At 42.1% G+C, this 72,089-nt stretch overlaps 1 long non-coding RNA gene and 1 pseudogene across 1 annotated transcript; both read left to right on the top strand.

The window, feature by feature from the left end:
* Positions 1 to 24,374: 24,374 nt before the first annotated feature.
* Positions 24,375 to 25,703, top strand: LOC103346351 (cyclin-dependent kinase 8 pseudogene; annotated as a pseudogene).
* Positions 25,704 to 34,393: 8,690 nt separating this feature from the next.
* Positions 34,394 to 57,448, top strand: LOC149127877 (uncharacterized). Its single transcript, XR_016230046.1, has 2 exons — positions 34,394 to 34,508; positions 56,962 to 57,448. It is a non-coding gene; the product is annotated as an uncharacterized LOC149127877 (long non-coding RNA).
* The last annotated feature ends 14,641 nt before the right edge of the window (positions 57,449 to 72,089 follow it).

Raw genomic sequence — 72,089 nt, 5'->3', positions numbered from 1 at the left:
AAGATGAAAAGACAGTTCAGTGGCTTTGTAATCTGGATGAAAAAAAGAGTTGCAGAACCATGCTCATGTAGGGTGTAATTCACAAGTTCAGAACTGTCAACGGTGGAAGAAATGGCAAGGAAGCTCAAGCGTGTGACTTTTTGAATAACTTTCTCATAAATTTACATGTAAAACTTAGATAATAGATCCTCCTGATTTTTTATTTCCTTTATCTACAGGGTTAGTGCTGCATTTTTTTTTTTTTGGATCAGTCAGTACATGTCAATACACACAAAATCTGTACTACATTTCATGGCTCCACATCAAGTTTCAATTACACAGGAGGAATAAGATCTCATATTGCACACTATGTGGCTATAGCTGATAGTAATAGCTTGCATATTTCAAAATGGCTGAGTGGATTTCTCAGTCTTCTCGGCACAGATTAATAAGTAGGCAAGGCAATACGCACTTAGCGTAATTTTCTCATTCACATTGTATGCATGTATAACAGACCAAATTGTACTCCACGAATATATGCAATGATTACTTTCAATTAAAAATCAGAGTTTTAAATAAAAAAAATTGATAGGTGGGAGAAAATACCTAGAGAGTCAAAATCTCAGAGTGGGACAGTCTCTTAGGAGACCGTTGGGCAAAGGCTATTTCTCATCCTCTTTGAGTGTCAGTTTACTCATCTGTAACATTTCAATGCCTCTGTGAAGTGACAGTGATTAAATGCTGATGCTCACTAGGGAATGGGATTCCTGAAATCTACAGTATGTGCGCTTACTTCATATATGAATTTTATTGTGTATAGTTAAAATACCAAGAGACAAATTGCGTTTTGACTACAAAATATCTGGAAAGCATACTTTTTCGAAGTATGATTTTGTGAAAGTATGGGATGTATTAGCATTGGAGACCCTGGAAGTCTTCTGGTTCAAACTTTGCATTTTCTAAGCAAATACACTAAAACCTATTTAACACGCAGTTAATTAGCAGCAGATCTGAGGTCAAGGAATTCTGACTTACAAACCAGAGCTGTTAAAGGTAGCTATTTTCGTAAACCACCTTTTAATACAGCTAAGGTTTGTTGAACTCTCTACCATTTAATCTATGTAGCGAAGATCTTTGTATTTTCAAATGCAAATATTTTTAGACCTGTTTCTTGACCTCTAGTGACTATAGATTTAAGACTATTGGATTTTGTTATGGTAAATATTCTCATTTTCTTTTTTTTTTTTTTCTTTTTTGACAGGCAGAGTGGATAGTGAGAGAGAGAGACAGAGAGAAAGGTCTTCCTTTGCCATTGGTTCACCCTCCAATGGCCGCTGTGGTCGGCGCACTGCGCTGGTCTGAAGCCAGGAGCCTGGTGCTTATCCTGGTCTCCCATGGGGTGCAGGGCCCAAGCACTTGGGCCATCCTCCACTGCACTCCCTGGCCACAGCAGAGAGCTGGCCTGGAAGAGGGGCAACCAGGACAGAATCCGGCACCCTGACCTGGACTAGAACCCGGTGTGCCGGTGCTGCAGGCAGAGGATTAGCCTGTGGAGCCGCAGCGCCGGCCAATATTCTCATTTTCTGTCACATGCTCTGGAGATATGACCCTACGTGCACCCCGTTTGGTTGGGCAGGGCTGCAGCCACAGGATATGAGAAAAGGTGTGAGAGCTCAGGACAGAAGCTGGAAAAGGAAAGTCTGCCCTCTGTCCATTTTCCCTTTGGCTGGAGAAGAGACGATGAGTGTTTCATTTATGTATGCCACGTACAGACACATATCATGGGGCTCTAAAAAAAACTTTAGGGTTAAGAACAATTCACATTGTTTTTAAGCCAAGGTGAGAGAAGGAGTTATAAATTGCGAACTGAAGTATTTGGCACTTAAATAAGTGGTGAGATACTGCAATATATTTAGTTCATCAGATACCAATATAGTTTCTATAGTGCCTGCATATTTATTTAAATAACATATCTGTGTCTGAGACCAATAACTGTTCAGTTTAATCCATTCAGTGAAAGGTACAAATGAGACAGTGTAGTTACCATGATAACTCCCAGAAACCCTCCCTCCCCAGTGATTTGAATTTATTTTATTATGATACTTATCATCCAGAGGACAATGGTCTATTTTAGTACAAAACATTTTTGGATGGTGATCAAAATTCTGGGGTAAATGTTAGTTAACTTTAATTCTTTATGGTTTGTGAATAGGCGACATGTTTAAGAGGTAGGGGTGTGTATTTGAACCAGTGGACATTTAAAATTTTTTCATGCAGTATTAGTATAATAGATTTAACGTAGTTCATAGATACAATTCTAATAATATGATGATACTTCTCCTCCTGTGAACTTTTTCTGTGTTTTTTTTTTTTTTTTTTTTTTTTTTTTTTTTTTTTTTTTTTTTTTTTTTTTTTTGCCTGGAAGAGGGGCAACCAGGACAGAATCCGGCGTCCCGACTGGGACTAGAACCTGGTGTGCCGGCGCCGCAGGTGGAGGATTAGCCTAGTGAGCCGCGGCGCCGGCCCTCCTGTGAACTTTTGCAAGCATAGTAAGTACTGAGGACCAGAGTACTGTAACCCAGCACTTTAGGTGCAGCAATGCAAGGATGAGGCAGCATGCCACAATCATTTGTTCCTGAAATATTCGTAATCTTTATACATCTACTTAACTAAAATAAGTTGCAAGGCTACCATATGCTAAACCTTTTGTATGTATTGCATTTAGTGAGAGGGATATTTGCCAATGTATTTTCATACAGAAAGGGAAAGGAAAAACAGAGAAGAGAAAAAAAACATAAATACATTATTCAGTTACTCAATTATTAGAAAATATGAAACAATGCAGGCTGCAAATTGGCTTTTGTCTGTCATGTTTAAAGATAGAAAAGAAAATTGGATTAAATCCTGAAAGAACTTACTCTTAGTGTTCATTTTCTATACATTTATTTTGCTCCTGATTATTATCTGATATAAGGTTAATTAAGCTTCTCTTCAAATGAGTATGTAGGCTACACATGAAAAAAGGCTCACCAACAGAATTTATCAATCCACAAAATATTTGTCAAAAGCATTAGAAACTCCATTTCTGGAGTCTTTTAAGGAGAAGAATGGACAGGATGATGGTGCATTATTGTAAATAACCTGGGCTGAAATTCTATTCAGCTCTTTGTTCTGTAAAGAGCCTGGTCCATTTTGAGAACTTAATAAATATTGAATTATAAGTAACAGTCTTACATCGCCTCTGGGGACAGACTCTTGATCCTAATAAGGCTTTCCATCTCTAATTTTCTTGATTTGCTGCTGTGTAGGTAATAATCATGAATTCAACAAGACCTATAAATGCAAAGTATTTTGTGGTCTCAATATGTCAAAGATAAGATTTCATTAAAAGTAGCATTATAATGAGGATGGTTGAGTACTTCTGAAATGTGTATCTAAGGATGATATGTGGAATTCCACAGAGCTTAAGCGTCATGCGACATGCTAACCTGGGATAATTTTAAAGTGAAATTGATTGGGAAATAAGATGAAATAGAAACGAGAAGAAAGATCATTATCCTCAAAAAGGAAAGCTGGTTAAGGATTTATGGTAGAACAAGAGTAGAACGGACCAGAATCAGTGAATTAGGTAAAGGTGCAGTATACATCAAACTGGTCATTCTGGCACTACTACGTTTCTGGAACAATCCTGCTTTAGACAATGGAGGAAAGAGCACAGCGTGTATGGTGAGAGTTAAGGGTGTGTGTGTGTGTGGTGGGGGTGGTTTCAGAAAAACATTGAAGTAGAGGTGAGGTTAATGCATCTTTTGGATTAATGTGGTCACATTGCAAAGGGGAGAGGATCGTAAATTGCTTCAGGGGAATCAGAGGGCAATAGGGGGCCTGAGTAGACTCTCTGAATAATAGTTTCAGAGCATCTGCTGTGCAATATGGCTTGAACCTTTTGAAGCCCCATTGTATAACTCACTTGTCACTTGGTTTGAGGAAGAGATGACAGATCTGCCAGGAATGCTCAGAGAGACCTAATTTTTTTTAAGGAAATGGTTCAAGCCAGCTGTTCTTGTTGTATTGATATTTTAACAAATGCATTGATCTAAGCAATCTGAATTTGCCTGGGATTTTAATATTTCATATCTGATATGTTCAGGAAGAAATACTGCCCCAGCACCTGGGAAAGAGCTCTAGAGAACCAATGAACCTCGGCAGATCAGTGTACTTAGATAGGACAAAGTCGTTTTAAAGATTAGGGAACACCTGTTTCATTTCCTGTGATATGCTTCATTATCTTTCCTCCACGTTGCCCTTCACCGGGTGAAATGAATTCAGGAATTTGACCTTTTCAAACTGGGAGGGAGAAGATGACGGCTAAGTTACCACTTGTGAGAACATCTAGCGTTTAGAGAAGTAGAGCTGGTACCTCAGCTCCCATCTCTCAAATAAAAAGAACACAAAACTTGCCCCAAACCCTCCCAGACCCCAGTTCTCTCTCGCGCGTGCGCCTGCTCTCCCCCTCCCCTCTCCTCCTCCCTTCCCCTCCCCTCTCTTCCTCCCCTCCCCTCCTGTATCCTATCCTCTCCTCTCCTCTCCTCTCCTCTCCTCTCCTCCCCTCTCCTCCCCTCTCCTCCCCTCTCCTCATCTCCCTCTCTCTAGATCTCTCTTTCTTTCTTCCTCCTCTTCTTCCTCATCCTTCTCCTCCTCCTTCTCCTAATGCGTAGTTGAACGGGTTGCAGAGGACATGGCTGAATGCTGGGCGTGCAGCTGGAAGATCACATGGTCATTGACATGTCAGATAAGGGCGGCTAGACTAACACCCAGAGTGGGCAGAAGGAAAGCAGAAAGGTGCAATACATATTTAGGAGTCAGCCTGGTTCCTGTATTATATATGGGAGAGGAAGAAAGGGATAGGAAAGTACTTGAGGATTTGAGGGTCCAAGTCCTGACTTTGGGACTTGAGTGCTGATGCGGGTGCTGCCAGTGACTGTTATGTTAACGAAATCTGTAGGACTAGATATAAGGGGAAATGCTGAAGTAGGCTTGGGTCATTAACATAAGGAGGATTCTCCAGTCTACAGTGCAGGGTTTGAAGAATTATTGGAGTCACTGGCACTTATGTGCCTGAGATTGAAAGCATGGAGTGAGTGACTTTGCTAAAGGAGCCGCAGCATGAGAAGGCAAGAGATCCAGGTCTGATGTGGTGGGATGGGAAGAGAAAGGAGTGCTCAAGGAAGACGGATGGAAGGCAGGCGGACAAACAGAAGCATTTGAGCTCGAGAAACCTCATGGATCAGCCTAGCTTCAAAAGGAAAGAAGTGACCATCATTGTCCAGTACTATTGAGACGTCAAGTGAGAAAGACAGAGAAGTTCAGCTTATTCAGTCACAAGGAGAAGTTGGATGAGGAGTTTAGAAGTCAGATGAGACAAGTTGCATTATGAATGGACCGTGGAGGAGTGAAGGTAGTACTATAGTACTTTTGAGAAGTTGTGAAGGAAAAGACAAAACGCAGTTGCTAGTTTGCACAATTTTCTGGCTTAGAGGCACTTCCAAGTTCTGGCTCCTTTCATTCTTTCCCTGAACATCTTTTCCATTTTTGTGGGTATTTAAGTGACTGATTTTCAGAAACCACAAGTGCATTCCATCTAGAGAGAGGCTGGAGATTTCTAGGAAAGGCCCCCAAGGCACCATTTCAGATATATTCAAATGTCTTGTTGGCAATACAACTGTTTTTTTTTAATCTCATGACTAATTCTAACATATTAAAAATAGATTAACTCGGAGCTGCTCTGATTTAAACAGGTCAGAAGGACCTGGAGCCCCAAACTCATGTCCCCCACCCCTGATTTTTCTGAGTTAGCCCTTCACCAGAATTTCCAAAGAACCTTGTGTTTCCAGGAAACTCATGTTTACAATCAGTCCCTAATTCACAGCTGATTTGGACTGAGACACAAACTACTGAGCTCCCGATTCAGAGGTTTTCCCCACAGCGTTCTGCACAGTTACCGAGAAATGCCATTTGCTGTCAGTAGATATCCGGCGATTGAGCAAAATAACAGATTTTTAGGATAATAGAGATCCCAGTGAAGGTCAAATTCAGCCAAACATCATGTAAATGGCACCCTGGTCTCAAAAATACCATCTTGGCAAGTGTTTTGTTTTCATGCCGTATTTCCCTGCTCTGTTTGGTCCTGGCTGTTACTCTGTAGAACTTTAGGAGACCAGAGTGTGAAACAGAGAACGGGAGGAAGTGAGGGAGCTGCGTGGTTCTTTGTGGACTGCTGAGCACATCGCCTGTGTTTGTGAGGCTGTAGAAATATGTCAGGGCCGGCGCCGCAGCTCACTAGGCTAATCCTCCGCCTGCAGCGCCGGCACATGGGGTTTTAGCCCTGGTCGGGGCTCTGGATTCTTTCCCGGTTGCCCCTCTTCCAGGCCAGCTCTCTGCTGTGGTCCGGGAGTGCAGTGGAGGATGGCCCAAGTGCTTGGGCCCTGCACCCCATGGGAGACCAGGAGAAGCACCTGGCTCCTGCCTTCGGATCAGCGCGGCGCGCCGGTTTTGGTGCGCCGGCCGCAGCGCACCAGCCGCAGTGGCCATTGGAGGGTGAACCAACAGTAAAAGGAAGATCTTTCTCTCTCTCCCTCTCTCACTGTCCACTCTGCCTGTCGGAAAAAAAAAGAAAAAGAAAAAGAAAAAAAGAAACATGTCAGCAGAGAAGATCAGAACGGCATCTCTGTTTTGACAAAGCACGCACTATCTGGGATCTTCATACAAATGACACCAGCACAAAGAATGGGAAATAACATGTATTTGTGTAGCACAGAGTACGTGAAAGAGCTGCCCAAGGCGAAGGGGGCTGAGCAGTCAGTACTTCTTCCCATGGGTAATGCTGGCTGTCAGCAGAGAAAACCTGCAGGTGAGGAATACGGGTGTGAATTAACAAAGAGGGAAACAAACCACCTTGTACTGGAGCAATAGCTTATATGCTGCCCTTAAATTGCTTATACACTCCTGCAAGCATGGAGGAGCCCAGAAAAAAAAAAAAAGCAGGGGAAAATAAGTCATATTACCACTCAGGAAATTTTCAGTCTAGGTATTGCTATTTTCACTGTATAGATGGCAGAACTGAGGTCCAGAGAAATTGACCAATGTGTTCGAAGCCAAACAGTGGATAAGAGGAGAGGCTAGAATTTTTCCCGCAACATTTTCAAAATGTTCTTCTTATAATGTAAGTTTAGATATCAGCATTGTTCAAGAATGTGACTAAGCACTCACTGTGAGGAGAAAGGCAGCTACTTTTCTTTATACTTATCATTCGCAAGTCACGGAAAGAATACTGGCCATGGTTCTCTGGGATTTGCTTATTGAAACCTGCTTCAGTTTAGAGCTATAGCTCAATAGCTGGTGAGCTGAAAGAACAGGGTTTTGGCCACAAAGTAAAACCTGAGGTGCCAACAGGAATCCAATTGCAAGCTAAGAACTACTTTCTAATTTATGTATTTGAAAAGCAATGTGGCAGAAAGAGAGAGGGAGGGACAGAAGAGGTTTCTTCTATTTGTTGATTTCAATCTGCATATGGCTGCAGAAGACGGGTCTGGGCCAGGTTGAAGCCAGGAGGCAGAAATTTCATCTGTGTGTTCCATATGGTGACAGGGGTCCAAGCACTTGGGCATCATCCGCTGCCTCCCAGGTGCATTGGATGGAAGCTGGGTTTGAAACAGAGCAGAAAAGACTCCATAGGGCACTCTTATTTGAGATGCTGGTTAAGCAGTGGCCTAACCCACGGTACCATGAAGGCCCCCAACCTAAGAATTTCTGTCTTATGTCTATCTTTCCACCATTAGAGCTTTTAAAAAATTATTGACTATTTATAGTTTGCCTTTTTAAAAATCAAGAAAAAACTTGGTAAATTCAATTAATAAATCCCTTCTTTGGATATGAGTCACATACATTCTTTCACTGGGTGTTGTAGCAGGATTCTCCCAGACCAAGATCAAGTCCCCATTCATTGTAGTGACAATGGGATGGGGGTAGGAAGGTTGGAAGGGAGTTTCCCTTCCGCTAATTCTTAAGGAAGTAAAATTCAAATGTAGGCAGAACATTAAAACACCTGGTTCTTGGGGCTGGCACTGTGGTGTAGAAGGTTAAGCCACCATCTATATTGCTGGCATCCCATATGGGTGCCAGTTTGGGTCTCAGCTGCTCCACTTCTGATCCAGCTCCCTGCTAATGAGACTGAGAAAGTGGTGGAAGATGGCCCAAGTCCTTGGGCCCCAAAACTCGTGTGGGAGACCCAGAAGAAGCTCCTGGCTCCTGGCTTCCACCCGGCCCAGGCCTGACTGTTGTGGCCATTTAGGGAGTGAACCAGCAGATGGAAGACTCCTCTTTCTCTCTCTGCCTTTCAAATAAATAAATAAATTAAAAAAAAAAAAACAAAACTACCTAGTTCTGGTATCACAGCAAATTTGGAGCAGTCCCCCTACTATTTCACATATTTTATCTAAAAAGAGTTCTTATGGCTATTTCTTTGAAAGTACACCCTCTATAACTATCTTAACTAGATTTTATTATGCTGAACGTATTGGAAGTTGGCTTCATATGAACCAAAGGATGCCAAAGTTTCTATGTGCTATGTGAAATAATTGAACTATGTCTCTGCAGGGGCAGAGAGGACTAGAGCAGGTTTAAGGTGAAAAGTAATGAGTAGAGATATGTTTTCCTGTATCCTCACTCTGCCTGCACTGGAAGAATGGTTTAAGCAATCGGCGATTCAGCGGAAAGAAGCCTGTTCGGGATGTATTATTTGGTATAGTCCAGGAAGAGGAGAGATTGAGCTTGGTAGAGGTGTGGCAGAATGCATTGAGTTTTGGGAAGCAGAATTTACCTGATTTGGTGATGTATGGACACTAATATGGGGGTGGGGGGGCAGATGGAGAGGACAGAATGGGAGATGACACCCTGGGATCACTATCGCCACAGACGCCAGCATCAATGTAATGGTGGCACCCTGCTTCAATCACTCATTGCTTCAGGGAAATCACTAATCCTCAGTTATTTTCATTTTTAAATTGGGGGAAATAAAAGTTGTAACAACTTCCTATGTGTGCTATATGGTATAACACAAGAATTTAATTAACACATTTGCCATCTGGTGTTTCCACAGCTATGACAAAGTTAGTTTTTCCTCCACTCTTCCTTCTCTTCCTCCCTCCTCCTTCTTCCTCTTCCTCCTGTTCCCCCTCTTTTCTTCCTCCTCCTCCTCTTCCTTCTTCTTATTCATGTTCTTCTTCATATTCTCTTCCTCCTTCTTTTTATGGTCAATTACACCATCCTCATCATCATTATCATCACAATTATCACCATCATCACTATTTCTTTTTTTTTATTTTTATTTTTTTATTTTTGACAGGCAGAGTGGACAGTGAGAGAGAGAGAGACAGAGGGAAAGGTCTTCCTTTGCCGTTGGTTCACCCTCCAATGGCTGCCGCGGCTGGCGCGCTGCGGCCGGCGCACCGCGCTGATCCGATGGCAGGAGCCAGGAGCCAGGTGCTTTTCCTGGTCTCCCATGGGGTGCAGGGCCCAAGCACTTGGGCCATCCTCCACTGCACTCCCTGGCCACAGCAGAGAGCTGGCCTGGAAGAGGGGCAACCGGGACAGAATCCGGCGCCCCGACCGGGACTAGAACCCGGTGTGCCGGCACCGCTAGGCGGAGGATTAGCCTAGTGAGCCGTGGAGCCGGCCCATCATCACTATTTCTAAATCATCCTAGCTCTAGTGGTAAGATGGCAAAATTATTTTCTAAGCAAATAAACACTGTAGGAAGCACAGAAGAGTATCATCCCCTGACCTTTCTTGTATAATCTGACCATTTACCAAGTCAAGGCTGTACTGCAGCCATCGTCAAGTTTCATGCTTGTGTAGGTGAAAGTCAACACCATAGAATGAACTTACATCCTACACAGTTGTAGCTTTAATAGGTTCAGTTAAACAGTCTTGGCTTGGCAGAGGAAGATAGAAGACCAAGAGAACAAAAGAAGGCTGGGGGTGGGAGAGGAGAATTAAAACGTGGAGCTAGAATAATGTACCAACTAAACATTTGTGCCAAGGTTGGGGCAGGAAATGAGTGCTCAGGACACAGAGTGTCATTTGTAGTTTAGAGGCACACACTTAGACAACATATTCACAAGGACAAATCAACCTTTTTATTTTAAAGATTTATTTATCTATTTGAAAGGTAGAGTTACAGAGATGTAGAGGCAGAGAGAGAGAGAAAGAGAGAGAGAGAGAGAGAGAGAGGTCTTCCATTCACTGGTCCACTCCACAGATGGCCACAAGGGGCAGAGCTGCTCCGATCCAAAGCCAGGAGCCAGGAACTTCCTCTACATCTCCCACGCGGTTGCAAGGGCCCAAGCACTTGGGCCATCTTCTACTGCTTTCCCAGGTGCATTAGCAGAGAGCTGGGTCAGAAATGGAGCAGCCGGCTCAAACCAGTGCCCATATGAGATGCTGGCACTGCAGGTGGCGCCTTTACCCACTATGCCACAATGCCAGCCCCAAATCAACCTCTTTATCTTTCCAAATGAACGGAACTGTCACATCACCATACTGGTATTCTGAGCCTGAAAAATTGGTAGTTTCCACATGCCACTTTCCTAAGAGATTTTTGCAGGTAATTTTCCACACATGCTATTTTTGTCCTATAAGCCAACATTAGAAACCAGCTTCTACATAAATTATCATTCTACTCTGTATTGTTTTTGTTTTACCTTAGACATTTCTCTTACCCTGAGTGTTCTATTTAAAGATTCCACCTATATGATAATGCTTGAAGTACAGCCATCATGCTGATGACATTTTTGTTCCTTTCATTGTTTTATTATGTGAATGGTATCCGCAGAAACGTGACCAAGCAGGTTTTCATTCTGGAGTACAAAACTCCAAAGGTATTTCCTTTGCAGAGCAGATTGAGTTTGATGGAAATCTAGGGATGGGGAAGGTTGCACTCATGATACCAGCATCAGTTTTCGTCTCTGGTACCCTAGATGAGAGAGAAAATGATCAATCATAGATTGCAAATACAAATTATATTTCTTTTTACATTTATAGTCCAGATTAAAGAATTACTGGTGACAAGTATGTCTCAAATAGCTCTGTTACATGAATATTTCTCTTCTCCCAGTGATCTTCCTTAAGAACAAGTAGACCAGGATTCAAATTCTGGCCTTATGCATTCCTAGTTGTAGGATCTTAGATGGTTCAATAACTCAAAAAGCTAAATGATATAATATATGAAAGCACCATGTATGTTCAATACAATGCTTTCAACAAGTATTAGTTGCTGATGTGTGGTGCTCTTTGGTTTTATTTCTACTCTGAGCACAACGTGGAGACACTTCAGTGGAATGGTACAGTGGGGCATAGGCTGGAGCTATGCTGGAGCTATGCATGTCTGTACTTATTCTGTCCAATTTGCCTTAGAGAAATAAAAGCTACACTGAACGTACAAGTTTCCACAAGAAACTTAAAGTTGATCTGTTGTGTGCTTTCTACAGTCTTATGAGGAAGGAGAAAGTTTTCAATTATCATGTTAATCAAAGGTCTCATCTGCCTGAACAAGTCATTCCCACTGAAACACGTAGAGTGGGGTTGGAGCTGTCTGATGTGGTGATGGCCATTGATCAGATGCACCATACAAACAGCACATTCTCTTGTCATTCTTGCTTTCTAGCTGTGACCTACCTTAAAATGATTTTGATTGACATCAAGAGGAAGACAAACATGTGTATGGAAACAAGATGGCCACCTCTTTGCAAAGCCTCTTGAAAACCTTAAACTGTACTGCCAACCATTTTATCAAAAACAGAGTTAATTTTGTTTACTTTTTAAAAAAGAAAAATAAAAGCAAATGACTCAAAGACAACACACATGCCCTTTAGATTAAGAGCTATGTCAATTTCCTAAATAGTAAACAGCATTTATTCTTTGCCAGTCATTATTTCTTACCAAGTTTGCAGGGATTATATTAATTCTAACTCAAGTGATTGATTAAACTGACTCCCCGAATCCTTCCTTCTTCCCTTCAGTGTTGGTGGTAATTAATCATGGCTATTCTTGGCTTATAATAGCATAATAGCCTTAAAATTGTGCTTTAGTATATTATGTTGGTTTTCTTTTGCAAACTCAATCATGTCAGGGTGCAACAAAGAGGAGAATAGGCTCAGAAATGTGAATTAACTTTAATTCATCCCTTCCCTGCAGAGGGGGCTCCCAGAATTCTTCAGGAGCCTGCAGATGTCCTTGATGTGAACATACGCATGAGGACGCAGGTGCCTGCACTTGTCACCGCACTCTTAACAGGAGGACATTTGGGCCATGAGGAGTATGTTCTTGAACAATAGTGGGTCTACTGAAATAGGATTTAAGTAGGATTTCAGAGCTTCAAACCAAGGAGCAAGAACAATGGACAGGGAATAACAGTCTTAAATTCACTTTAATGATTTACGTTGAAAAGCATAAGCCCTCTTCCAACATAAAGTGTTAAGCTCCTGATTCAAGAGGGTAATTTTAGCACTTGCAACTTTCTGGAAATCCTTGTGATTATCTGGAGAAGGAAAAAAAGTTATTGTTGTAACACACACCCACACACATTAAATCAGTTGCCATTCCAGTATGTCATATCCTGAAGCTTGGAAGGTTGTGGTGACGAAAGGAGACTAATGACTTGTGGCAGATGCTGCTATACACAGGAGAGACCAAACATTCTTTCCTATTGTTTTCTCCTCTGCTTTAAATTGTTTTTTCAATTTATTTGGATGGTGGGGTTGGGGGAAGATAGAGACCTTCCATCCACTATTTCTTTCCCCAAATACCCATAACAGCCAGGGCTAAAGTAAGCCAAAGCCAGGAGTCTGGAACACAACTTCCCATGTCGCAGCAGTCACCCAACTACTTGAACCATCATCTGCTGTATGCCAGGGTGCAAGTTAGTGGGAGGCTGAGAAGGAAGGCAGAGCTGAGATGTTAATCCAGGCAATCAGATATGGGAAGCAGGTATCCCAAATAGCACCTTCACCACTGCATCAGAGCCTGCCCTCTCATCCACGAGAGATACAAGTACTGCAACAACGGAAATGCTGAAGCTATGCCAGTCTATTTTCTAGAAAATACACATACAGGGAGTAGGAGGGGATGCTGGTAGAGGGCTGTGTTTTGGGAATTATATTCTAAGAAGTAAACTGTAGACTAGCAAGGATTCAGAGAAACCATGGCGATGTCTGGGGATTGCTATGTGTGAGGGGACTTCAAAAAGATTCTAGGAAAAAATGAAATTAAAAGCCAAGTTTATTTTTGTTCAAGATTTTTGAAATCAGTGCATACTTTTTTCCTCAATACACATATATTTCATAAACTTTTTCAAGACCCCCTTGTATACATGGTTTTCAAATTTTTTGCACTAAAATAAACTCATCTTTTAATTCCATTTTCCACAAACTTTTGAAGTACTCCAGGATTTCATCCCTTCTGCAGGTCCCAAAAGAGGAGTGAAGACAGGAAAAGAAGGCTGACCTCAGTCCTGCGTAGCCTATGGAGAATTCCTAGAATTTCTTGCCTTCAGCAGAGTAAGCTTATACCTGGGTACCTTAATTAGTCATCCAGCTGCACATCCGAGGGTGTACTTGCCAGCCAGCTGCTTTTTAATAGGCCTACCTATATTTGCATGCTATGAAATTAATGGTATGCTTAAAATATAGTCTTTTGGTTATAATTTTTTAAAAATAAAACCAATTGACTGGTTGAAAGAAATTAACTTTTCCCCCATAGTGTTGTTAAGAGGCACAAAAGGTCTTTCTCTCCTTAGGTAAGCAGAGGCCTCATAACCAGGCAAATGGGCCAGGAAATCATATTAAAGTTTAAAAAATCAGCAATGACCATATAAACAAACTTCAATGAGATACAAGGCAAGCCTTCTCTGTCAAAGCTAAGGCATGTCTTCCCTTTCATCTCTTCCCATGGCTTGTGCACTGGGATGTCTTCCAGCCCAACGAAGTGAACACTGGATTTGCTGTCTAGTTGGCTACCTAATCTTGTTATTTTCTCCCTGGTTGAGAAGTTGATCACCAAAAAATGAACTTAACCTCTTCTCAGTAGTCAGATGAGTATGTGAATAGAATAGCATTGCAAAGTAGTTTTGAGTATTGAACATGATGATAAAATCAGTACACTGATCAGCATGTTCCAGAAAATCCTTGAAAACATTTATGATACAAACACCAACATTTTGGATAAGGCCACAGACTTCAGCTGCCACAAGACTGGCCCGCATTCAGTAAGCAACAGAAAGCTCTGTGCCCTAGGACAGCTTGGTAGCCAGGGCAAGGTGACTGAATTCAAGAAGCCCAGGTGTTGTGGGGGCCACAGCTTGCAGGAGGTGTTATGTTCCCCCATTTCTTGTATACTTTTTTGCAAGTGTCATGAATCCCTCATTGAGGGAGATTGGGCTCACTTCTCTTCCCTTCAGAAACTAAGGTAGGAACAACACACATGGTCTAGAGAACACTGGCAATGTGCTCACTAAAACTAAGGGTTGATTCTCTAACTGTCTGTGCTAGGGAACATGCTGAGCAGAATCTTCCTTGGCCCCATCTGACCATCTCCCTGGAGCATACCTCCATCTGCTACTAGGGCAAATTCAAATTACTGTGTTGGCAGGAGCCCGCACAATCTCTCTCTTACGTATTACTGTTGAAATTATCTGTCGACTCTGCACAAATGACATTGAATCGAGCCCTCTACCTGCTCTAACAGATGACCCCAAACCTCAGTGGCCCAGCAAAACAGAAGGTCATTTGTCACTGTTTCAAGTATGAATCAGGTGTTCCTAGTTGGTGAGAAATTCTCTTCTGAATAGTGGCTCAAGAACTCAGGCTGCTTCTAGGCTGAGTGAGAGGCTTCCTAAGTCAGCATCTTGTCTTTGATGGGCAACCATCACTTCTGCTCACTTCTCATTTGCTAGAACTTTGAGGCACAACCGCAGCTAACAGGGCATTCTGGGAAGTCTGATTGTGTGAGCATGGGAGAGGGGAACCAGTTTTAATGGCCATTCGCAAAGGCCTAGGACTAGACCCGTGGATAGTCATGGTATGGAGAGGGAGCTCTCCATGCTTTTGGTTGAGTACCCAGCTTACACTTGTGCATCCTGCTATGATGTTACTGTGTCCCTCAAAAGTTCACATGTTGGGAACATAACCCCCAGTTCATACGGCAATGGTATTTGGACTGGAGCCTTTGGGAAGTAATTAGGATTCGATGATGTCATGGAGGGATGGCATATGATGGCGTTAGTGGCTTATAAAGAAATGGAGGAATGACCTGAGCTAGCACACCATCTGTCTTGCTATTTGATGTCCTGTAATATGATGTAGCAAGAAGGCCCTCACCAGCTGCCAGCCCTGGACCTTGACACTCGATGCCTCAGTCTCCAGACTCCGAGTTAAATAAACCTTGGTTCTTGACATTCCCAGTCTGTAGCATTCAGTGATAGCAACAGAAAACACACACACACACACACACACACACACACACATACCACTTACCCCTGAAATGAAGCTTATGGAAGATATGTGGAGGCTGGGACATTCACAGCCATCCTGATGACTCTCTGGGGCATCCTACTGTGAAAATGATTCAGTCTGAGACACAGAAAAAATATGATGGCAACACCATCCTCAGTGAGGCAGAAAGTGCAGTCTGTTTGAAGGGCCTGCGGAAGTGATGGGGCTAGGAAAGGCTGAGAACGATGCTGTGCTATGAATGGAGTTACTCTTAGTAGTGATGCTCCCAGAACATATTGCATCTTTCAACAGGCACACTTACTAGTAAAGATTTTCACACACATAGGCAAGCTCATATTTTCTAGTCCCTCCGTACACTTTCCCAGCCTTATTTTATGCACTCAAATATTCAAGATTAAGATTCACCTTGGAGTATTTCATTTTCTTCCTCTATAAACATTTAGTCATGCTCTCTCATTTATGTTTTTTCATGGACTTTGGAATTTAGCACACACATGTATACTGGGGAAACTGATACCTTAAGGCATTGGATCTTCCCATTCAGAGGTATAGCAGGTCCCTCAGTTTATTTCGGCTTTCTTTTAGCCACGTGCAGTGCTGGCATCCATATGGGAGCCGATGTAAGTCCCGGGTGCTCTACTTCCAATCCAGCTCTCTGCTATGGCCTGGGAAAGCAGTAGAAGATGGCCCAAGTCCTTGGGCCCCTGTACCCGCATGGGAGACCTTAAAGAAGTTCTTGGCTCCTGGTTCCCGGCTTTGGATCAGCATAGCTCTGGCCATTGCAGCCAATTCAGGAGTGAACCAGTGGATGGAAGCTCTCGCGCGCGCTCTCTCTCTCTCTCTCTCTGCCTCTGCCTTTCCTTCTCTCTCTGTATAACTCTAACTTCCAGATAAATCTTTTTTAAAAAAGTCATGTAACTTTCTAAGTTTCTTCTTTGTAGTAGTTTGTAGTAAGATAATAATTGGTTATTATACTAATAATAATCAGTTGTCTTTACAAAAAAGCTTAGAGTATTAAATAATATAGGTGTAAAAATCTTATCATAGTACCTGCTATAGTAACAACTGTTCAATAAATGAGAGTACTTACTATAATTATTGATAGATTTATCACCATTTTTATTCATCTGTTCATTTATGTGAACATTATAATTACAAACATCTCACTGTATTTTTAATTGACTTTCAGAGGGGCATAAGTAAATATTTTTGTATATTTACCGGATTTATGATTTACTAGATTCTGATTATTTTAAACAGATTTTCAGTTGATTATCTTTGATTTTCTTGTAGGCATTAGGAAATATTATTACAATAAGGAAAGTTTTGGGTCTTGTTTCTAATATTTAATGTTCAATGTGGTCTTTATATTACCACATGAGCTAAAATCTCCACAACAAACATTGATAACAGGACAAAAATTGTGCCTCTATTGTTCCTCGGTCCTAAGTATGAGCAATTTTTTTTTTTTTTGCTAAAGTGTGCTACATGGTCCTGCTTTAACTATGTATTAATTGTATTAAAATATTCCTTCACTCCTACATCTTTTTATGTGTGTGGAATGATTTCTTATTTACAAATTTTTAAAATATATTGAAAGCATTGTTTTTCTCAAATATTTTTCAGACATCTATTGTATATACGTGTTTGATCTAGCTCTGTGTCAAATTAAATTAATATATTTTGAGCCATTTTCATATTAATGGAGTAAATCTTACTTGGTTGTAATCTATTCTGACAATAAACTTGTGGACTTGATTTCTTAATATTTATTAATTGGCTACAAGAGTAGGATTGGGTTATAATATTTTCTGATTCCAATATTTCTCTTGTTTTTGCATTGGGTTCCTGCTAAGTTCATTAAATGATTCTTCATTTGTCTATGTTCTGAAACAACTCCTAGAGAGATTATTTGCTTTAAAACATTGAAGTGACTCATAAAACTCTGAAATTGGGCCCTTTTCTGAAAGTAATTACTTGGAATCGTTTAAAATTTCTTGAGGGCCGGCACCGCGGCTCACTAGGCTAATCCTCCACCTTGCGGCGCCGGCACACCGGGTTCTAGTCCCGGTCGGGGCACCGGATTCTGTCCCGGTTGCCCCTCTTCCAGGCCAGCTCTCTGCTGTGGCCCAGGAGTGCAGTGGAGGATGGCCCAAGTCCTTGGGCCCTGCACCCACATGGGAGACCAGGAGGAGCACCTGGATCCTGGCTTTGGATCAGCGTGATGCGCCATCCGCAGCGCGCCAGCCGTGGTGGCCATTGGAGGGTGAACCAACGGCAAAGGAAGACCTTTCTCTCTGTCTCTCTCTCTCTCACTGTCCTCTCTGCCTGTCAAAAAAAATTAAAAAAAATTTCTTCAGGTTTATTGTTTTATTCATATTTATATCTTAAAAAGTTATTTATTTGAGAAGCATAAGAACACACAGAGAAAGAGAGAGGGAGGGAGAGACAGAGAGCGAGAAATGAGCTCCCCATGTACTATTTCAATGCTCAAATGCCTGCAATGGCAAGGGTGGGCCAAGTCCGAAGTGGAGAGCAAGGAATTCAATCCACGTCTTCCACATGTGGCAGGGACTCGATTATTTGATACATTCCTGTTGCCTGATAGGACCTGCATGAGCAGGAAGACGCACTCAGACGCCAGAGCTGGGAATCACTCCAGTGTGGGTACAGGTGTTCTTCAGTGGCACAACAACTAGGCTAAACAGCTACCACATCTAATTTGGTTGACATCTAGTCCACTTTTATGTTATATTTTCTTAGAAAAACATTTTCTTTTAAGACATAGGTTAGTACAGTGGATTTTTGGTTAGAAGTTTTTTTTTAAATTATGAATCCTAATTGTTCTATCTATAAAAACCAATTAATTGGATAGGGCAAATTCTAGAGTCCATTCTAACAGTGTATGACTTTCAAGCAATCAATTACTAATTTAAATGAAAAAAATTAAATTAAAAAACCTTTCTTGTAGTATATTTATTGTCTACTTTTCCATTGAATACCATCATCCAAGCTCTTGCTTTTGAGGTACTCAAAGCTTCTTTTCATTTTTCAATTCTTCAAATCCCAGATTCCTTTCCTCTGTGAAGTCTTCACTAGTGCTTCATTCTGTATCCCATGGTCTGTTTCATATGTTTACACATGGCCTATGTTATTCATATACAGTCATCTTTCTGTGTGTTTGTCCTCTCCACCTGGATCGGTGAAGTTGGTGTTGATGTTGATGTTGGTGTTATCATTGTTGTTGGTGTTGATGTTGATGTTGTTGTTTGTGGTGGTGGTGGTGGTGTTAGTATTGATGTTGTTGCTGTTGTTGTTTGTGGTGGTGGTGATGGTGTTGATATTGATGTTGGTGTTATCATTGTTGGTGGTGTCGGTGTTGGTGTTGATGTTGATGTGTTGCTATAGGTGGTGTTGGTGGTGATGGTGGTGTTGGTGTTGATGTTGATGTTGTTGATATTGATGTTGGTGTTGGTGTTGATGTTGATATTGGTGGTGGTGGTGGTGATGGTGGTGATGGTGTTATTTTTGGTAGTGGTGGTGGAGGAGGAGGAGGAGTCTGGAAGGTCAAGTTTAGATTTGGAAGTTATTGGGAAAATTTGGCTGAGTATAATATTCCCTTAAGACATCAGAATGAGGGCTGTGGCAGCTTGGTGAACAGATACTGTGACTGATGTTACAGTTCCCTTGGTGTCCTCTTCCACTCACCCATCATCTACAAACATTCTCTTGTGGAGAAGTCACTTCTTAAGTATTCTAGAAAGGGGAAAATATTCACAAAGGAAAATTATAATATAATGCAGCAAAAATACCCTTCAGCAGACATATGATTCAGTAGCCTATGCAGAGGATGGGAGAGTATGTGGTCACTGCTTTGTGAATTACTGGAGTTGGGAAGACCACAAGATGGGCAGTATGGCTGTGCCTTTCCTGATGCATATTCTGAGTAGTGGGCTCTCCTGGGTAGGAACTCTGAGGCTCCCTGTATCAAACCAGACCCTGATCTCTCCAGGCTGGTACTGGAGAAAGGATTTCTACATGGAGAGACTTGAACTTTAAAAATTTTAGCTCATTTCTTCTATTCTGTTAAATGTTTCTTTCTTGGTTTCTTATTAATGGCTGCTGATACCATAGTGTTCTCAGACAAGGAAAAAAGTTTCCTTGATTTCCTTATGTAACAGCAAAGGACAGTTTGTGGCATTCAAAATAAGAGCATTTCACATAACAACATGGGGATTAATATGTTAAGTAATAATTGAATCATCAGTGATACACAATATCTCATGGGATGCCACCTTGTTACTGACAAAGGTCCCCCTTTTTAGCATGAAGTGCTAAGGATGAAGCTGTAGGGGGAAGCAGAAGACAGTTTGGAAGCCAAGAGCAGACAAATTAAGATAAAGGAATTTTCAAGTGTGGAAGAAACTGACAGGCTCCTATCAGTTTCCCAGAATAAAATTGAAATTCCCTATGGTGACCTATAAAATCTTACAAGACTTGACCCACTTCCCTCTCAAATGACCTCTCCCTCGTTTTCCCTTTGCCACTCACCCCTTTCAGGCCAAACTGATGATATTATTCTTCCTACATCACACATTTTTTTTTCTCCTTCAAGGATTTTCACTTTATTTAGTCTTTTTTCACAATCCACGTCCTTAGAGCACCCATCTCTAGTCACCATTATATATAAAACTAATCCTCTGCCTACTCCATTCTCCTATACTGCTTTACATTTTTTTTATAAAACTAAACATGACCTACCAGTTAACTATTTGTATTTCTACACATCTTCCACTGAAGTTTAAGCTCTATGGGTGAGTGCTGGGTCACAGAGCTACTTATGCCAGAAGCTACTGTTACTGCCATTGTAGAGATGACATTAAGACACCCACACAGCCGGTGCCACGGCTCACTAGCCTAATCCTCCGCCTTGCGGCGCCGGCACACCGGGTTCTAGTCCCGGTCAGGGCGCCGGATTCTGTCCTGGTTGCCCCTCTTCCAGGCCAGCTCTCTGCTGTGGCCTGGGAGTGCAGTGGAGGATGGCCCAAGTCCTTGGGCCCTGCACCCCATGGGAGACCAGGATAAGTACCTGGCTCCTGCCATCGGATCAGCATGGTGCGCCGGCTGCAGCGCACCGGTCGCGGTGGTCATTGGAGGATGAACCAACAGCAAAGGAAGACCTTTCTCTCTGTCTCTCTCTCTCTCACTGTCCACTCTACCTGTCAAAAAATTAAAAAAAAAAGACACCCACACAAGGTCACAGTGGTAGAGCTAGGGTACCACTTTAATTCTATCACCAGGTAAATGCTACGGGAATGACACACACGAGGAGCATGACCTGAAGGGGAATCACAGCTTCACTTACAAGGGAACCACAGAATCTGGGATTTAACAGTTGATTATTTTGGGTATAAATTTTAGACCTTTATTTTATTCTTTTCTAATGGCTGGTAATAAGGGTTTATTACTGAAGTTGACATATCTCCATGTTGGTTTATCTTTTTGATACAGAATATATACTGTCAATATTTACAAACCAATTCTTTTTTTTTTTAAGATTTCTTTATTTATTTGAAAGGCAGAGTTACAGAGAGAGAAAGAAGGAAAACACAAAGAGATCTTCCATCCACTGGTTCATTCCCCAAATGTCCACAATGGTTTGAATTGGGCTTATCCAAAGCCGGGAGCCAGCAGCTGCTTCTGGTCTCCAACGTGGGTGCCGGGGCTCAAGGTCTTGGACCATCAACTGCTGCTTTCCCAGGTGCATTAGCAGGGAGCTGGTTTAGAAGTGGAGCAGCCCATATGAGATCTCCACAAGTGGCAGCTTTACTTGATCAGCCACAGTGCTGGCCCTACAAAACAATTCTTTAAAATGCACGTTCCATATTGTTGATGACTCAAGCCATCTGATATTTTAAATCAGTCAAAAATGCTTGATCAAGACAATCAAGGAATGTGCAAACAATTAATCTGGAGGGCTTGATAGCCAGAGAGTAAATTCCTTTTATGAGCATGCAGTGGAGCCATCATCAAATGCTCTTTAATGAGAACATAGACTATTTGTTCTTGCCCACTAAATAGTATCTATATGGAGGTTTGTGTGTTTGGCTTGTGCAACTCCCAAATTTTGGTTTTACAGATCGTAGTGCCGATTCTCCACTCACATGTTGTATGGAAAAATGTTTCAGTAAAATCCAGGCTATGAGAGGAACCAGCTGCCAAAGGCAGAAATTGTTGTGAGATGGAAGAATGAGGCAGATGCATCAGGATTGCACAGAGGGAAATTTACTGGGGACTTACAGTGTGTCTTGGGCAGCTGTAAGGCAAAGGAGTCCCATGCCATCAGGCAAGAAATTAAAGGTTTTATAGACAAAGGGCCAATGGTCACTTGGAATGCACCTGAGCTTTCTGATAGTGTACTGGGAATCATTAGGAATTGTCCAGGTGTCAGATAAGAGACACTTCAAACAGCGGATAAGAGCAGCAAGTTTTCTGAAGGACTTTGCTTATCCCACAGGGTTTGCGATGACTGCCAGAGTCAGCTATGGGGCAAGATGTTGGTTACCACCAAGACATCAGTGGCCATGTCAAGTTGTAGCCCTACAAACTACTTGCTAGGAAAGGTGAACCATTTTATTTGATATATGAACATTTCATGGACTTGGCATTTACACAAATCTTTTAAAAGCATTTGGAATATTTTTATTAGCTCTTTGGCCATGTGGCATAATGGAAAGTATATTAAACTTAAATTTCAGAGTGTAGGTCTTTCTCTTACTAGTTCATGATCATAGAAAATAATTTTACCTCTCTGGGATAAAATCAAAAATAGTAGATGGGATGGCTTTAAAGTTCTGATTGTATGCTAGTCATGCATTAGAGTGAAGATGTGAAACTTTATAGTTCATAAAAAAGCCTAATCATAGATAGTTCTTATAATTCCTCTAAAAAAAGAAACTTTTAAATAGGAAACTGTAAGAATAGTCCAGGAAGAGACATTAAAATATATGCAACAATGTGTTGGTGCTTGCTTTTAGGAGAGAATCTGGATTAGATGCTACTGGTCAAAACTAAGTGCCAGAGTCCATTTCATCAGGTGCATTAAGGCAAGCCCAGGTGCTTTTGCTGCTTACCATGTGTTGTTCCATTGGGAACAAGTACTTGTAACACTTCTGAATATTGAGAAAGAGAATAATGCCATGCATTCCATCTTAAGCAGAATAACACTAGAATGTGCTAAAGTAGTAGAATAAAATTGAAACTGATGTAAAAAATGAAGGAATTCACTTAAAATATACCTATCTTCTTCCAGAACTATTTTTTAAAATATGTTTGCACATACATATGCATACATCATTATATATGTACATATAGCCTGTCATAGAAATATATGATTTGTATGTCTTTTATGAATTAACATATATGTAAATAAAAGGCAAACATTTTAAAACATTGCCTTAAATATTTTGGGTTTAGCTTTTAAGATACACAACACTATTTCAGTTACTTTAATCACTGTACAGTTGGTTTCCAATTATAACTAATACCCATTCATACATGTAAGTTACTTTCCAGTTGTTTGCTTAAAAATAGAGTTCTGCAACTTTGCTGAATTCTCTTTGTCAGTAGTAAAAGTCTCCTGATGGAGTCTTTTGGGTTCCCTACTTATAAAGTCATGTCACCTGTAAACAGGGAGAATTTGAGTTATTCCTTTTTCCAACTTGCGTATCTTTAATTTCTTTCTCGTGCACGACGGCTCTGTGTACAACTTCCAGAACTATATTAATAAGAGTGGAGAAAGTAGACCTGCTTGTCTGGTTCCAGATCTCAGTGGAAATGCACCCTGCTTTCCCCAGTTTAATTGTGTTGAGATACATTCCTTCTATACCTAATGTGTTTAAGGTATTTCTCATGAAAGAATGTTGGATTTTATCAAATGTTTTCTTTGCATCTATTGAGATAATCATATGATTTTTCCCTTCATTCATTTGATGTCACTTTTATTGGTTTACCTTCAGCAAAGTTACAGGATACAAAATCAACCCACAAAAATCACTAGCATTTTTGTACACCCACAGTTGTCTTGCTGAGAGAGAACTCATAAGAATGATCTCATTCACAGTAACTGCAGAAACATTCAAATACCTTGAGATAAACTTAACCAAATATGTACAATGAAAATGACAAAATACTAATGAAAGAAATGGAAGGAGATGCAAAAAATGAACAGACTTATGTTCACTGATTGAAAGAATTAATATGACCAAAATATCCACATTACCCATCAGGAAAATTGGATTTCCATACACAAGTTTGAAGCTTAACGAAGTTTGAAAGAAGACTTTCACTTCATACAAAAGTCAGTTCAAAATGAATTAAGGGGCTGGCGCCGCGGCTCACTAGGCTAATCCTCTGCCTTGCGGCACTGGCACACCCAGTTCTAGTCCCGGTTGGGGCGCCGGATTCTGTCCCGGTTGCCCCTCTTCCAGGCCAGCTCTCTGCTGTGGCCCAGGAGTGCAGTGGAGGATGGCCCAGGTGCTTGGGCCCTGCACCCCATGGGAGACCAGGAAAAGCGCCTGGCTCCTGGCTCCTGCCATCGGATCAGCGCAGTGCGCCGGCCGCAGCGCGCCTGCCGCGGCGGCCATTGGAGGGTGAACCAACGGCAAAAGGAAGACCTTTCTCTCTGTCTCTCTCTCTCTCACTGTCCACTCTGCCTGTCAAAAAAAAAAAAAAAAAAAGGCAAAATGAATTAAGGATCTAAATATATGACTTGAAGTTTAAACAATTAGAAGAAAAACCAAAAAGAAACACTCTCAGCCTTTGGCATAGGCCATGACTTTTTGGATAAGAACCCCAAAACACAGGCAATTGAAGTTGGTTGTAGCATTCTGGTATCGAGCCCCAGAACTACATCTTGGAGCAACATCATACCAAAGCTATTGATACTTGGGCTATAGGGTGTATATTTGCAGAACTACTAATGTCAGAACCAATATTTCACTGTCGACAAGAGGACATCAAAACTAGTAATCCTTATCACCATGACCAGCTGGGATGGGATTTCCTGCAGATAAAGATTGGGAAGATATAAAAAAATGCCCGAACATTCAGCATTAATGAAAGATTTCAGAAGCAATACGAATACCAACTGCAGCCTTATCAAGTATATAGAAAAGCATAAAGTTAAACCAGACAGTAAAGCATTCCACCTGCTTCAAAAGTTGCTTACCATGGACCCAATAAAGCGAATCACCTCGCAACAGGCTATGCAGGATCCCTATTTTCTGGAAGACCCACTGCCTACATCAGATGTTTTTGCCAGTTGTCAAATCCCTTACCCAAAACGTGAATTTTTAACAGAATAAGAATCTGATGACAAAGGAGACAAAACCCAGCAGCAGCAGTAGGGCAATAACCACACCAATGGGAACCAAGACAGCAGTTACACACAGGGACCCCCTTTGAAAAAAGTGAGAGTTGTTCCTCCTACCACTATCTCAGGTGGACTAATCATGACCTCAGACTATCAGCGTTCCAATCCACATGCTGCCTATCCCAACCCTGGACCAAGTACATCACAGCCCCAAAGCAGCATGGGGTACTCAGCTACCTCCTAGCAGCCTCCACAGTACTCACATCAGACACATCGGTACTGAGCTGCGTCGGAATCTTGTCAATGCACTGTTGCTAATGCTGCAGGGCTGACTGTGCAGCTGTCCGCGAGAACCTGGTATGGGCCGCGAGAATGTACTGTCCAACCACATCTTCAAAATGTCCAGTAGCCAAGTTCCACCACTTTTCACAGACTGGAGTAGTGGCTTCCAAGTTGTACCTATTTTGGAGTTAGACTTGAAGAGAAAGTGCTAGCGCAGTTTGTGTTGTGGATTTGCCACTTCCATAGTTTACTTGACATGGTTCAGACTGACCAATGCATTTTTTTTTCAGTGACAGTCTGTAGCAGTTGAAGCTGTGAAATGTGCTAGGGGCAAGCATTCGTTGTTGTATGTGGTGAATTCTTTCAGTGTAACAACATTATCTGACCAATAGTACACACGCAGACACAAAGTTTAATTGGTACTTGAAACTTGCAGTATATGTTAACAAAATAACCAAGCTCAAAGTGAGATTATTTTGGTACACCTTTCTTTTTAGTGTTTTATCAGTGAGTTGATTCATTTTCTACATTGTAATCAGTGTTTTTGACCAAGAATATTGCTTGGATTTTTTTGAAAGTACAAAAAGCCACAGTTTTCCAGAAAGGTTTCAAGACTCCCAAAGATTAATTTCCAATTTATAAGTTTGTTTTTATTTTCAGTCTATGACTTGACTGGTATTAAAGCTGCTATTTGATAGTAATTAAATATGTTGTCATTGATATAAACCTGTTTGGTCCAGCAACCAAACTAAAATGATTGTCATAGACAGTGTTTTATTTTTCCTATTGGTGTTGCTGATTTGTGAGCATGCTTTAAGATGAAAAAAGCATGAATGATTACTCCCTTAAAAAGGTGCAGCATCCAATTCAGATATTTTGTCCTGATTTTAAAGCTGGTTGGTGTAGTGCTGTTAAAATTTTGTTCAGTTAATTTTCTTTTTTAAAACTTGTCTGCATGTTTTTAGGGTGCCCTTATTTCAGCAAAGGAGAAGAAATAGGTGAGCCTTAGAATTTTTGAGAAGAAAAAAAACCTATAACATACAATGTACTGTATCAAACTATTTTACATGAATGACACAAGTATTCTGAATAAAAAAATTGAACATTGTTAAAAAAACAAGGTGTTATGTAATAAATTTATTTTTCATAAATCAAAAAAAAAATCAAATGAGATTACATCAAATTAAGATGCCTCTGCACAGCAAAAGAAACAATTAATGAAGTGAAGAGACAATCAACCAGAATGTGAGAAAAAATTTGGAAAACATGTGTCTGATAAAGGATTAATATCCAAAACATATAATGAGCTCAAGGAATTCAACAACAAAATGAACAATCTACTTAAGAAATAAGCAAAGTCTCTGAATGTATAATTTTTAGAAGAAGAGAAACAAATGGCTAGTATACACATGAAAAATGCTCAGTATCATAAGCTATCAGGGAAAAGCAAATAAAAACAACAATGAAGTACCATTTCACTCCAACTAGAAATGGCTCTCATCCAAAAGTCAAAAATAACAAATACTAGTGAGGATAAGGGAATCCTTAATACACACTGTTAGTAGGAATGCAAATTAGTGTAACCATTATGGAGAGCAGTATGACAATTCCTCAAAAAACTAAAAATAGATCTAACGTATGAACCAGCTGTCCAACTTCTAGGAATATATTCAAAAGAAATGAAATCAGCATATGAAAGAGATAGCTGCACTCCCAAGTTTATTGCATCCCGGTTCATAATAGCAAAGGTATGGGATCAGCCAAATGTCCATCTGCTGATGACTGAATGAAATAAATGTGATATATGTATATATTTCACATACATACACATGTATGTGCACTTCACATACATGTATATTTCACATACATACACAGTGGAATATTAGTCATAAAAAAGAATGAAAACATGACATTTGAAACAAAATGGATGGAATTGAAGATCATTACGTTAAATGAAATAAACCAGACACAGAAAGAAAAATTCTGCATTGCTTCCCTCTCATATATGGAAGTTAATATATATGCATGTGTATACTATGTTATATTTATATAAAGCAAACTATATGTATGTTAATATAAATGTACATATGCTTATAATATATGATTATAGTATAAAATGCACTGTCACTTTTTTGGTATATACATGCTTATAAATGTTTTAATGATTTTGTGACTATTTAAAAGTTATTTTATATGAGCGAAGTTGCACATATTTTCATTTTATTAGTGTTCATAGTGCTTGCATATTTTCCTGATGAACTATAGTATTTTAACTTTTTATTTGTTGAACTCTTTGTGTGATTGGGCATTAAGCCTTACTATATCAACTCCTTTCCTTCAACCAGCTCACTTTTGTGTTTCCATGTGCTTTCACTAAAGTTTCTATGAATGCTGCCACCTCTGTGTTCAGCAGGTGTTTTTAAAAGTTTCATAACTTTTTTTTATTCAAGCGGCCATGAGTTGTAATGATGTTTATCTGCTTTATGCCAAAAGAAGTATTTATCTGAGGTTTATTTTTCACTGTCTTCTGATCCTTTTGAGAACTTATTGTATTTTATTTTATACTTGCTTTAATCAATATTACATTATATAGTATAGATTTTCTTTGTACAATTGTGTGTTGAGGCAACGTTAATTCTTAATGCTTCTATGTTTGAGTAAGATGTGCCATACCAAGCTCCAGTCTCTCAGGTGTGGAGGTATTCAGACTCTATTCTAGGACAGTAGCAATTTTCACTGATTTCAAATGAGGCCTTAATGACAGGGTTCTATGGAAAAAATGTTGAACTTTCTTCTTCCATCCAAGAAAGATTAGCAGCTGCAAGACTGCTTCAAATTCATATTTCATTTTCTGCATTTGGTGTTACTTTCACACTGCTTGCTGTAACCCTGCTTGCTATGGCGTCTACCTCCCCTGCTAGTCCAGTGTCAAGTGAAAGACAGTAACTCCTACTTGGAGCTATTCTTTTTCCAAAACAGGATTGTTGGTTTTGTTCTTTATATGCATGCTGCCTACTGTCTGAGATTTGCAGCCACAGGTGTGCTGACTTCTTCCCAAATGTCTGTGTGATCTTTCCAACCATTGTCTCTCCTTCTTTATACATTAAATCAATTCACTCACAGCTAATGCAGAGTTTCTGTTCTCCGTTTCCTGCTAGCTTAGGGGCTGTCTCTGAGAAGAGAGAGGTAGAATCCTGCATTGGTCTGTCATCTTTGTACCAGAAATTCATTATCATTACTGTATTAGAAATAATGGCTGGCGTTGAACAGTTCCTTCAGCATTTTATCAAAGAATTAGCATCAAGAAGGTCTTTACTGGGATTGAAGACATAACTATATGAAGAACGACTGTGTGCTGATTCAGCTTTTCCTGGGAGAGAATCAGAGACTACATGGACTGAATAGAATATTTTTGGTCAGAATTCTTCCGTTCTGGGTTAGGGGGAGCTGTCCATCTGTTCTGAGTAGTTGCTTCAATGGGAAATGACTAGGCTGTGCTATGCTTTGTGTATCAGTTTCCTGTGGTTGCTGGAAAAATTTGCCATGAACTTGGTGGCTTCAAACAATAGAGATTGATTGTTGCACAGTGCTGGGGGCCAGGAGTCTGAAATCTGCAATGCTGAACCAACCTCAGGGTGTTGGCAAGGCTGCATCCCCAGAGGCTCTCGTGGAGAATCTGTCTTAAAAATGATTTATTTATTTGAAAAAAGTTACACACAGAGAGAGAGGGAAGCAGGGAGAGAGAGAGAGAGAGAGAGACAGAGAGAAAGAAGTCTTCCCTCTGCTGGTTCACTCCCCAATTGGCTGTTATACCTGGAACTGTGCCAATCTGAAGCCAGGAGCCAGGAGCTTCTTCCAGGTTTCTCACCTGCGTGGCAGGGGCCCAAGGACTTGGGCCATCTTCTACTGCTTTCCCAGGCCACAGCAGAGAGTTGGATAGGAAGTGGAGCAACTGGGTCTCAAACCAGCGCCCATATGGGATTTCAGCGCTTCAAGCCAGGGTGTTAACCCACTGCGCCACAGTGCCAGCCGAGAATCTTTATGTACCTTCTCTTGCTTCTGGTGGTGCCAGCATTTCTTGGCTTGCAATTACCTGACCCCAATCTCCACATCTTTCTTCATAGTACCATCTATCAGTGTCTTCTCTACCTGAACCTCTCATTTTTTTTTTAAGATTTTTATTTATTTATTTGACAGGCAGAGTTACAGACAGTGAGAGAGAGAGATGAGAGAGAGAGAGACAGAGAGAAAGGGCTTCCTTCTGTTGATTCACTCCCCATATGGCCGCCATGGCCAGAGCTATGCTGATCCGAAGCTAGGATCCACGTGCTTCCTCCTGGTCTCCCATGCAGGTACAAGGCCCAAGCACCTGGGCCATCCTCCACTGCCTTTCTGGGCCACAGCAGAGAGCTGGACTGGAAGAGGAACAACCAGGACTAGAACACGGTGCCCACATGGGATGCCGGCGCTGCAGGCGGAGGATTAACCAAGTGAGCCACGGCGCCGGCCCCTACCTGAACCTCTCTTATAAGGTTTTATGAATTCATGTAGAATCTACACGGGTAATCCAGGACAATCTACTGTGTTCAAGTTCCTCAATTATATCTGCAAACATCCTTTCAGCAAATCAGATAACATTTCTAGGTCTAGCGATTAAGGCCTGATTGATTATCTTTGGGTACTGTTATAGACTACCACTATGAAAAGCCCATTTCTGAAGTCTTCAGCAGTTAGCACAAAAACCACATCATTCCACACGCTCTCCACACTGGCACTCATTTTTCTATATAGATAAGTGAATCTCACAAAGGTTTGCAGCTAAAAGCACAGCTGGTTTTAATAGAGACATATAACATTACATGAGCTAAAATGGGGGGAAAAACACCTTCGGAAATAGAAAGCAGTATTTCTCTTGTGCCTTTTCTCCAGTGAGACTTAGTGTTTGTCTTCAGTGGTCCACAGGGCACTAGAGAAAAACACACTTGAGCAGATCCATCAAGAAGTGCATTTATGGGATGTGCTAGTAATGTCATCTGGAATTAATGCCCTGGGCATGGCAGACAAGCAGATGTAACCCACAGAAGCAATTGCCTAGGTGGAAGGACTATTACTCACAGTAAGACATCTCCTCTGGCTCCTCACTGCTCTTGTAGGGAAGTTCAAACCCTTATGTCTGATGAAATAGACTGGCAATAGCCACATTAGCAAGAGAAAAGACATACAATGTATTTAATCCAGGCTAGTGATGTGGCACAGTGGGTTAAGCTGCCACCTGCAATGTCACATCCTATAGGAGCGAGCAGACAGACAGTGATTCCCTGGCTGCTCCACTTCTGACCAAGCTCTCTGCTAACGTGCCTGGGAAGGCAGGCAGAGGGTAGTACAAATGCTTGGACCCCTGCACTCACTCAGGAGAACAGGATCAACTTTCAGGCTCCTGGCTTTCCCCTGGTCCGGTTCAGTCATCAGGCATGTGGGGAGTGAGTTGGGGGTGGAAGATCTCCCCGTGTCTCCCTTTCTGTTACTCTGCCTTCCAAATAAATAAAATAAATTTTTGCAAAAATGTATTAAATCATAGTTTCACATGGTCTAGAAGTCTTCCAAATGAAGATTTGGAAGACCTTAAGTGAGTTATCCATTTTCATGCTGGAGTTTGATGAAGCACGGGCAGCTATGCAGAAATGTGATTGAGCACAACGTGTGTGAAACAATGGCACGAGACTGAGGGGGAAGCTAGCAAGGCCACTCTGCTCCTTTTTCCTGGTTCCTCACTTGTGAGAGTTTTGCAGAAGACAAACAAGGAAGGTCCAAGAAGTTCTTTCTGATCAACTCTTACACAGAAAGCCAGGGAGAGTTAGGATGACATTTTAGGTTTTATCTGGCTTTGGGGAAAGGGATGCTAGTGCCTATGAGCTGCCTTCCAGATGAGATTCTGGTTTCAGCAGTTCTTCTAGGGGAAGAAGGAGGGGTGAGGGACAGGTAAACAGGAGGAGGTCAGAGGGAAACATTGCTTCCAAGACGGCTTCTTATGCCTTCACTTTCGGGTGTCATTGCCCAAGCCCCAACACTGTCAAAGTGAAATGAACAACAGCAGAAAGTATAAATAAGGCCACCGACTCCATGACTCGGGTGAATGAAACCCAACTCAACACTGAAGTTTATAACTGAACCAGCAACATGAACTCATTGAACGTGAGCCAAGTGTAATTTTGATGGTGCTTTCCTTTTCCAAGCAGTCAACTAGGAAGATAGCGCAGGGGAGGAGAGTCGGGGTGAGAGATGGTGGCCATGAACTTTCATAAACTAAACAGTTCTGTGGCATTGTTTCTCTGCTTCTCTTCTTATCTGTCCTGCCACAGTTTTGAGGATAGGGCTACGATCAGGCAGTTAAAAAATATGATCTGCTCCAACCATTTAAGTTGCTATAATGATGGTTCCGTGCTAACGTGTCTTCCAGTGTAGCCTGCCCAGGATTTCAGAATAGGATATTGCAATTGGTAGTGACAAGGAAGAGGACACTGGAATTAATTGCTGCTTTTATTTCTTCAATTGGTTAAGGCCTGGTGTTAATTGAGGTCAGTAGTATGGGTTCCATTCCCTTAAGGGCCAGATGGCTTTGCTTAATCTGGGGTCAAGAGGCAGCCACCCTTGTCATCTATCAGTCACCTCACTAATGTGCATCATTGATCCTAGAGGAGACGAAAATAGATCAGAGTCCATGCCCTGTGGACAAACAGGTCATCGTCATTATAGAATCCAGCATTTACGGAACCTCGGGGGTGCATGGAACAGTCTGACATTCACAAAGGAGAGATTAGTTTCACTATTATTGAAATATTGAAAACCAGCACTTTGGGTTCTTGGGTCTCCTTTCTTTGAATGGCAAATTATGTAGGTTGGAATGGCTCATTCTGACTGATACAGGATAAGGTATGACTTCACAAACCGTATATGTAAGACAGTTACTTCTACGTGTTTCACTAGGCCTGATGCCAGCTGTGGGGCAGTCAGGAAAGAGAGAGAGAAAGTGGGGAGGGCAAGATGGACTGGAACTCGCAAGGCGAGTTGGAGCCGTCCTCTGCCTCCTATCATCTCCAAGCCCCCAGCTTGTCTGTTTCAGAAGTTGGTGTCCTACACAAGAGCTGCACGGGAGCCTGGCCAGGAATTGAAGGCTTGGGAGGAGCTGATCCATACAGAGTTGGCAAAGCTGAGGGCCCAACACAAGCACAAGATCTAGCGACAGCACACATGAGCTGCAACAGCATCTGTGCCCTGCACCAGCTGGAGAGTGCAAAACACTGCTGGTTGCTCCAAGCCTTCTTCCACATCTCACACAAAACATAACTCGTGGCTCATGCTTACTCAGAAGTGTGCAACGAAGGGGATTCTAAGAAATAGAGATTTGGCTTAGCTAAATCAGCAGAGCATGAATCCACCATAGATAAAGAGATTTATGTGTGTATATCAGTATATATGTATATTATGTGAATATACACTCATGCACTGCGTAGTGACATTTTGGTCAGTGATGGACAACATATACGAGGGTGGCCCCATGAGCTTGTTTTGACATTGACATTGTAGCCATCTTTGTTTAAGTTCACACTATTGTGTTTGCATGACAAAATCACCTCAATGCATTTCTCAGAATCTGTCCTCACATTAAGTGGTGCATAACTGTAAATGCATACTGAAACACATATGCACATACACATACCCACATACATATACACATGAGCCCCTACTTTTTTTTTTTTTTTTTTGACAGGCAGAGTGGACAGTGAGAGAGAGAGACAGAGAGAAAGGTCTTCCTTTGCCGTTGATTCACCCTCCAATGGCCGCCACAGCTGGCGTGCTGCGGCCGGCGCACCGCGCCAATCCGATGGCAGGAGCCAGGTGCTTCTCCTGGTCTCCCATGGGGTGCAGGACCCAAGCACCTGGGCCATCCTCCACTGCGTTCCCGGGCCACAGCAGAGAGCTGGCCTGGAAGAGGGGCAACTGGGACAGAATCCGGCGCCCCGACCGGGACTAGAACCCGGTGTGCCGGCGCCGCAAGGCGGAGGATTAGCCTAGTGAGCTGCGGCACTGGCCCCCTACTTTCTTTTTTTAAAGATTTATTTGAAAGGCAGACCAACAGAGAAAGGGGTAGAAATGGATCTTCCATTTGTGGTTTATTTCCCAAATGGGATCAGTGGCCAACGCTGGGCCAGACCAAAGTCAGGAGCTTGGAACTTCATCAAGGTCTCCCTTGTGAGTGGCAGGGACCCAAACATTCAGGCCATCTTCCACTGCTTTCTAAGACACATAAGTAGGGAGCTGGATCAGAAGCGGAGAAGCTGGAACTCAAATTGGTGCTTTGGTATAGTATAATGGATTGCAGGTGGCAGCTGAACCTGCAGGTGGCAGCTGAACCATGATGCCAGGCCCTGGACCTCCACTTTCAGTAACATTTATTTTTCTCTTCTCCCATGTGTCTGGATGTTGACTCTGTCACTTGGGGCAGGTAGATAAGAAGTACCTTCCATTCATTAGTTTAAAGATGGGGGTGCTGGTGTTGTGGCATAGCAGTTAAAGCCGCCATTTGCAATGCTGGCACTCCATATGGCCATTGGCTTGTGCCCTGCCTGTTCCACTTCCAATCCAGCCTCCTACTAAAGGCTTGGAAAAGCAGTAGACGATGCTCAAGTGTTTGGACACTTGGGTGACTCAGATGAAGCTCCTGGCTCCTGGCTTCAGTCTGGCTCAGTCCTGGCCATTGCAGACAGCTGAGGAGTGAAACAGCAAGTAGATCTCTCTCTCTCTCTCTCTCTCTCTCTCTCTGTGTGTGTGTGTGTGTGTGTGTGTGTGTGTGTGTTTGTCTCCTTCTTTCTGTAACTCTGGCTCTCAAATAGATAAAAATAAATAAGAGGGAAGAAAGGAAAGAGAGAGGGAGGGAGGGAGGGAGGAAGGAAGGAAGGAAGGAAGGAAGGAAGGAAGGAAGGAAGGAAGGAAAGAAGGAAGGAATTGGCAAAGGGTAGCCTGTGTGCTAAGTCTGGTTCACTTCCTATTTCTGGAAAACAGAGTTTTATTTGGACCATAACCACCTCATTTATTACAGATCATCTGTGGCTGCATTCCCACTACAACAGCAGAGTTGAATTGTCCCAACAGAGACCATATGGCCTGCAGAGCCTAAAATATTTACTCTGTGTCCCTTTGTAGAATCATTCTGCCATTCCCTGCTGTAAAGCCTTACCTTGAGCTGCTGTTTTGACTGGCACAGTTATGAACCTTCCACAGAGGCTTGCAGCTCCTCGTTCTGGTGAGCAGAGGTAAATGAGAAAACAAAGCCCACACTTACTCCAGATATCTCTCCTTTCAATCTGATTGCTGAAAAGTACATTTTTAAAGATTTATTTATTGATTTGAAAGTCAGAGTTACACAGAGAGAGGAGAGGCAGAGAGAGAGAGAGAGAGAGAGAGGTCTTCCATCCGCTGGTTCACTCCCCAATTGGCTGCAATGGTCGGAGCTGCGCTGATCCAAAGCCAGGAGCCAGGAGCTTCCTCCAGGTCTCCCACGCGGGTGCAGAGGCCCAAGGACCTGGGCCATCTTCCACTGCTTTCCCAGGCCATAGCAGAGAGCTGGATCAGAAGTGGAGCAGCCAGGTCTCAAATTGGCACCCATATGGGGTGCCGGCGCCTCAGGCCAGGGCATTAATCCGCTGACCACAGCACCAGCTCCGAAAAGTCCATATTTGGATTAAGGTAACCATCCAGAATGTGTCTACCAAAATTGCCAATGTGCCACCATTTTTTATAGATTCACATTAAAAGTGAATAGATTCCCTCAAATTTATTAATCAAATTCACATATAAAGGTACTTCAGGGGCCAGTGCTGTGGCATAGCGCGTAAAGCTGCCACCTGCAGTGCTGGCATCCCATATGGGCGCCGGTTTGAGGCCCGGCTGCTCCACTTCCAATCCAGCTCTCTGCTATGGCCTGGGAAAGTAGTAGAAGATGGCTCAAGTTTTTGGGGCCCTGTACCCACGTGGGAGATCTGAAAGAAGCTTCTGGCTCCTTGCTTTGGATCAGCGCAGCTCTGGCTGGTACAGCCAATGGGGAGTGAACCAGCGGATGGAAGACCTCTCTCCCTCTCTCTCTCTCCCTCTCTCTGCCTGTCCTTCTCTCTCTGTGTAATTCTGGCTTTCAATTAAATAAATCTTTAAAAAAAAAGGTACTTGAAAAATTTCATGGAAAATGCACATTATCTTTCAATTCGATTTTCTAATAAAAAATGTGTTTAGTTTAAAGGCAGACAGAGAGAAGAGAGATAGAGAGAGAGAGAGAGAGAGAGAAGGATTGAGCATCCATTTCCTGGTTCACTCCCCAGATGCCTGCAATATCTGGGGTTGAGCTGGGCCTGGAGCCAGGAGCTGGGGATACCATCGAGGTTTCCCACGTGGGTGGCAGGAACCCAACTACTTGAGCCTCTCAAGGTCTTGCTGGTGGAGAGCTCCAATGCAGGGCACAGGCATCTCAACCATGAGGCTAAATAGCTGTATCCTTCACAGACCTTCACAAATACCTGCAGAGAGAACGCAGGCCTGAAGAAAGGATGCAGAAGACAAAGTTGGTCTTGGAGGTTCTGAATTTGTAATCCAATCAGCTCCATTCCTAGGACTGTGTTGGCCAGATGCACCTGGGCCCTTTATTAAAAAAAAAAAAAAAAAGCTATGTTGAGGGGGAGCGTAGCAGTCTCATGGTGCAGTGCAGTGTGTAAAGCGACTGCCTGCGACACAGGCATCCCATATCAGAATGGAAGTTCAAACCCTGGCTGCTCCACTTCAGCTCTAGCACCATGCTAATGCGCCTGAGAGGCAGAAGAAGGTGGCTCAAGTCCTTGGGCCCCTGCCACCTATGTGGGAGACACACATGGAGCTCCAGGCTGGACCAACTCCAGGCTGGGCCAGCCCCAGCTGTTGTGGCCATTTGGGGAGTGAACCATTAGATGGAAGAACTCTTTCTCTCTCTTCCACTCTCTCTCTCTCTCCCCCCTCCTTCACCCCTCTCTGTCATTCTGCCTGTCAAATAAATAAAATAAATCTTAAAAAAGAAACCAAGGGGCCGATGCTGTGGCATAACAGATATTGGGTGCCAGTCCCGGCTGCTGCACTTCCAATCCAGCTCTCTACTATGGCTTGGGAAAGCAGTAGAAGATGGCCCAAGTCCTTGGGCCCCTGCCACCCAGGCCAGAAACCTGGAAGAAGCTCCTGGCTCCTGGCTTCAGCTTGGCACAGCTCCAGCTGTTGAGACCACCTGGGAAATGAACCAGCAGATGGAAGACACCTCTCTCTCTCTCTCTCTCTCTCTTTTCTCTGTGCCTCTGTCTCTCTGTGACTCTGACTTTCAAATAAATAAGCAAATCTTTTTAAAAAAAGCCAGGGGACCCTGTGCCTCCTTGCTAGCTAATGAGAGAAATGACAATGGAAGGCACCATCTACTTCCACGGAATATCATTTCCTGAAGCACCAGCTGCTATGGTTTGGGTGTCTGTCTTGCTGAATTCATGCATTGGAAGTTTGACTCCCGGAAGTGTGTGAGTCACAGGGGTGGTGCCCTCGAGTGGATTAATATCATTCTTAAGGGACTGGGTGACTCAACGGAGGGGCAGTGTTATTATAAAGTGAGCCTACCCCCGCATGCCTTCCTTCTCTCTCGCCAGCTTGCGTGTGCCCTTTCACCCTCCTCGATGTTATGACTTGGGGGCATGCGGGACTTCACCAGACACGGCTGCTATGCCCTTGGACTTCCCAGCCAGAATCATGAAGCAAATAACTTTCTTTTTCCTCTGTAAGTTTTCCAGTCTCGGACATTCTGTAATAGCAATTGAAAATGCACTAAGGCACTTGCCCTGTTCAGAGAAGAGACTGTTTTCTGTCCCAAAGTCATTCCGGAAAGACTCAGAAGAGTACAGTAGCACTTCCAGCTTAAATCAGACCAATTAAATTGGGATTTTGCACCCTGAATGTCCATGAGTTTGACAGGTGAGCCTTGATTCCTTCAACGTCATGGTGTAATTGAGTTTCCAGGAACACTAGCTGGTTGACCCAGGGGAGTCAATGGTCACTCATTTTTTGAATTTTATTTTATTTTTGTTTTCCTGATGGGTTTCTGTCACTGTTATCTTCCTGGCCTCCTCCTTTTCATCTCTTATTGTGTATGCATCATGGTTCCTTATTTAGGTGCCTGAGTTTCTGTAAATAGGAAATTTTATTAATAAGACCCAGGTGAAATTTAAGGAGTATTTCCTCCTGAGAAGTGACTTTCAACTCAGCATGAAGCTAACAACATGGTAAATAAAGGTTATTTCTCCAGGTCTCGTGGGCTGGAAAAACTAGAACAAAATAAGGTCTTGAGTTAACTATTGAAAGGACTGTTTAGTGTGGTTACACAGCCTACAGAACACTCAGACCCTTTGTGAGCAAAAGCGAGTCTTCGTGCTGCTCAGTGGTGGAGCTCGGTGTGTGTTCCCAGGTTGCCACGATGCCACTGCTTGTTAAGGCATTCCAAATCAACCACAACCCTGACCTGAACTTTTGTTCTTCTTCTCAGTGACCCATTTTTGACCACTATGATTCTTAGAAACAAATGCACAGTAGGAAAATGCCCAAGGCACCTGAGAGAAGCTGCAAAGCCCATAGTAGAGGAAATTCGTGGTTTCCAAGTAGTTGCAATGCAACGGAGTTGCCAAACTTCCAAGAGTGCAACACTTAATCCAAATAATCCAAAAGCAATCCACTCAGCAATCTAATTTTATTCCATTAGGAGGAAACTGCGCTAGTGTTTGTTTGCATTAAACTGCTTCCCCTGAATATGTTTGTGTTGTACTCACTTCTGATTCCATTCACAGTGAAGGTCCCTTGTAATATTTAACTTTGCTTTCCATACTGACCCAGGGAATTAACTTTGGGTTCATACATAATAGGAAAAGCACATTCTTATTTCGTGTATGTAGGAACACATGTCAGATTTTAGAAACAATCACTTCTTTTGAACAGATAGAAAGGACAACTATAGATATAAATTGACTCTTCTGTTTTGCTCTGCATATGTAGGGAAGTGTTGACGGCAGAGAAACAAACAAAAAAAAAATTCCATGCCTCTTTTTCTCCCATTACATGTTTAATGGCAACTGTGGAGGGTAATAAGAAAATGATTCATTTTCAGCCATATATAACAGAGCAATGCCTATTTCATGGTTAGGTCCTGGTATGATTCTACTCCTCCATGTCAGTGACAATATTATTTATACTTAATGGGAAATGCCACATTAGCATAGCAACCCTGAGGTTTTTCCATCATTTCAGAGGAGCTGGGTGAAGGTTGAGGTCAAAAGTGTCTTGAGAAGCCTTCCATGGCTTAGGACTTGAATTCAAATAGTCTTGCTTGGGGCTGGCGCTGTGGCTTAGTGGTAAAGCTGCCTCCTGCAGTCCTGGCATCCCATATGGGCGCCGGTTCCAGACCCAGCTACTCTACTTCCAATCCAGCTCTTTGCTGTGGCCTGGGAAAGCAGTAGAAGGTGGCCCAAGTTTTTGGGGCCCTGCACTCACATGGGAGACCTGAAAGAAGCTCCTGGCTCCTGGCTTTGGATTGGCGCAGCTCTAGTCATTGTGGCCAATTGGGGAGATGGACGACCTCTCTCTCTCTCTCTCTGCCTCTCCTTCTCTCTATGTGTAGCTCTGACTTTCAAATAAATAAATAAATCTTTAAAACAAAACAAAGAAAAACAAATAGTCTTGGTTGGGCCAGCGCTGTGGCTCAGTGGGTTAGCGCCCTGGCCTGAAGTGCCGGCATCCCACATGGGCGCCAGTTCAGGACCCGGCTGCTCCACTTCTGATCCAGCTCTCTGCTATGGCCTGGGAAAGCAGTAGAAGATGGCCCAAGTCCTTGGGCCCCTGCACCTGCAAGGGAGACCTAGAGGAAGCTCCTGGCTCCTGGCTTCGCATTGGCGGAGCTCTGGCCACTGCAGCCATTTGGGGACTGAACCTTCGGATGGAAGACCTCTCTTTGCCTCTCCTCTCTCTGTGTAAGTCTGACTTTCGGATAAATAAATAAATCTTAAAAAAAAAAAACAGTCTTGCTTATATAGAGAAATGCAGGCTTTGCTTTCAATCCCAGGTGAGGGTTTCTCTTCCATCCTGTGCTCTGGCATCACAGCGGCATTTCAGTCCAACCATTTGCTCTGCCCATGTTCCTTTCTTTTGCCTGGAATGGCCTTCCTGGGACTACTTTTTTCCCCCATTCCCCAGCACGATGATGCTGCTCTCCAAGTCCCCCGCCCCTACAGAGAGAAGGCTATCTTTCCTTAGTAAGAAAATACTACTGGTATTTCCAACTTTTCATCATAATGTTGACCACACTTCAAATACCCAGTACTATTTACTAAACATGAGAATGAATATCAGCATTCTGCTATGCATTGAAGAGTCACACTTTCTCACATTCCAGAAAAGAGGCCATTGCACACAGCTGATTAATGTCCTGTTTAGGATCCATGACTCGGGAAAACAAAAATACTTTAACAAGTGGGTCATTGGTTTAGGAGCAGTGTTGAAAATCAAAAGGATCAGAGAGATCATTTGTTTTCTTTTTACATTTTTAGATATCTTCCTTGTTATAGCAATGATAGATTTATAATCTTTTTCCTCTTTAAAAATTTATTTGAATGAGTTACAGACAGGGGGTAGAGAGAGAGAGAGAGAGAGAGAGGGAAGGAGGGAGAGAGATCCTCCATCCGCTCCCCAAATGGCCACCACAGCCAAGGCTGGACCAGGCCAAAACCAACAGCCTGGAACTCCATCTGGGATCCGTGTGGGTGCAGGGACCCAAGCACTTGAACCATCTTCTGCTGCTTTCCTGGGCGCGTTAACAGGGGGCTGGATTGGAAGTAGAGCAGCCAGAACTCGAATCAACACCCTTATGATTTGCCAGCATTGCAGGCAGCAGCTTAACTCACTGTGCCACAGCGCCAGCTCCTAGATTTGTAATCTTATAAATACCTAAGAAAAATCTCATTCTTGAAATAAAACTTTATTAAAATAAAAAATATGCTTATTAAAATATATCCATGAAAGATACATCCATTAAAAATGACAAGTAACATAAGTTTCTTTTGACTATACTGAGAATATGAATAAAATCTGGAACTCCTGATAGCAATTAGGATGACTTGGATGCACCAAGCTGTACCAATTATTTATGAGAGAGAGTCCATTTGTGTTAAAATGATCTGTTTGTTAGCTTTAAAAAATTTCCCTTTGAGTGAGTCTTTTTGGGACTCCAGTAGAAAACAAATAAGAAAGTAAATGAAACAAAGAACAGACAGTTAATTAAAAATGCATAAAATTGAAGTGGTAGTGGCTGCGAGAGTATGGAAGTAATGAGAAATGTCAGCTGCAGTAGAAAGGGTGATTGAAGCTCAAGTGTGCACGTGCCCTTGGGGTCGGCCAAGTGAAACTGCCAGAAAGAAAATCAGGAATCCTCGCCTCTACCTTGCTGCCTTCGTAAAACTATTTTTTTTAATATATAAAAGGGGGCGGTGGGAATCTTCCATCTACTGGTTCTCTGCTGATTCACTCCCCAAATGGACATTACAGCTAGGGCTGGGCAAGGCCTAGAGCAGGAGCCAAGAACTCCATCCAGGTCTCCCACGCAGGGGGCAGGGACCCAAGTAATTGAGCCATCGTCTGCTGGTTCCCAGTGTGTACATGAACAGGCAGCAGGATCAGAAGTGGAGGAGATACTCAAACTCAGGCACTTCAAAATGGGATGGGGGCTCACCCCAACTCTCCTGGCAAAATGCTTCATCTCCGAATTTTGTTCATTTGATAACTATAAATTGGGAAAAGATATGGAATATGGAATATGAATTCTTAAAGGAGATATTGTAAATTTAGATATGAATATTCTTACTTAACAGGAGACAGTATATCAAACCAAGAGAAATTTGACAATATTAGTCCCTTTTATGTCTAGCTGATAGAAAATGTACTACCACTATTAAAGAAATACTATAACAAAGAAATCATGAGTGAGTTGGCAAAGATTCTGAATTTGAACAGGTTTCCCAATACATAATTTTTGTAATTTTTACATATCCATTCATTCCTTCAATCAATGCTTACTAAACGTCTATTAGATAAGTGTCCCGCAGGTGGAAATAAAGCAGTCTTTCTGCACTTGTGAAACTTAACCCCCATGGTGGACAGCGATGACTGAACAATAGACCAACAAGTTAGCCTGCAATACATAAGATGGCAAAAAGTGATAGGAAATAAATCCTAACAGTAGAAGGTCGTGGACAACTGGGAAGATTAATTTTAACTGGTGGGTCAGGGAACTAGCCTGAGAGTTGGTCTCACCATTGAAGTGACTAAAATCTCCCACTTGGAGTGGAAGACAGAGAACAGTGGAGATCTGACATTTGGAGGTCTGGAAGATGTGGCAGGGTAACCTCAGGGATAGGAGAAGGAGTGCCCAGTCTGTTAGGGATACCCCGGAAGCACATGAGGGCTGAATGCACTCTCGCTTTTGGATCTGGATAAGACTTGCTTACGTTACACAGTGACTTCATGGGACAAGTGCCCACTCACACAGGCCATCAGCATTCTAGCAAGTCCTGGAGGGCAATGTTGACCTGGCCCGTGACTTTGGGGCACTGGAATCCTGACTATCATGCCAGTTTGGATCCAAATTTTCCATGTTTTTTTTTTTTTTTTTTTTTGACAGGCAGAGTGGACAGTGAGAGAGAGAGACAGAAGGTCTTCCTTTGCTGTTGGTTCACCCTCCAACGGCCGCCGCGGCCAGCACGCTGCGGCCGGTGCACCGTGCTGATCCGATGGCAGGAGCCAGGTGCTTCTCCTGGTCTCCCATGGGGTGCAGGGCCCCAAGTACTTGGGCCATCCTCCACTGCACTCCCGGGCCACAGCAGAGAGCTGGCCTGGAAGAAGGGCAACCAGGACAGAATCCGGCGCCCTGACCAGGACTAGAACCTGGTGTGCCAGCGCCACAAGGTGGAGGATTAGTCTAGTGAGGTGCAGCGCCGGCGTCCACGTTCTTTTTAACATAGTTGAAAGAGGTTTTCTAATTTGACACTTTAAAAGATAATAATGAGTCATAAAGTCAGAATTTCAAACACAGATAAACTGCGTTGTATGCAACTTTAAAAACGGAAATGCAAATGGCAAGTGCCTTCCAGTGTTACTTTCTGGCCTTCTTCCATCATCCAACAAGGTGATGGTGAGGACAGGTCTCTTTTGTGCCACCTCCTGAGTGGATGTCTGTCATTTTTGTGCATCTTCCAACCATGACATTTGGTGGTTCATTTTCCCATCATGACTTCTCCAAATTGACCTCATTGTTATACCCAGGCTGATATGGATACAGGCAGCAATTCTCTGCTATTAGACATTTAGTCATTTTATGTTACAGAGACTCCATCAACTTTGTGTGCAGAGCTGTTGCTAATTATGATTCTAATAACCTATCCAATCCATGAAAATATGGGACCATGGGAAGTCTCGCTCTCTTTCACTCCATTTTCTTGAAAAATCCCAGTCATATTTCTCTGATAAGATTCAGGAATGGCATCATCTCTCCTTACAAGAGTTTTACACAATTTCTTGAATTGTGTCCAAAAAACAAAATACCACTTTCAAGTTGGGTACTGTATCAGAAATTTTTATCCCTAGATAAAAATAAATATCTAAATAAAGCAAAAATTTAAAGGATCACCTTATTCTTTCTGTAGTAGCCTTGCAAATTAACTCATTCTTGCCCATCACTCTGTTTTCAGTTTTTTAAAGTACATATAGCTTTTGGTTGTTCAGGTGAACCCCTGATTAGAGTTGCCCACCCCATATATCAGCTTATTAAATGCTTGCTTCTAAAATACATATAAGAATGAAGACTGCAGAATCAGAGTTAAAACATTGATGCTCAAATAAATTGAGAAGTGGTGCCAGAGTCTCATGGTGTCTCAGGAGCAGGGCTTGGATGAGATCCCAGGAGGGTAACAGGTGTAACCCACCTGTGTCACCACCTGTAGCAGATCTTATAGCTGACGATCTGCGTCTCTTCCCCTCTGCTCACCTGAGGTTGCTGCCCGCTGAGTGAACAGCTCCCAGCCCGTGATGGCTTCCCAGCTGGAGAATCTGGCTGCTCATCTCCTCTGCTCAAGGGATCTCTCTGGCATTAAAGGAGCAATTTCCTTGGGGAAACACCACAACAAATGGGGAACAGACAAGTATGGTGAGCACGGGCTCCTACTTCTATGTCCATTGTAAGATAATTGTGAGGCATATTCCACCTGGTTTCTCCAAGGGTGTGGTTCCAGTTTCCTACAGCACCTGTTTCCTATCACATGACCTTCTATAATACCGCAGTTTTCACTTCAAGGTCAGCAGAATTTCTCTGCTGCTTCTGATCTCTGATCTCCCCTATTCATGATTTACAGGCACAAAGTTACAGGGTTCATGTGGTTACCTCATGCCCACCTGGCTGAGCTTCCTTTTTTTTTTAATTTAAGGTCAGCTATGGAGTAAATTTAATCTCGTTCCAAAGATCCATTTTGCTCTTTCAGGTGATGCAAACACAGAAGTCATACCCTGTCACATTCATATGATCTGCCCACATTCAAGGGGAGAGAATTCTATGAGGCACACACACAAGGGTACAAGTGGATGCATCTTGATGGCCACCTTGGAATTTTGCCTATCACAGGAAGGCACAGGCTTGTGTTCCTTTTCAAGCATCATTTTCTTATTAATGCCAAGATCCACTTTTTGAAAAAGTGACTTGTGTTCCTTTTCAGCACTCTATGTGGGACATAGTACAACCACTCAGCATGAGTGTCAGATGACTAGAACAGCAAGGTCAGCCCAACAGTCCAGGTGCTTCCAGGACTGTGATCCCATGCGGTCAGGAGCCCCTGGCGGCTGGGAGCATGGACTCCCACAGTGATAATGAGAAGACAGGTCCTGAGAACACAGTGGGGATTCTGAGTGTTTCCATCTTCACAGTTGGATTTGACAACCTAGGTCCTTGACATCAAGGATTACAAAACGAATTTCAAGTGATTGTTTCCTGTGTTAAAAACACAAGTCTCTTTGTGTTCTGAACCGCCTACACATGAGGGGGGGTGTCTCTTTCTTACTTTGCCTGAGTGTTTGTAGAGAAATTATACTTGAGAAAAGACTTGAGGAGCTATCGGGAAGTTGGAGTCATCAGATTCTCTCCAGAGCTTATCTGAAGTCACTCTATAGAGGTAGTGCTGAGAGCATTACAGGAGGGCAGTGGGACTTAAGAAATTGCTCAACCCTCTGGCATTATCTCCGTGCCTTTCAAAAGAGCCGGTGAACTCACCTAGCATTTGTTTAGCTGATCTGGGCTGTCCAAAAATCACCATCTTCTCCACTTAGCGACAAGAGGCATCTCCTTGGATAGCTTGTGCTGACAATTTCCTGTCAGACATTTGCAAAGACAGGAGCCTTTGGCAGAACAAGGGTGACATTTCAAAGAAAGAATGATGATAGGATGCCTAACAGCACATTCTAGAAATAAACACCTTTGAAAGGTACAGCGGAAATTTCAGAGCATCAGCTGGTATTTCACCATGGAGTGCTATCCACGGAGCCCTTTCATGTAGCACAACATGAGCTAAATTATGTAGAAGTTGCAAATGCCAAATCAGAGAAAGGTGGATTTAAAATTCTTACTTTACAGCTTTGAATTAGTATGGACATTTCCCATCAAGAAGGACATTTGTTTCACTTGAGTTCTTGGCACAAATATTGCTCTTTTATGAATGAATTGCAGCTGGAAAAAATGATGTTCCCCACAGGTGGAAGGAAGGCATTGCTTTTACATTCTCAATAACTAAATGAATATGTATTCGTGATAGCCGTTTTAGAAATGCCTTCCTCTCTGGGCGTTAGGAACTATAGTTACCACTATTTGAAATCGTGGGCCTTAAGTACTGGGAAATCACTTGCCCTTTCTATAATATAGAAAGGAGCAGGAAAGTAAGATGCTGTTAGTGGCTAGATTGCCAGTTTGAGAGGTGCGCTGTAGTGTGATTAAACTCAATGCAGGCAAAGCAGAGCTTTTTGGCTGTTTTCTTCACACCAGAGTGTGGTTCTTTCAGAAGGGCTCCAGCATAGTGTTGGCACTTCCATACTTAAGGATCTTGGTTGCAGGAGCCTTGTTTACCTACTTCCAGGCTGGGGTGAATTCAGGCACAGTGAGCTGACTGTGCCTTGTTCGTTCACGTCAGGAGGTAAATTAGAACTTTGCTCTCAGTCCCAGGTTCAATCTTTGGGAATGTCTCAACTCCCCTGAGACTCAGTTCTTTAACCAGCAAACTCAATTAGTTCCCGTGTCTTATCATTCAGTGCCCCTCCTGCAAATGCCTGTCCTTCTCAGAGTTGAAGCTGAAGCTCTTTGAAGTGCCCTTTAGGGCAAGGTCAGGCCCCGTGTCACTCCAAGTGCACTGCTCCTGGCGTCCTCACTGCCAGCATGTTGGTCTTCCTGCCCTGTTTCCCCTGTGCCCTTCTCCACCCTCTAAAAGCCCTTGTTCATTCACACTGCTTAAAATTACAGCTCCTCTCTGTCTAGCACTCTTTCTCTCTGAAGTCTTTGCTTCATTTTTCTCTCTGAGACTTACTTACCTGGCACAATATCTGCTCTGTATTTTACTTATTTATCTACATGCATGTGCACAAACACACACAGGCATGTGCCAAGATCCTGACTTTATGAGCCATATTCAGAAAGTTCATGTGAAATGCGTGCTATGAAAAAAAAGTGTGTATTTTTGCAGTAAAACTTATCTTCCAGTTCCATTAGAATCCACGTATTCCCTTCCCTCCATATTGACTTTAATAAGCATAAGCTCAAGTGTATGTCCCATGTCCACTGACTCATCCTGGGAAGCAAACTCAAAACCCAAAAAGGGCAGGGGGAAGATTATGGTGGATAGGGAGAGGAGATAAAGGAATTTTCTCAAGAAGTGCCAGCCAGCCATTCTCATCCTCAGCTGTGCCGTTTTCTCAGGGGCATAAGCCCCTGGGGTTGTTGTGTGTCCCTCTGCCACGTCCTAGTAGATATGAGTATCTCTCATGGTGCCAACATGGACCAATACGGGCACTGAGCTGACTGTCTGTGTTGCCCTGTGTCCTGTTTCACAAGTCTGTCTCACGTCAGCACTGCTGAAACTCAGGATATGCTTTGATGCTTCTCAGTGGGGAAACAGAAATATTCAGCAATCAATGAATCATTCTGTTGGCTAGTGTGCATTAATCAACACGGATTTAGGGGCCAGCGCTATGGCATAGCAGGTAAAGCTACAATTTGAGTCCTGGCTGCTCCACTTCCAATCCAGCTCCCTGCCAATGAGCCTAGGAAAGCAGTGCAAGGTGGCCCAAATCTTTGGGCCCGTGCACCTGCAAGGGAGACCCAGAGGAAGCTCCTGGATCCTGGCTTTGGATTCGTTCAGTTCCTGCTGTTGCAGTCATCTGGGGAGGGAACTAGCGGATGGAAGACCTCTCTCTCTCGCTCTCTCTGCCTCTGCCTCTCTAACTCTAACTATTTATTTCAAATAAATAAATCTTTTTTAAAGATTTTATTTTATTTTATTCGAGAAGTAGAGCTGCAGACAGTGAGAGGGAGAGACAGAGAGAAAGGTCTTCCTTCCATTGGTTCACTCTCCAAATGGCCGCAATAGCTGGAGCTGCGCCGATCCGAAGCCAGGAGTCAGGCACTTCTTTCTGGTCTCCCACGTGGGTGCAGAAGCTCAAGGACTTGGGCCATCTTCTACTGCTTTCCCAGGCCATAGCAGAGAGCTGGACTGGAAGTGGAGCAGCCGGGACTAGAACTGGCACACATATGGAATGCTGGGGCCGCAGGTGGAGGATTAACCTACTGTGCCATGGCACCGGCCCCTCAAATAAATAAATCTTTAAAAAATAAATAAAAACAAGGGATGAGGGTGAGGGCAGACACCATGTTAGGCACTTGGAGTTGCAAAGGAAATAGCGCACTTTACTACTAGAATATAAAATATATTTGAAAATAGCTCCAACTCTACAGCCACTAAACACTGCAACACGAGACCTGTTTTATAGAAGAAGACCTGGCGTGAGTCCTCTGTGCTCTTCCACCTCCCAAGTCCGCGCTTGCTACTTCTGTTTGTTGCCCATACCAACCTGGAACAAAGAGCGTGGCACCTCTTTGGTTCTCTCCTCCAAATTCACTCAGTTATCTCAATGAGAAATGCAGGATTATTACAGAGGAAGAAGATGAAGGGTTTGTACCTGACACCCTTCAGCACACAGTGTGAAGACCCAGGGCAGACAGTATTCATTCTGCAGGTTTTTGTGGCTGCGTGTAGCTGACACCACGTCTGGTGTATGGTGGAAGAGTCTCAATAATACTGAATGGATACATGAGCCGCTTAGTAAGTGCATAAATGACTAGAATATGAAAGCGATGTTTCAAATAAATAAATTTTTCCTAAATTTCATTTTTTTTAAAAATATATATTTATAGATTTGAAAGTCAGAGTTATGGGGCCAGCACTGTGGCACAGTGGGTTAACGCCCTGGTCTGAAGCGCCGGCATCCCATATGGGTGCCAGTTCGAGACCCGGCTGCTCTACTTACAATCCAGCTCTCTGCTATGGCCTGGGAAAGCAGTAGAAGATGGCCCAAGTCCTTGGGCCCCTGCACCCGCATGGGAGACTGGGAGGAAGCTCCTGGCTCCTGGCTCTGGATCGGTGCAGTTCTGGCCGTTGCAGCCAACTGGGGAGTGAACCAGTGGAGGGAAGACCTCTCTCTCTTTCTCTCTTTCTCTCTCTCTCTCTGCCTCTCATCTCTCTGTGTGTAACTCTGACTTTCAAATAAATAAATAAATCTTAAAAAAAAAAGTCAGAGTTAGAGAGAGAGAGAGAGGGAGAGAGAGAGAGAGAATCTTCCATCCACTCGTTCACTCTCCAGATGGCTGCAGTGGCTGGGGTTGGGCCAGGCTGAAGCCGGGAGCCAGGAGCTTCTTTCAGGTCTCCTGCATGAGCAGCAGGGCCCCAGGCACTTGAATTATCTTCTGTTGCTTTCTCCAGGCCATTAGCAGGGAGTTGGATCAGAAGGGGCAGCCAGGGCACAAAACGGCCTTGCAGCAGGTGGTTTTATGTGCTATGCCATAACGCTGGCCACAATTTCCTAAGTTTCTTTGCCTTGATTAATAGAAAAGACTTTTCTTGGAGCTGGCACTGCTGTGTAGAGGGTAAAGCTGCTGCCTTTGGTGTCAGCATTCCATATGGGCTAAAGTTCACGTCCCTGTTGCGCCACTTCCAATCCAGCTCTCTGCTATGGCCTGGGAAAACAGAAGATAGCTCAAGTACTTGGGCCCCTGAAGCCATGTGGAGACCTGGAAGAAGCTTTTGACTCCTGACTTTGGATTAGCACAACTCCAGCCATTGTGGGAATTTGTGGAGTGAACGAACAGATGGAAGACTCTCTCTCTCTCTCTCTCTCTTGCTTTTGCTCTCGCTCTAACTCTGACTTGCAAATTAATTAATTAATAAAAGACTTTTCTGTATGCAAATCTGAGCTTTTAAAAAGTCAATATTGGGGCCAGTGCCGTGGCTCACTAGGTTATCCCTCTACCTGCGGCGCCGGCATCCCATGTGGGTGCCGGTTCTAGTACCAACTGCTCTTCTTCCAGTCCAGCTCTCTGTTGTGGCCCGGGAGGGCAGTGGAGGATGGCCCAAGTGCTTGGGCTCCTGCACCCACAAGGGAGACCAGGAGGAAGCACCTGGCTGCTGGCTTCAGATCGGCGCAGCTCGCCAGCCGTAGCGGCTATTTGGGGGGTGACCCAATGGTTCTGTGTCTCTGTCTCACTGTCTATAACTCTACCTGTCAAAAAAAGTAAATATTTAAAATGTTTTTTTTTAATTAATTATTTTGACAGGCAGAGTTAGACAGTGTCAGAGAGAGAGAGAGAGAGAGACAGAGAGAAAGGTCTTCCTTCCATTGGTTCATCCCCAAAATGGCCACTACGGCCGGCATGCTGCACCAATCCGAAGCCAGGAGCCAGGTACTTCTCTTGGTCTCCCATGCGGGTGCAGGGCCCAAGGACTTGGGCCATCTTCCACTGCCCTCCCAGGCCACAGCAGAGAGCTGGACTGGAAGAGGAGCAACCGGGACAGAACCAGCACCCACCCGGTACTAGAACCCAGAGTACCTGCGCCAGAGGTGGAGGATTAGCATTAGCCTAGTAAGCCGTGTGCCGGCCTGTTTTTAAATAACTGAAGGAATCCTCTATTAAATTACTTTGAAAATCTGATACTTTTATTTTTAAATAAATATTTAACACTGTTGCATCAATTTAACCAGCTTTTGTGTATTTGGATTTCCTTATATTGGTTGTGTTTGAGGTTAAATTCATATGCATATGATTCATGATCTTACATATCTTCTTAGTTTACAAAGCAAGGTCATACCTCCTTATAAACAGGAAGTGAATTTCTAATTGAAATGTTCAGGCAGGGGGAAGGAGCCAAGAGTCACAGGGTGAAGAATAACTTTCCCTGTTCTATCAGAGGAACTCTTAGAGCCAGGTATTGATCCCAACACACTGAAAATATGCCCAGAATTTAATTTGACATTTACAATCAATAGCACCAAGATGTCACTGGAGCACAGGGTGGAACAAAAGATGACTTTAAAATTACAGTCATGAATTTATAATTACGTTAATGAATAGAAGCAATTCCTTGAATTAACATTTCCAGCGTCTAAAGAAAACCAGCAGGTTGCTGAAGGAACAGTGTGGCAGGGTCTTGTTTCTCCCAGAGCAGTCTTCACTAACCCGTCTGTACCCGGCTCCCTGACTTTTGTGCTTCACCTGCTGATGCATGGTCATTTTTTGCTGACACATTAACCATCGCATGCTAAGATCGTGCACAAGGTGAGCTGTGATGGGACTCAAGTCTCATAAAATGGAGCCTGCGCCTGTGTCCACTATTTCTTCCTTCTCCAAAAGTCCTAGAGAAAATGCACTTTGGGTTTTGCCAGATAAATGCTTTGGCAGAGGAATAAAAATCATGGCACATTGTAGGTGTTAAGGGATCTGTAGTGAATGCATGAATCAACCAGCAGTAAGCAGCATCGATAGTGTCTGTGTGAGAGGGCGGTCCACACCATCATACAGCACACAAAACCGAACACAAAAACATATCCCTAAAGCAAAACAGCTATAATGATGGATTGGAGCTCCTTCAGTTTGCTGGGTTCTTCCTTTCCTTCATAGCACGCTTCTTTTTCTACACTGGTTCCCTTGATTTAACTGTCCCCAGAGTTTCAAGCCCCAACCCTTTACTGATGTTCAGCATTACATCTCTGTCCATGGACTCTTGCTCCCACTTTAATTAATTAGTTTGAGAGGAAAAAAAAAGAGTAGGGGGTAAGGTGGAGAGAGGAGAGAGAGAGAGAGAGAAAGAGCTTTTATCTGCTGGTTCATTCCCCCAAATGCCCATAATAACAGGGAGGGCCAAGTTGAAGCTGGGAACCAAGAACTAACTCCAGATCCCCCACATGACTGGCAGGAACGTAATTACTTGAAGCATCATCTGCTGTCTGCCTGGGTATGCAATGGCAGTTGGAATTGAGAGGGGAGCTTGGGCTTGAACCAAGGTACTCCTATGAAAGATGTGAGCATCTTAACCAGCAGCTTAAATGCTGAGCCAAGTGCCCATCTCTTTTCCAGAAACTTTGAACGTCTCTTTCCTCATGTCTCTGTATCTCTACATCTTTAGACTCCTCATATTTGACATTCCTCAAATCATAGTTGGTGATCCTCCCTTCTCTGAAGTTGCTCCTTTACTCAGTTAAGGACAACTCCATCCTTAAGACAGATCCATCATTGACTCCCCGCTTGTATCATAAATTACACACAATCTAAAACAATTCTTGAAATCAATATACATGAGTGTAAAAAATCTAGCTAATATTTGCATTTCCTTCTTGCTTGATGCTTCGAGCCATCACCTTTCATTAGAACGGATACAATGACTTCTCTCCTGGTGACCCTATTTCTGCCCTTCCCAATGGTCAAACCTACTCAAATCCATAGTCAAAGATCCCTTTATAATGCAGGGGGAACCATGCCCCTCCTCTGTGGTGTTTGTGGCTCTCAAAATAAAAGCCAAATCTGTATGATGGTCCATTGGGGCCTCCTTGAGCTGGTTTACCTGTAACTTCTACCATTGTGTCTCTTCAACTCTTTCCCCTTTGGCATTCAATTCTGATTAAACTAATCTCCTTTCTATCATTTGAAAATGCTAAGCATACTCCCAACTCAGGGTATTAGTTCATGCTGCCTCTGCTGCCAGTAAGCCCTCCACCCCCACAGATAATTTGGATTCATTGCTTGGTTCTTTCAGTTTTCTGATCAGGTTTCATTTAATCAGTGAGGTCTGGCCCGAAAGCCCTGCATGGAATGGAAATCACAGGGGCCGCTTCCTCGGCTTCTCACCTCTGTGCTCCTTGTGTGTCTTCGCTGTCTACTTCTCCCAAGCATGGATCGCCATCTGATTTACTCTTTATGGACCTGTTTCACTCATGGTTCATATTTCCCCACTGGAATACAAATCCCATGAGGACAGAAACATCTCAGCTGTTTGCTTTTGTAGCAGGGTATCCAGTGTGTGGATTAACGCTTCAACAAATATCTTGGGGTGAATTTAATGAATTACAGTTATCCTTAAATGCTCAGAGATCTCCTTTTGTCATATTGGCTTGAAGTTGGTTAACATAAACTGCTGATCTTAGATAAAGCAGGAAATATACCCCATTTCTTTTTTTTTTTCTGGAAGACCTGCTGATGTTTTTAGTAAGGAACCCATAAGAGCAGACAGGTGCTAGTTGGTTTCTGCTTCTGAGAAAAGAATGAGATTAGAAATGGGTGATATTCTGTTGCGCTCAGCACTCCATCTGGAATGATGCCAAAAATTTTATAGACAGACAGGTTCAGATGAGGGACACCTGTCCCTTCTGGTCGTAAGCCATTTTGGCTCTTATTCCATCGAGGCTGCTAGAGGGCCTATGGTCAATATCCTGCATCAGGTCTTCTCCAGTACTGAATGAAAACACACAGGAACATCCATGATAGGGGTTCACCTGTTCATGTGTCCCAAATGGAAGTCTGCATAGGTTTGAAGTCCTTGATCCCAAAAAGAAGGTATTTAAACATAGAACATATTTCTAATTCCAGACCAAATATATCTTAAAATATTTATTTATTTAATTGAAAGGCAGAGTTACAGAGAAACAGAGGCAGAGTCAGAGAATGAGAAGTCTTCCATCAGCTGGTTCATTCCCTAAATGGCTGCAACAGCTGGGTCTGGGCCAGACCAAAGCCAAGAGCCAAGAGCTTCATCCAGGTCCCCCATCTTCCACTGTGGGCCATATTCCACTGCTTTCCCAGGCCATTAGCAGGGAGCTGGATTGGAAGTGGAGCAGCCAGGAATAGACCTGGTGCCCATATGGGATGTTGGCCCATATGGGACTAACGCGGCAGCTTAATCCACTATGCCACAGCACTATCCCACACATTTTTTTCTGTACAGAATCATGGTAAAATGTGAGTCAGATTCTTATAAAGGAACACTGAATTTTAGAATCACAGAGGTTTGTCCTTTGCTTGGGTGGCTTGACAATGAAAATTCTCTTCTTATACTTATGTCAATCAAGACCCCTCATCAGCCTCTGCTCCAGGTGCAATGGAAGGTCTACACATGCTCTGTCTTGTCCTATGTTGACTTCACTGAGGATCTCTGACGTTCTCAACACCTTAAGTGTCCTGTTCTTGCAATCCTGACTGCTGGAAAGTCTTTTCACACTGCATAGTATAACCCAGATACTGCCTTGTCCTTAATAGTCTCCCCATTTCCCCTAAAATGAAAAGGAAATTAATTTTTAACTTCCTTGGACTCCCAGGTTTATCTGTGCCTCTGAGTGATGTTCTATAAGTGTAATTTCTCAACCCTTCTGAATGTGTGAGATCATGGCTGTTAGAGATCACCCATTCTCTCGATTTCCCACTCTCTGCCTACATCCCCCATCCCCGGTGTCCCTCAACAATGCTCTTCAGCTTCTGCTCCTAGCTTAGTGGTTCTCAAACCTCCCAAGGCAGCCTGCTCCATTGTGTGGATTTGTCGCTCTACTGACAACAACTTGAACAAGGCAGAATGTTCCCTCTCCAGTATCAGCACTGTAGCAGGCTTTTGCTTTGTCTGATTTGTTAAAAAAAAAAAAAAAAAAAAAAATTCTGGTCTAACAATAGGAGAGTGATGTCCCACAAAAGGATTTTTTTGTTGACAATTGAGGGAGAAAATGTGCAGCAATTACCAGGAGCCCCAGGGAAGATTAGATGGTTGAGATGATGTTTCAAGAGATTAAAGGATTTTTTAAAATCATCTTTTCTTTTTCAGGATTTGGAAGAGCTTAGCGGCAGTAAACAGGTTTTCTAGAGGTGTTTCTGGGGAAATGGCTGTGGGGCTTAAATCCCAAATCTGTTTTTTGGTGGGTCCTTGGCTCTGTGCTCCAATTGACCTGGGACCCCCCCCCCCTTTCTTTTTAACATCAACCATGCTTTGCTGTAGTCACTTGTTCAATGTTTCTCCAATGCTGACCTATGAACATGGCGAGGTCAGTACCAAGGTTGTCTCGTCAATTACTGTGTTCCCAGGGCCAGCAATTATTTGCAGACTGGATAAAAGCTGGGAGTGAGAACAGTATAAAGTGGACAACTTGGTATTTGGGGAATTAGTGTGTTCATTTTAAAATGTCTACTCACCAAGATACAAGGTACTCAAGTAAAATTTTATGAGAAAGAATGTTCCTTTTCTGTAAGGTGGACATTCGTAATGCTACAACATAAACTTCATTTGGGGGCTGCTGGTGTGATACAGCAGGCTAAGCCAGCCCTTGCAATGCCAACATCCCATATGGGAGTGTCCATTCAAGTCCTGGCTACTCTACTTCTGATCCAGCTCCCTACAAATGTGCCTGCAGAAGCAGGGGAATGTGGCCCAAGTCCTTGGACCACTGCCACTCACGTGGGAGATCCAGATGGAGTTTCAGGAACCTGGTTTCCACCTGTCCCAGCCATATTGGCCATCTGGGGAGTGAACCATTGGATGGAAGGCTTCTCACTCTTCTCTCACTGTCTCTCCCTCTATCCCTCTGCCTTTCAAATAAAGAAATAGATCTTTTAAAACAAAACACAAAGCCCTTATTTTACAACTTCTGCAGCTATGTTAGAATGAACAAAAGCTTGAGACAGAATGTCCAGAGCTAAAATCGTAGGAAATGGAAGCTGGGGGGAGGCAGTGGTGAGCACTGGGGGAGACGTTCACTAGACGTTAATCTTCTAAATGCTTGCTCATGTTCTCCTGGAACACCATGAGGGAATAGACACAAGCACAATGCTGACAGAAGCCATGGTTTTGGAAAGCTCAATGACGTAATTCATTGCTATCCTACATGGCTGATGGAGAGATTGAATTGCTTGGAGTAACACACAGGTATATGCTGATAATGAAAATACTTTGAATCATTGATGGTGTGAAATGATTAAACAAATATAGATTACTATTAAGCTAACCATCTTCATAACGGACTTATATGGATTAATTGATTTTGTTTTCCCAGATATCTAAGCATTTTTATTTTCATTTTATAGTTGAACAAATTAGAGATTGATTATGTTAAGTGATCGGTGAAAGATCACATAGCTAGTAATTCACAGAACTGCTGTTTGAATTCACTTATGATTTATCCAAAACCTAAGTGTATTTTTATAAATAAAAATATATTTTATTTATTTGAAAGGAAAAAAGGTAGAGAGAGAGACAGAGACAGACAAGCAGACACATGCACACAAATGCAGAGATCTTCCATCTACTGGTTCACTCCCCAAATACCCACAATATCCAGCCCTGGGCTGGGCCAAGATGGCCAGGAACCACAACTCAGCCCCTGTCTCTCACATGGTTGGTAGGGATCACCTAGATGAGCCATAACTTGCAGCCTCCCAGGGTGCACATAACTAGGAATCTGGATCAGAAGTGAAGTGGAGACTAAACCAGCAACTCCCAAGAATGGTACTCAAGTGTCCCAAGGAACATCTTAAGGCTGCACTGATTGCCTGCCCTCTAAATGTATTTTATCTTATCATGCTGGAAATGGACAAGAAACGAATATGTATAAAAACTGAGAGGAAGGCCTGTTTGAAACACAGGAAGATATTTGGTTCTGAAAGTGACAATGGGAGAGAGTGGTAATGAGTATTGCGTAATGAGACAGGCAAAAGAGGTTTCAAACATCTCTCTACGTGGGATACTTTGGTTTTAATGTAGGGAAGGGAAGCTGCTCCTTGAAATGATTGGTGAACAGGATTCCTGCTGAAGATGATTCCTGCTGCAATGTGGGTAACAGGAGACATGATAAGAGGTAGGAGATGCTGAAAGCTCACACAGTGCTGGAGAGGAGGAGAAAGATTCCAGAGACATTTTAGAAATGGCTGGAGAACTACCTCATATTCTTTAGAATTATTAGTACAACAGGGTAGGAAGAAATCTCACCTCCTTCCATGCCAACCAACTATATCACCATGGCACATGGAGGCCACACGGAAACTCGAAGTGATGACCAGATAGCTCTCTGTCTAGAATTTCTAGGTGACCCATGGTGCTGAACCTGAATAAACCATCAGAAGTCACGTAATGCAGCAAAATATGGACGTAAAACACTAACACCTTCAAGAATCCTTCCAGTGGAACCACAGGGTCTTGATAAACTCTGTGTAATTTGGTGTCTAACCAATTTAAAGATTATGGCTTGAGAAGAGAAAATGAAGGAACTTGAATAACTTTAAATATAAATCAACTTGAGAAGCAGGCAACATTTTTCTAACTGTAATTGATATGTCACTGAATGCATTCTTTTCAAATAAAGGAACATTTTAAAAATCATCCAATTAATATAAGAACATAATCTTTGTTGTACAAACTGTACAAAGAATTGTATAAGACAAAAAGCTAAAATGTCTCTCCCTTCCCCTCCGCTCATTAACACCAAGATAAACAGGAAATATGGTTTATATTTATTTGAATTTCATCTTTTAGTTTCTTTCTATATAGTAGTCTGCAAGTATATAAAATATCTTTTTAACAATTGCAAGGTGTTCCATAGAAACAATGCATTATAATTTAGTTAACCTCTTCTTTATTGATGGGTGGTTAGGTAATTTCCATTTTCTTGCAGTTTCTAATATTACTATAATAAATATTACTGTATTCCCATCTTTGAATTCATGTATTGATATAAGCAAACACAGAAAAACAAATTTTTCTGGTGAATTCCCACATGTGAATTTCTTGGATAAAATGGTGCCCATATTTTAAGTTTCAATTGAAATAGAAGAGTTGCTTCCCAAATTGATTTCAACTATAAATGTACTAACAAAAAATACATGAAAATACTTCTATCTTCCTACTCTCCAATATTTCTTTAGCAGTGTAAACATTCAAAAATACACAAAAGATTTTGAGAATTGAAACACTATACATAGCACACATAGCATGAACTGTCTGATATTTCCTTATGCCAGCTTCCTCCCTCCCCTAATAGAGATGGCTAACTGTTAAATTTTGTGTCTTAACATTTCAGGCCTGGAAAGCCAAGACACTGTGGCAAAAAATGTCCTATATGGAAGATCTCTGTGAGTGAGATCCCAGCAGAAAGAAGTGGCCATCAAAGAAGAATGTACTTTTCTCTAAAAGGAAGAGAGAACTTACAGTTTGCTCATGGCCTTGTCTAAATACTGACAGAGCTTGTGGATTCAAAGGGCTTCTATAGCATAGGCAGCTCATGTCAAGAGCTTCGGGTGGTCACTGATGTCATACATAAGAGGGTTAATCATTAATTTAACAGCAAGAGTCACTGTGCATGAACTCCCCATGCAGGACCTCTGTCCTCAATGAGTTGTACTATGAGAGTAACTGTAAAACTAGTTCTCAAACAGGTTTTTTTTTTTGGTGTGTGTGTGTGTGTGTATGCAAATTGTTGAAATCTTTACTAAGTATAGAGTTGGTCTTCTGTGTATAAAGTTAATTGAAAATACATCTTAATGGAGAATGAGACGGGGAAGGAAAGAGAGATGAAGAGGAGGGGAAGGAGTGTGGGAAGGAAGGCAGGTATGGTGGGAAGAATCACTTTATTCCTAAAGTTGTACTTATGAAATTTGTATTCCTAAAAAAAAATAAAAAGAGTTTAAAAAAAGTTTGTGTCTTAAAATTGGCTTTATTTTTAAAGACTACTTATTTATTTATTTTCATTTATTTGAAAGGCAGCATAACAATGAGGGAGGAAGACATGGGGTGGGGGGAGACTGGGGGGGAGAGTGAGAGAGAGAGAGAGAGAGAGAGGGAGAGAGAGAGAGACAAAGATCTTTTATTTACTGGTTCACTCCCCAAATGGCTTCAATAACCAGGTCTGGGGCAGGCCAAAGCCAGAGGTCAGGAACTCCATTCTATTTTTGCACATGGGTGGCAGGGACCCAAGTACTAAAGCCCTCTTCCTATCTTTCCAGTAGCACCAGTAGGGAGCTGGATTGGAAGCAGATTAATTGGGACTGGAATTGACACATGATATGAGATGTGGAATGTTGATGTCACAAGCGGCAGCTTAACCCATTGCCCCCATTGCTGACCCCTACCTTTATTTTCTTAGGGCAGTTTTTGTTTTACTGAGCAGTAATTAGGGTTCCTACAAAAACCCTGCCTTTACTCTTTTGTCAACAACCTGTTGACTATATTAATGTGAATCTATTTCTGGGCTCTTTGTTGTTCTGTTGGTCTACATTCTTTCACCAGTGCCACATGTCTTGATTTCTGTAGCATTGTAGTCAAACTTGAAATAGGGTAGCTTTAGCCCTATGCTACAGGCAGGCAGTTTAGAGTATGATTATCAAGGGACTGAAGTCAGATTGTCTGTGTTGGGACTTCTGATCCACTATTTCTATAATATTCAGAATAAAGGCACAGGAGTACATGACAATAATAGAACTTTGCTTTTTACCAGGTTGATAAAAATATGTTTTGGTTTAATAGAAGGATTCTAAGAATTTGATTTTTTGTTAATTGCAAGTAAGAATATTAACTTTTCAGTATAAAAACAAACTAATTTTAAATGAGGACAGTATGTATTCATTCCTGCTTTAAGTGACTAAAGACTGATCTGTGTTCACATGTGTATTTCTCCTTGTAAAATCCACCAGAAATAAAGATCATATTGTCTATGAAAAAAAAAAAAAAGAAAGAAAGAAGGTAGTATCCATGCTGACTTCTTTCTTACTCATCAATAACATGATGTCTATTCTGAGTTACTTGTATTTCTATATAAAAATTGGAATCAGTATTTTGATATCCAGAATATAACTTTCTGGGATTTTCAATGGGATTGTCCTGAGCTGATATGTCATGTTAGGAAGGACAGCATCTTGACAAGGTATATAATTCTTTTTATACATCACCCTTTAATGTTTGCTGCTGATATTGCAAGAAACACATATCCCACTGCACCACAATACTGGCCCCATCATAGGCATTTTTTAAAAATTCAATTATGTTTCTAAGATGAACTATGTGATTATGTGTAATTATGGCTAATTCATTTTTGCTGTTGTATAATACTCAATTGTGTCAATGTAGCAGTATTTATTTATATCTTCCAGTTATCTGTTCCCAATTTTTTACCACTTGAACAAGATTTTTATTGGCATTTTCTGCATTTTTCTGGTCTAGAATCTCTTGTTTTTAGGTCCTAGGAAGGAATTGTTAGATTTGATGTGTGCACATTTCTACAAGAGCACAGTGTGAGGGAGGATGTTTTTTCTCTTCTCTGAGTGGAGCGCTGTCCCCTAAGATATACAAGCAGCTCATCCATGCATCTCTGTCTCCGCCTTGATGAAAAGGTCTCCTCTTAGGCTGGCCTCCCTGACAATCCTACAGATAATTATAATCCTAATCTGATCCTTGCATTCTGTACATAGAAGACAATCAATGTTTATAGACATGCAAACTATTTTTTGGAAGAACAGCTTGATTTATTAACTTCAGTTAGCATGGAATTCATGAGAAAGGTTATACAAAGATGAAAGAAAGATTTGTTATGTTCCGAGTATAATTCAATGAAAGCAATATTGAATATGACAAATATTAAAAGTTATTAAATCTGTGCTCATTGAATTCTTCTGTGTATTTTCTGTGTTATCTGAAATATTTTATATAAAGAAAAAATTAAAAGATAAACAAAAACCAGACAATCTATGAATATTGTTAAAATAATGATTGAAAAACTGAAGGAAAAGATTCAGATATAATCCAAGGGAGATAATCATGTATGTGTGTGTGTGTGTGTGTGTGTGTGTGTGTTTCATACATTCCTGGACTCCATGAACCTGAAAACAGAAAAACAGCTGGGAATATTATGTGGAAGACAAAAATATGTATGTGTGTGTGTTTGTATGAACATTTTCATCAACAACCAGATTGAAGAAATTCATAATTTTTTTTATTTTACACATCAGAAAAGTTCCTGTAGCAGGCTTTAGTTATGGTTGATGAATATTACTATCCAGATATGCACTTGACATATCCTCTGTATTGATTCATTTCACTACAGTTTGTTGATCACATACAATATGAAATATTTACAGATACTACGATGAAGTAGTTTATAGATTTTTTTGAGAAAGCACATGATTTCTGTTAAAACATTTTTCTTCTAAAAATGACATAGTTTGAAAAGAAGAGAAATCCACACAAATGACTTTAGAGTCCATTTTTATCGAGAATTACATTTGGTAAACATCGAAACTAAAGGGTCCTAGAGGAAATTAGCCAGTTCATATTGGAGTGTGTAAAAATAAAGATATGGACAAATATGTAAGATAATTCTAGTATTTACATGGATACCTTTGAAAACAAAGAAATGTGAGTGTATGATAAAATATCTCTTGGGGGCAAGATATCAATATTGATAACTTTTTGTCAATTTCAGGAAATTAAACAGAGAATAGCTTTTATGGAAACGTCTAACACCACAAAGACAACTCTTCAAAGAAAATGCCCTGTATAGTGGAAAGGAGGTGACGGTGTTGAACTTCACCTGAGATGACTTACCACAAAGAGCTATGCTTCCCAGTACTTCCTAGATGAGACAGATTCCCTTCTTTCTTATGCATGACAAGGCTGAAAACGGACTCTCCATTTTCCCATTCTTTGCCTCAAAAAGGATGACGTGTGCTGTTTGTATCCACTGACAAATCTGGAGAACCTAGATACAACATGATTTGACAAACTTTGTCAGACTTCTCTCCTTAACTCTCAGCCAAGCCAGCATTCCCACGAGGAACAATCCCTCATGGAAGCTTCTTCTAAAACTACTGGCCTTAAAGGAAAACAAGTCCTACTCCTCTCCTCTTTCACTCTACCCATTCATCCCACCCCCATATCTGATTCTTCATAGCCTTGTGTACGCCTCCCTATAGAATGATTTCCCTGCCCAACTTCGGAGACATTCCAAACCTGTGAACTGGGAATTCTTCCTATCGCCAATGGTGCTGGGTAACCTGCAAAATTCTCTTTGAGTAAAGCCTTTCCTTACTGAAGTACCCTTCAGATTTGCTTTCTGGTTGACCCCAAAATAAGCAAATAATATTGAAAAAAGGGTCGGTGAAAAATAAGAAATAACAAGGTGGAACAGATCTCAACTAGAAATAATACAGCAATTGTATGTGGTTTACATAGAATGTAGTTATAATACAATTAGAAAGAAAGAACAGAGGGGAATGAGCATGGTACTCAATTCAGGAAGTCATGGAGAAAATAAACCCCAAGAAGTAAGAAGCAAGAAAATAGTATACAAAAAGGATATGATGAAATTTAGACAACAAAAAACCAGTAAAGAGAGTTAGCAAACTGAAAGCTGATTTCTTCCAAAAGAGTATTAAAATTGAAAACTTCAGCCAGGACTGATGCAGAAAAAAGAGGAAACAGGTAGAAGTACACAAAATAGAGAATGAAAAAATAGAAGTACAAGAATAGAAATTAGAAAGGAGTTAGTAACTATGCAGATTTTTCAATGTATTATGAATTACTACAAGCAATAAATTTAAAGTAGAGATGAAGCGGATATATTTCTAAGAAATACATAAAACTGGGGCTGGCACTGTGGCATAGTAGGCTAAGCCTCTGCCTGCAGTGCTGGCATCCCATGTACGAACCTCTTCATATCCTGGCTGCTCCTCTTCCAATCCAGCTCTCTGTTGTGTCCTGGGAAAGCAGTAGAAGATGGCCCAAGTCCTTGGGCCCCCTGCATCCTTGTGGGGAACTAGGAAGAAGCTCCTGGCTCCTGGCTTCAGATCTGCTCAGCTCTGGCAGTTGCCTTCTACTTTCCCTGGTAGTGGCAAATTCCCTCATTAACCAGATAAAAACACAGCTCTAAATGCACCAATTGCACAGTCTCCTCTGAGATTGTCACCAACCTCTTTGTTTTAATAAAGCAACTTGTCTCCGTTGAAGTCAGTCTCCATCTCCTTTTTTCCATCTCTCCTTTGTGGGGGTGTGGAAGGTCAGAACCCCGAGCTATTCCCAACCTAAAAATGTAAATTGAAAAAAGTTAAACAGACAAGAAAAACTCAGTCAGGTTGATCATCTCGAACAGTGTGAGTAAATGAGGCAATGTATTTTCCTAACATGTGGATTGCAACAAGGTTTCTAAGGGGTCTGTTTAATACAATAATAGAATGAGTGAATGTATGAGGCCCAGACGCCTCCTGGGATGCAGAGTGAACAGCAGTAGTGATTCCAGAGTGCTGCTGTGATGCTAAAAATGCAGGGGGTGGGAGCTGAGATGGCCAAGAAGGCAGTGAGTAAGAAAAGGGGATGGGGGAATTTAAGAAGGAGAAGAAATGACCTGGAGAGCACAGGTGACACATAGCTCTAAGAATGGAAACCCTTGTTAGAAACAAACTTTGAGGAGAGGAAGACGTTCCTACAAACAAATGCAAAATTTCCCCTTTCATGAACTACTTTAATTTCGGGATAACAAAAAGAAGTTTTTCTTGCTGCCTTTTCATGCACTATATTCTGAAGTCAATTTCCATGACATTAAAAGAACAGGATTATGAAGAACAAAGCAGCTTCTTTGGGGTAACGTTGGAAAGCCCGAGGGAAATCTGAATAAATAAGAAACAGCAGATAAGAAGGGCTAGTTTATTATTTCCATTATTGAATGACAATTGGCTTTGTATGCACTAGTGAGCTTGGAAAGACAAAGACACTGTTGTGGCAATATCTTTCAGAAAATTGTTTAATAGGTTGAGCATAATAAATTTCAGACCAAATTAAAGTCAAAAGCAGTGTAGTGGCATGGGGTGGTGTCAATTGGGACTTGCTCAATGGGCTCTTATCTCGACATGGGAGACATGGCATATCCATGGCACAGAATTCCTGTGTCTGCACCAGAAGCCAGGGTGCACACTTGGCCTAGATCCCTGAGAAGCTGCACATGTGCCCAAGAGCATGCTTTCACAAGGAAAGCACAGATTCTCCTCTTCTTAGGTGTTTGGGTTTTGAGAACTTTCTTTAGCTGCTAATGTATTCATTCAAGTAAGATCTAAACCTGGGTTGACTTTGTGTTTGTACTTAATGTAGGAAAGGAGAAATATCACATCCTCACCTGAACTAAGTTCATGGCTGAGGTCTTATGACAAAAGACAGGTTAACAGGAGAAAATCATGCTAATTTGGTTAATATCAATTTGTATGGCCTAGGATCCCCATAATGAAATGAAGATCCATCCAAAGAAACGTGTATATTTTTATGCTATGTTTGATGAAGAGTGAGCAGTAATGGAGAGAGATAATCAGCCCATGCGGGTGGGATCCAACAGTGATAAAGTGGGAGGGTTTAGCAAAATCTCTTGTTCCAATCCTTCTATGTCTCTGTGCCTCCAGGAATAAGCATGTTTCTTTCCCCCCAGGTGTAGGGAGGGAGGACATCTCTCAAAGGAGGGTATTATCACCTGCTCCAGGGTACCATCCGGAAGTCCTGTCTAGATTTCATGACCCGGTTCAGAGGAAGAGGGTGAGGGAGGAGAGAGCGACCTTCTTGCTTCTGCAGCTCTGGAAGTTCTTCAGCTTAAATCAACATGCCAAAGCACCCTGCGAGAGGGCGTGTGTCCAGGCTCCCTTGCTGGCTTCATCTTCATGAGACTCTGTCGTCTCTCTCACGACCAAAATGCTCTTCAAGGGATATATTCTCAATTCCCCGGCTTCACAGAAGTCTTAGGTTTCAATTTTTTTCTCTGTAGCATCTGCCCGTTCCCCTTGACTTCTCACAGATATTAAATAAAACATCTTTTTGGGTTTTCTTAATATGTGTAACTTAGATAGATGTGTGAGGTTAAAGGTTACAAGTTGAAAACTAGAGAGTCTAGAATAGCAAAGATGGTGCTGTGGTCTCAGTCCACAGAAGATCAATTGCTGCTTTCTGCTCTGCATCTTGCTCCCCCTCACCTCTGAGTGAGTCTGCACCTCTTCCTGGTCTGAGAAATCGTGGATACTTTATGCCCCACTTGAACTATATTCAAGCACATCTTCATTCATTTTGCTTCACTTTTTCCCCTGGAATCATTTTTAGGGTGTTCTGCTCTCTGGTACTTAAACTCTACTGTAGATTTACTCTTGATGTCAGAGTATTTAATGTCCGTGACATTAGGTCAAACATTCTTTCTAAAATCTGTGGGTAAGTCAAACATTTGAAACAAATATCATAGATGAGCTAATATATTCAATGGATAAATACACTTAATATATGAAATCTTCATATAAGTTTATAAGAACATCCTTAAGGGCAAAATGAGAAATACCAATGTACAATGTAAAAAATAAAAAAGAGATAATACAAATATGTATTAATGACTCTCTAGTAAGCCAGAAATATGAAAGAAAGAGTTAGATTAACATTTTGTCTATCAACAAGCAATGAACAAAATACCTTTTATTAATGGTAGAAGGTGATTTGAGATGATTATTCTTGTAGATTGTGAAGATAAATTATACAAAACTTCTGAAAACACATTTAGTAATAAGTCTTGTTAACATTAAAAGTATTTATTTCCTTTAAGTAGCTTTCTCCCGTTCATTCTAAGTAAATAAACAGAAATGCTGCAGAAGACTAATGGATAAGCCTGTTCATTTATAAAAGACAAAATAATTTCTAAAAAAGTAAATGTCGATGAATAGCAGAATGGGTAAATTAATTCTGGTTCCACCATATTAATGGAACCACTGAGTATTATGCTCCAAAGAATAATAATGGTGTGCAAAAATACTTATAATATCAACTGGAAATGCAGGGTAAAAAATGTACCATAAAATCTTAAATACATCTGTTCTGTGTCTCTGCGACTTCCGTCCATCTTGTATTTCCTTCAAGGAGCTCATTCAAATGCTCCCTCTGCTTTAATATGGTAAATTTATTTTTCTCCCTGATGAACATTGCCTGGTTTAGTTTGAACTGCTTTTGGCTCTCTCTCTCTTTTTTTTTTTTTTTATATTTTTTTAATGTATTTGAAAGGCAGAGTTATGGAGAGAGAAGGAGAGACAGATCCTCCGTCTACTTGTTCATTCCCCAAATAGCCACATTGTCCAAGTTTGGGCCAAGCTGAAGTCAGGAGCCCGGAATTCCACTTGAGCCTACTACGTGGGAGCTAGAATGCAAGCACTGGGACCTTCTTCCATTGCTTTCCCAGGTACATTAGCAGGGAGCTGGGTGAGAAAGGGAGCATCTGGGACTGCAGGCGGCAACTTAACTTACTGCACCACAATGCCAGCCCCTTCTAGTTTCTCAGGTACCAACACGGGGTCTCAATAGTACAAGTTTTCAATAGTAGGGCTTCAAAGAGCAGCCATCAAATGTTTGCTGATCACAGGCAGTGTGCAAGTGTGCAATTCAGCAATGACGATAAGAAAGAGGGTGGCATTATGCATCAAGGAACTTTAGGATAAATCTGTGTGGTGTGTTTGATGGATGAAGGGTGGAGACAAAACAAATAGGAGAAAGTTAAGGAGCAAGAAATGATACGAAGAAGAAGGGCAACCATAATAATAATGAGATAGTGGCCAGTGCTGTGGCATAATAGTTTAAACCTCTGCCTGCAGTGCAGGCATACCCTATGGGTGCCGGTTTGAGTTCCAGCTGCTCCACTTCCGATCCAGCTCCCTGCTAGTGGCCTGGGAAACCAGTGGAAGATGGCCTGAGTGCTTGGGCCCCTGCATGTGGGAGACCCGCAGGAAGCTCCTGGCTCCTAGCTTCAGATGGGCTCAGGCAGTTGTGGCCATTTGAGGAGTGAACCAGTGGATGGGAGAACCAGTAGGTGGAAGACTCCTCGCCCTCCCTTCTCTGTCTGTCTATCTGTCAGTCTCTCTCTCTCGTTCTCTTTTTAACTCTGCCTCTCAAACAAATAAAATAAATCCTTTTAAAAATAATGAGGTGTGGTGGTGAGTAGTTTCTTTAGCTAGGGTGACAGAGAACCTTTGAGTCCCAGCTGCCCCTTTTCCAATCCAGCCCTCTGCTTGGCCTGGGAAAGATGCCCCAAGTGCATGGACGTCTGCACCCACATGGGAGACTCAGAAGAAGCTCCTGGCTCCTGACTTCAGATTGGCCCAGCTTTGGCCATTCCGGCCATTTGGGAGGGAACCAGCAGATGGAAGACCTTTCTTTCTATCTCTGCATCTCTCTGTCTGTAACTCTACACCTCAAATAAATAAATAAAAGCTTTAAAAAAAAGAAAGAAGAAATTTAGAATAGTGCACAGGGGCCAGTGCTGTGGCACAGCAGGTTAATGCCCTGGCCTAAAGTGCTGGCATCCCATATGGGTGCTGGTTCTAGTACTAGCTGCTCCTCTTCCAATCTAGCTCTTTGGTATGGCCTGGGAAAGCAGTAGAAGATGGCCCAAGTCCTGGGGCTCCTGCACCCGTTGGGAGACTGGGAAGAAGCTCCTGGTTCCTGGCTTCGGATCAGCACAGCTCCAGCCATTGTGGCCATCTGGGTAGTGAACCAGCAGATGGAAGACCTCTCTCTCTGTCTCTACCTCCCTCTGTAACTCTGTCTTTCAAATAATTAAAATAAATCTTTAAAAAATAAAGAATAATGCACAAAAAGAATGCAAAGGATGGCATGACTTACTAGTAAGTGATAGAAATAGGAATGAGAGGAAAGAGAATTGGGCAAGAGTAGGTTTCCAAACCATAACTAAAAGGTGAATTTCTGTGATTTTTTAATATAATTGGAAGTTATTGGGGGTGTTAATAGCATTAGGAAATATGATCTGAGATATTCCTATGATTACCCAGAAGAAAAACACACTTTGAAAGGCAAACATAAAGAAGAGCTGAAAGAAGACTATAGTATTAGTTCATGCTAGAGAAAATTATGTGTTTGAGTTAAGACTATGACATGGAAATGGTGAAGTGAATCAGACTCAGAGTGTATTTTGAAGTCTGCCCTATAGGACTTGGGATTTACTGATGAATTATATGTGAAAGATGAAGAGAAGGAAGGGATTCAGACTTCTGACCTGAACAATTAAGTTGTTAACACACTATGGGAACATGAAGTTTGTGAAGATTTGGTGACTTAGTCGAATCCACTAGGGAACGATAAATCATGCAAGAGAGAAGATGGTGATTCCAGAAATAAAGCTTGTATAAGATATGGAAATGGAAACAAGGTATCAAATGAAATTTGTTTCCTGAAATTCTTTTTTAAAAAGATTTATTTACTTGAAAGGCAGAGTGACAGAGAGAAAGGGAGGGACAGAGAGAGAAAGAGATCTTCCATTTGCTGGTTTACTCCCCAAATGGTCACAACGGCCAGCCCAGAATGAAGACAGGACTCTACCCAGTCTCCCACCTGGGTGGCAGGGACCCAAGTACTTGGGACATCTTCCACTGCTTTCCCAGGTGTGTTATCTGGGAGCTGGACTGGACATGGATCAGCCAGGACTTACACTAAAGTGTCCTCTGCTGCTTGAAATATTCTGAAGTTCTTTCACTGAAATGGGTAAAAAGGAAGAGCAATTGAGTATAGAAAGAGTTTCCGGTAGAAATGGTGAAAAAATAAGAAAATCCTCATCTATTTTAATCTAATTTCTTTGTCAAGTCCATGGTTAGGTTTTCAACTGAGATTACAGGATACAAGGAGAGGGAGACTGGGCAATTCGCAGAGAAGAATATGTGAAATAATCATTGACAGAGTGGGGGAAACCAATACAACTAGTGATGTGAGGCAAGTCCTAGTGCTGGTAAGCACTTGTGTGAGAACTCAAGTGGGAAATCTGAAGTGAGAACACTCACGGCAGTTCTAGGACTTGTTTTCATTGTCAATGGACCATGTATGTGTATGATGGTTAAAATGAGATTGATGCTTTGTTTGGTCGGTAGAGTGGATAAAAACAGGCTTGGGGGAGGGCCAGAGAGGGAAAGTGTGTGCCGTGAATTCTATTCTGGAGGATGAAGAGGTAACAGAAAGTGGAAATGTGAAAGTGCCAATAGACAGAAGGCTTCACTGAGGTAGAACATTGTAGGAATGAATCTTCTGTCTGCTTCTGTGGATGAATTAGCAAGAAGCTGAATTGGAAGTGGAATAGCTGGGACTGGAGTCAGGTACTCTGATATGGAATGGGGCATTCTAAGCAGCAGCTTAACCCACTATGCCACAACTCACCCTAACAGTTTTTGATTCAAAATTGTTTCATCTTATGAGTATAGCTATTCCTCACTTTTTGGTTTCTGTTTCCATGGTCTGTCTTTTTTTTCTAACCCTTTTCTTTCAAACAATATGTGTTATATATTAATGTTAGCCGTCACAAAACACACCGAACACTGGAGTAAGGGAAAGGGTTTATTGGGGAACACCCAACAGACCGGAGTGAAGGGGCAGTGAAGGGAAAGAGAGAGAAAGTGTAAGAGAAAGAGGAGAGGAGCTAGTGAGGAGAGAAGATAGAGCAGAGAAGAGAGGAGAGGAGAGCAGAGAGCAGGAGAGGAAAGCCAAGAGAGAAGAACCAAGAGAGCACATGTGCAGGAACAGGCCCTTTTAAAACTTTGCCCGAGGGCGGGCAGGGAAGCAGGAGCAGCGAATCCCATTAGGATGGGGGTGGAGCCTGGCTCAGGTAGCTGGGCCATGCGGCCACCTGGCTAAAGCTGCGCCAGTTTCCTAACAATATGTATCTTAACTTGTGAAGTAAGCTCCTTGTTGGCAGCATAGAATTTGAGTCTTGTGTTTTATCTATTTTGAGCATAGAATTTAACCTTTATCTTTTGACTATAGAATTTAATCCACTTATCATATTATATATAGTGTATGTTATATACTATTAGATATGTTATTTATATTTTATACAAGTTCAATATTGATAGATAAAAATTAGCTTCTGTTGATTTCTGATTGTTTACTGATAATGTTTGATTCCTTTCTGTTCTCTCTTGTGTTTCTGCTCTGTTATTTACTTTTGTACTGTTCATAAGATCTTTATTATCCTTTTACTTCTAATGTAGGACTCCCTTCAGGATTAAAAAAAATAGTAGGGAATGATTGACTTGTAAACCGAGAGTTTTATGGACTATAATCTTTGATGATTACTTGAGGAGTAGGCATCTGAGGGTGGGATAAAATACAATATTAATGAAAGTCTCAGATTAATAATGTAAGGGTGGTAGATATGGATTCAATGAACAAGATGTTTAATTATAAATAAAGGAAGAGGCATGACCAGATTTGTCAATGAAAACACCAAGAATGGTTAAAATCTGATGATATATGCAATCATAGCAAACTGGGCTTTGAGGTAGAAAGTAGGAGAGGCAGCCCAGAAGCATCTATAGGAAGCAAGAGAGATTCTCGTCCAAATCTCCTGCTCTGAAGTGTATGAGCCACAAGGATAAAGGGTGATCTATACACCTGACGTACACAGATGAAATAGTACCACTGGCATCATTTTAGTTCCAGGAAGAAGATGCAAGAGGCAACTAGAAGTTGCATGTTGAGGATGCATGTGGGAGTAGGGCTTGATGACAAATTCTGAATTCTAGAGGGAACACTAGCAGAGCTTGGGAGAGAAAGGGAGGATGGTGGGAGGTGAAAGGGAGCTCAGAGAAGCTGGAGATGTGAAAATGAGGAATTGTGAGATGAGGCCAGGAATTCCACTGGTGCCCAGGATAGGTAAAGATATGAAACCAATGCCATTGGTCCTAGATGGCTGAGCACTTAGTAACTAGCTATCAACCTGTTCTATTTGAGGACACACATGTTAAATATGCACAAGTTTAAATATAAATACTTTTCATCACTTTTTGGGAAATCACTAGCTTATAATATTACTTGCATGTATGGGAACTGAAGGAATCTGGCCAGGGCATTGGGAATGCCAAGGTAAGTCATCATGAAAGAGGCAAGTGAGAATCAGCATAGGTTATTGCACTAAGACCAGAAGCACCAAAGTCAACCTGGCTGAAAAAACAAATAAGAAGCAAGAATAAGAAAACCAGAGTGAGGTCCCTAATAATAATAATGAGTAGCATTTATAGAAAAATTACTCTAGATGAGCCTGTTCTGTGAATGTCACCTATAGTAGCTCATTTGCTTTTCAAACAAGCCTCAATAGAGATTATAGTTTACTGAATCTTGCAGATTTGAAAACAGGTTAAAATGGTGAAAATTGGGAAAGGACACCAGCTGTGAAGTAGCAGATCCAGGAATAAAGCAGAGTCTGGCTCCAGTGCTGCCTATCCCACCCTCTATGTTACAACTTAAGGTCTGCTCAAGCCAGAAACTGGAGAATCATCCCAAATCCTAAATTCTTCCTCACTGTGTTGGTCACCAAGTCCCATTGGTTCTAATCTGTAAATAGCTTTTATGGTATTCACTTTTCTCTCATCACCATTACCACCACACTGCCTCAAGACCGCTATCACCAGGATTACAGAAATTACTTCCTGTGAGCTCTTTCTGTGTCTTCGCTCTGGCCCACCAAGCTGAGCTCCTTGGTGGAACTGGAGAGACCTTTCCAAAGCACAATCTTATTCTGTAACTTTCCTGCTGAAAACCTTATTCTGCTTTCCGTTTTCCTAGGCGTGAAGTTTGAGAGGTTTTCAATGATTTCTGCTCTGATTAATTCTCCAGCTTTTGTTTCTTCTGATCTATAGTATACCAAATAGACTGTAGTCATACTGGACTTACTTCTGTTCTTCACAAGATGTGTGTTCTCTCACATGCTAGTTATTTTACAAAGTATTCCCTGTACCTGGAATGTGATACCCTGACCCTGTTTCCGTCTCCTAAATGTTAAGATGCTTTTTAGTCCAAGAAGCTTGGTAACGAGGATACCATGACGAGATAGAAGGATTCCTCAGCTAGGTGCTTCTTAGGTTCAAAGGATGAACACTTCCTACATTTCCTTTTTGCCATTTTTAGAGTGTTGGCTTTTTTATCATTTCAGATTCCGAGGCTGTGCCTGGTGTGATGCATGTTGTGATAAACTCCTCAAATCTCTTTGAAATAAAGGGCCTGCTAACTCTGGTTTTGGGAGCTATTAGCAGATAGCCTTTAGCTGTCACCTTCTTGATTAGAGATTGCCACCGCTGCAGAGAGCCGCATCATACAAGTTCATGACTTTCTTAGGGTGGCCTGTATTCAATGACTGATCCATAAGGGCTTGCCCATCTTGTCTCACTGAGGAACAATTCTGAAGTGTCTTCCTAGCTCCAGAGTGCCTGGTCGGCTAAGCCATTACATTCAACACTTTACTCCATCAGATAAAGCCTCTGCTCCTTTTCTTTCACAGGTTTGATGCCAAGTGTATTCCCAAAAATTCTGAAGGCTAAAGTTACAGAGAGAGAGGATAATCAGAGAGAGAGAGAGAGAGAGAGAGAGAGAGAAAGTTTTCATCTGCTGGTTCACTACCCAGATTGCCACAAAGGCCATGGGTGGGTCAGGCTGAAGCTTCATCTTAGTCTCCCACATGAGTGGCAGGGACCCAAGCACTTGGACCATCTTACATTGCTTTTCCCAGGCTGTGATCAGGGAACTGGATTGAAGGTGGAGCAGCCGGGACAAGAACCAGCACCCATATGGCATGACCCCATTGCAAGTGGCAGGTTCATTCAGTAAGCCACATTGCCAAAACCCAGGCTAAACTCTGAGACTCTGCTTCTCAATGGCAATAGCTGGTACCTTGGTGATAGGGACAGTGGCCAGTAGACTACATTTTTTAATTGTTCACCTGCTATTAGGCCAGCAGTAAGAATTCCATTAGCGGTAGAAGATAGCCATGGGCAGAAACTGATGATCCCATTGCTAGAATTTTCACCAGTGCCAAATTGTGTTGGTGAAAGAGAATAGACTACCTGGTATAAATTTAAAAGGTATTTGAGAAAGATAAAATGGTAATTATGAGAACAATAGGACTGGACACCTAATTGAGCTGTGTTAAAAAGGTAATAAAAATCTGAAAGAAATGAAAAGCTGATGGAAAACTGAAGGGAAAGCTAGAGGGCCTTGTTGCAAAAAACACGCAAAGAGGATCTCAGCTACTCCAAAGACAGAGCAGACACGGAAGTGACCAGCCCAGGACTCAATCCTCAGGGTAACGGGCTGTGAAAAGCCTACACTTACAACCAAAGCAGGTCTCTTGAAGATTTCTCAATTCAACCGGGCTCAGTTGCTACAGGA

The sequence above is a fragment of the Oryctolagus cuniculus genome, chromosome 2 (genome assembly GCF_051225735.1).
Source record: "Oryctolagus cuniculus isolate XC-2025 breed Fujian yellow rabbit chromosome 2, ASM5122573v1, whole genome shotgun sequence".
Lineage (NCBI taxonomy): Eukaryota > Metazoa > Chordata > Mammalia > Lagomorpha > Leporidae > Oryctolagus > Oryctolagus cuniculus.
This window is presented reverse-complemented; position numbering and strand designations above follow the sequence as displayed.